Raw genomic sequence first — 72,089 nt, 5'->3', positions numbered from 1 at the left:
GTGTACAACATAGTGATTTGACAACTCTATAGTTATGCTATGCTCAGCCCAGTGTGGCTACCATCTGTCACCATATAATGCTATTATATGCCATTGACTATATTTCCTATGTTGTGCCTTTCATCCCCATGACTTATTCATTCCAGAACTGGAAGCCTGTATCTCCCACTCTTCTTCACCCATTTTGCCCCTCCCTCCACCTCCATCCCTCATCCATCGCTAGCTTGTCTTCTGTATTGATGGGTCTGTCTCTGCTTTTTGAGTAAACAAATCTTTTTATTCTTGAGTCACATTTTTTTCAAAGATACAAAATTATATTATTCAAGCAAACACCCCATCTTTCTCATCACACTGGACTCTGAAAAACAATTGAGCGTTTATTACAATAAATATATCCTCAAATACTATTCTTCCTAAAAATGAAACCAGAATCTGCTGAAGCCTCTTCCACTCGACAGGAAATCAAGAGGACAGAGAAATGTGTTAAATATTGCCATGGGAGTGCAAGCCCCAAAATCCAGCCTGAAAGTCTCAGGACAAAAGAAAAAAACGAAAACAAAAACAAAAACAAAACCTGAACTTCTCAAAAAATAGTTTGCAAGGATAAAATAAAAGGTGATGGTGATAGAACCTATAAATCAAAGAATTTTTTTTAATCTTGGGAAACATATCAACTATTTCCAAAGCATAGATCTTTTGGATTCCTGATTTGCAAAAAACAAGCAATGAAAAAATGAGACAACGTAATTTGAGCACTGACTAAATAGTTAATGATACTAAGAAATTATATTTAAATTCCATTACTATGGTATTGTGGTTATATTTTTATAAAGAATCTTTATCTTTTAGTGATTCAGAAGCTGCAAAAATTAAAAATAAAATGATACAATGCATGGATTGGGCTCAAAGTAATCTGAAGTTGAAGAAACAGGTCAAGGACAAACCAAGCAAAATTGCCTATGGATTTATAATTGTTGCAGCTGACTGATGGGTGCATGGTGAATCATTATGCTATTCTCTTGTCTTTTGTGTATATTTGAAATTTTCCATGAAAAGTTTAAATAATAAATATATGTCCTCGGGGTGCCTGGGTGGCTCAGTCGGTTAAGCGCCTGACTTCGGCTCAGGTCATGCTCTCACAGTTCGTGACTTGGAGTCTTGCCTTGGGCTCTGTGCTGACAGCCCAGAACCTGGAACCTGCTTCAGATTCTGTGTCTCCCCCTCTCTCTGCTCCTCCCCTGTTTGCACTCTGTCTCTCTCTCTCTCTCTCTCAAAAATAAACATTATTATTATTTTTTTAATTTATGTCCTCAAATGAAGGGAGCATACCATAATTGAAAATATTTAATACAGGGGCTCCTAGGTGGCTCAGTCAGTTGAATATCAGACTCATGATTGCAGGTTGGGTCATGATCTCCCAGTTGTGATCTCATGATCCTGGGATTGAGCCCTGTGTCTGGTTCACAGTGACAGTGTGGACCCTGCTTGGGAGTCTCTCTCTCAAAATAAATAAATAAATAAATAAATAAATAAATAAATAAATATTTTTTTTTTTAAAGAAAATACTCAATACAATGCCCACTACCTCAGAAGGGAGTTTCCAAAGAGCATTTGTAAATATCCTCTGCATTAGAAGCATCATTAGGTCACATCTCGTCTCCTGCTGGGAACCTCTCTTTCCCTTTATCCTTTCCATCCCCATCACAGGTGACTAATTTAGATTGGATTAAATGTGTTGGTACATAAAGATTTCTGGTGCATTTTTCGCTAGATGAAGTTTTGCTAATTCCTTATTACTTCTACCTTCATATTCTCAGTGCTGGGCACATGATAGAGTCTTAATAAATACCAGACTAATGCTTACTGGAAGAGAGGCAGTAGCTGTCTTCCCCCACTGTCACTTCTCCTGGCTCCACCCAAACTCTCCAGGGCTTCATTCATGGAAACAGTCTTTCACTTTATCTCTTGTTCTAATGTCTCTGTAGCAACACACATTTAGGTCATTGTCTTGGGTAAAGTTGCTTTATTACAAGTACAGGGATTTATCAGAGAACATACTAAGAGCCAATGGCTAACTAAAATTAAAGTTATAACTAATTAAATTATGCTCAAATTGAGAGTAAAATGATTTAATCCAGGCCCGTTTGCCTGCTTTTACTTCAGGTCTATGTGTGCCTGGCTCTTTTTATGTGCTCCATAATGTTTGCTGAATTGAACTGAATTGATTTTGTTGCCAGGGGCATATTGAGCCAACTTCTTCCATCCATTCCCACATCCCTTTGCAGGGTCATGGATACCAGCTGACTGTTTTATAGTTTATACATTCCTGCTTGATTTGCTCTATTTGACTTCTTAACCTCTTAGTTGTCCATCTTTACAAACTTTTCTTTTCCCTTTTACAAAAAAAAAAAAATAGGGTCTATATCCTATGATTGGAACTGGAGATACAGAGATGAATGAAGTTACATGGGTATCTGCTTCAAAGGGCTTGAGAGCCCTTGCCTAGACTCTGAAAACCCTGCCACTGCTTATCTTCATTCAGTTGTCACTTCAGTCTAAGACTTGTATGCTCCTTGGGACACCTGGCTGGCTCAGTCTGTAGAGCATATGACTCTTGGCCTTGGGTCATTGGTCTGAGCCCCATGTGGGGTGTAGAGTTTCTTAAAAAAAAAAAAAAAGACTTCTGTGTTCCAAACCGTGAGATTTTACTCTGTGCCTCTGTTTCAGGTTATTTATAAGACGTTAGGTAAAAGTGATCCCAGAATTATTCACGAAGAACTGCACTCATTGTCTTTGCTACACATAGAAGTAATCAATTATCCCTAACAGGAATTTGCTCTTTAAAAGCCACTTTTTGAAAAAAATGTCACTTTTTCTCTGACCAATGACATTTCTCTTTCTCCAATCTCCTTGTGACTAAATTTTGAACAATTTTTAATGTAATTTAGTCCAAATCTTTACCCAGCCTAGCTGTGCCACCCCCAACAATCATAGCAAAATATTGTTTTTGTTTTTGTTTTATATTTGCAAACATAATAAACTGAAATTATAAGAAGTTAGGAAAATAGAGACAAGTTTAAAATAGAAAATTATAGTCAGCCATAACCCCAACTTTCTTTTATGCAAAATTCCTCAAAGGACTAAACAAATCATGGCATTGTGATCCTATTAAACTCATATTTGTTTGGTTGCTTTGAGAATGTTTTTCTTTGTTATGGACTCTACCAGCTTGCCTGGTGTGGGAATATAAGATGTACAGTTGTACAGATCACAGAAGCCCCTCAAGGCTCTTTTCACGTTCAGCAAAAGACAGTGTTTACTCTTTAGGTGTGTTGTGAGGAAATTTTACATATTTGTGTTTCTGAAGTAACTGGACTACATATTTAAATTATAAAGATGTGTGTTTCATGATTTCTGAACCAGAATTTAGGTCTTTGATCTTCCCAACTAGGCAGTGTTAAATAACATGGCTTTGGAAGTGAATTTTTTTTTGTCTGTATTTAAAGACCATTTAAAAGATTTTTGTGGCCTTTTTTTTCATTTTGCTTTCAATATTTTTTTTTCAGAAAGTCATTAGTGTGACCTCATATTCACCTCTGCATTGCATGCTCCTTTCTAACATCTCACTATGCTGATTATCTCCTTTGAAAAAGTCTTCAGAATTGTGAGGGCAAATGAAGCTAATATCAAACAAGCCCCTTTATGGCCTCTGGGCACTAAAATGTTCGATACTTATTAGATAATGTTGATATGTTAAATAAATAATTTGAGAAAATCTAGTGTTTGTGACCCAGAAAAATGCACACAATAAAATGCCAGTTTTGTTTGTCTGTTTTTCTCCATATACCATGAATCAGAGGCAGATCTTTAAATTTCTATTTAAATTAGAAATTGGTCACAAGCACAAATGATCACTTCTGCTAGGAAAGGATTGTAATTTCACAGTGTATAATGAATTTTACAGTTGAGGGCATTTAAATGTGAGAAGAGAAGCCAGACTTGGTTACTTTTGTGATTCTGATTATTACTATTATCATTTAATTATTTCTGGTCAATATTTATCAGGAATTAGTTGATAGATTTCTTTGCCAAATTTCCTTTGTTTTCCAAGATGCTAAGACTCGAAGACTTTGTATTTATTCATTCTGAAAAAAATTGCTTTAAAAAATTTTAAATCAAGGATTCATTTCATAGGAGTTTAAATTATAACAATGGCTTTCATGATTTTGATTGATTAAATATGAATTCCAAATTAGATTTTATACAAAATAAAAAAATATATACATGAAGTAATATTAGTAAAACGAAACTGAAGTCCTGAAAGGAGAGGCTTTGGGCCCTTTAAATAAATTTAAAGCTACTGACTTGGTTTGGAATTGGAAGGGTTCTTCAGAGAATGAAAAAGATTCCAGAAAACTGCAAACAGGCAGTGTGTCTGTAGTATGCAAAAAGGAGAAGTAGGAAGATTCCAGAAACTCAAGGCTGCTAGCGACTGATGAGAACCAGTAGGTAATACATACATGAATTCTTGGATTCAGCCATTTAGTAATAATTTACTGAACTCTGATGTGCCAGACATGGTATTTGGTGTTGCAGATAGAGAGATGAATGGAAACTGTCAATCACTTTTAAAGAGTTTATAACTTAGTGGAGATTACATACAAGTAAATAGGCAATTAATATGAATAACGCAAAAAGGAACTCAAAAGAGCCTGAAGTGGAAGATTTTAATCTCTTAGCAGAAGTCCCGCTAAGAGATTAAGATGTGTGGTGGAGGGAGGCAGGACAAGTTGGGGGAGGGGAAGGGAGAGGGCTATTGTGAAGGAAAAGATAGGGCAGGCCATGACCTGAAGGAAAAAACAGCATGGTGTAGTTAAGAGGCGCTTTAGGCGTTCAAGAAAGATTCTAGAACAGTTTATTGAAGGATTATTAGGTGTCAGTATGATTTCACAAAGAACAAATCAAATCAAGTTATTAATTCAATGTGCTTCTATTTACTTACTTATTTAAAACATTTCCTAACTACTACTACTGTAAATGGATGAGGAAAATGCAGCTGACATACATTTTAGGAATTCAGCAAGGCACGTAACACTAAATCTCTGTGGACCTGGGGCCCACGGGTGGCTCAGTGTGCCCCACTGAGGGGGGGGGCTCTGAGCTAAGCATGGAGCCTGCTTGGGATTCTCTCTCTCTCTCTCTCTCTCTCTCTCTCTCTCTCCCTCCACCCCTTACCCCTGCTCTCTCTCTCTCTCTCTGAAAAAAACAAAAACAAAAACAAAAACACCAAAAGTAAAAACAAAAACATAAATAAATCTCTACGAACCTGCTTGTGGACCACATGACTGGTTAACTTATCCAAAAGGGCATTCACTCATAAATGATGTTTTTAGTGGCTTAAACTAAAGCTCAATCCCTAGTCCTGTGCAGTTGAGTCTTTTTATCCAAAATTTGGCTAAAAATTTGTTGACTTTCTTTTTCAGGTCTAGAAATAATATAAAATATATCAAATAATTGAAACAGTATCCATAAGTTCTTAGGGTGGAATTATGGATTAAATGTGACAAGATAAATTTTGAAAAAAAAATTTTCCTGATTATGAAGGTAACATATACTTATTGTAAAAAAAATTAGAGCCACCTAAAAAGTTATATGCCAGGTGTCAAACAATACACACACCCAGTTAACAAATATCTTAATTTATTTAAGTAGCTTGAAACAATCACTTGTAAAACTTGATATATATACTTATGATTTTTATATGTATTTATATACATACAAACTCACTTTGTAAAATGAGATCCCATTACAATACTGTTTCTATTGTATTATTTTCTTAATTATTGTCATCTATGTTAATAAATTTCTATCTCATTCATCATGATGGTGGCTACATAGTATTCCAAAAGGTAGATATACCACATTTAATAACAATCTTCTCCTGCTAATATTTGGTGGCTTGACATTTATTGTCATTATAAAAAAAATTCTGATAAATATCCACGTATCCTTATGTATATGTACTTGCCTGTATATATCTTTAAATTTCTGAAAAAAGAAATGCAAGGCCAAAGGGTAAATCCCATCAAGTTGTAGTAAATATTGCCAAGTCAACAAGATAAAATTTAACAGACACACCAACAAGACTCTGGGTCAAGCACAGCAGTTTAAGAAGCACTATCTTTGAATAGTATTGAAGGATTTGAGACAATGTTATATCACTTAAGTGATATGGTTGCTTCAGTCACTGTGTTTCAAAATTGGTAGCAGAACCTACGTATGTCAAGAGACACTTGGAAATGTGAAGGGACATTTTTGTTGTCACAATACTGGGGACATTGCAGACACTTCGTAGTAGACAATGCAGAGGACAGCCCAGCATGATGAAGAGTTGTTCTACCCAACATGCCAATAATGCCATCTTGGAAAAACACGGAGCAACTGCAATCATAGTTTGTAGTAATAGAATAGTGTCTAGGGATAAATAGAATGACATTAATATATTAACTAAAATATATCTGTAAAATTGCTTTTAATTTTATATTCTGAAGTTTAAGGTATAGATTGAGTAGGGCAAATACATTTGTTTTTATTGCCAACTCTAAAGCAATAGCTTAGAAAGTTGTGGTGGAAGAAACCCAGCAACCATGTGCCTAATCGGTGACCAAGAAGAGTCAGGTTTGTGAGACAGCAGGTGACAGTACTTATGCTAGGTATTTGTTATTACCAACTGGCCTAAATGTACTCTGTTGGAAAGAAAGACCAGAATTCAAACTGTCTCATGATTCTATGTATATAATCCATTTTGTCAAAATGCTTCTTAAAGCATTTCTAGCTTTGAGCATTCAAAATAGAGGATAATGATTCTCAGGTCTCTTATGGATGGAATTGTGTTCCCTCAAATTCATAGATTGAAGCCCTAATCCCCAGTATCTTAGAATGAGACCGCATTTGGATTTAGGGCTTTTAAAGAGGCAATTAAGTTAAAGTGAGACAGTCAGGCTGAGCCCTAACCCAATCTTACTGGTGTCCTTATAAGAAGAGGAAATGTGGACACACAAAGAGACACCAGGGCTATACACAAAAACCAAAGAGAGAGACCTCAGGAGAAATCAAACCTGCCAACACCTTGATCTAGAAACTGCAGCCTTCAGATCTGTGAGAAAATTAATTTCTATCGTTTAAGCCATCTAGTCTGTGGTATTTTGTTATTGTGACCCTAGCAAACTAGCACAATGTCCTTATTAATATTTCACTATGTAAATTTAAATATAAAATTTCATTATGATGAAACAAATGGATAATGCAACTTGCATTATCATTATACTTGGGACCATCCTTACATATACTACAGTTAAATGAAAGAGCTATTTCATATACTATGTTTGAGGCCCAATCCATCCAAAAATGTGACCTTCCAAAAATATGACTTCCAAACCACCTCTTCAACTGTCTTTTCCTTCTGGTTTGAAATTTTCAATTAAAGTCACCTTTTTTGGATAACTGGAAAGAAATACACAAAGTAATCTTTATAACATATGCCATCAGTGAATATCTTTACTTCTTCACTCTCCATCCACCAGAGCAGAGGAATGGATGAGCTTATCAGATTAGCCAATTGCTCCGAAAAGTTCACAAACAGGCAAATGTGTACATTTAAAGGAAGAAGTGAGTACAAATAAACAAGTGGTGAAAATAAGGAAGTGGAGATTAAAAAAAAAAAAGCAGCCATAAATTCTGATTCACTGAGAAACCAAATGAAGTCCTAAGCCTGTAGAGGAGAACAGTCATAACAGGAACTTGAGTCAAGTCTTTGAGAATGGTGAGGCCCAGCAGATGCAAAGAAGTCAAACATTTTTTTTGATGATTAATAATAGAGCATGCTTCTCATACTAATCTTTTAGACTTCGACCATGACATTTTCTTCCTTCCTTCCTTCCTTCTTTCCTTCCTTCCTTCCTCCCTCCCTCCATCCCTCCTATCTTTTCTTTCTTTTCTTTCTTTCTTTCTTTCTTTCTTTTCTTTCTTTCTTCTTTCTTTCTTTCTTTCTTTCTTTTTTCTTTCTTTCTTCTCTTCTTTTGCTTTCTTGCTCTCTTGCTTCCTTTTTAGAGGGGAGAGAGGGGCAGGAGGGGAGGGAGAAAGATAATCTTAAACAGGCTCCACGTTCAGCATGGAGCCCTAAACGGGGCTCAGTCCCACGACCCTGGGATCATGACATGAGCCTAAATCAAGAGTTGGATGTTCAGCCTACTGAGCCACCCAGGCACCCCTCCAACCACATTTGCACATAAGAGTTCGTACTTTTGAAGCCTAAGTTATCCCAGAAAATGCTGTTACACACTGAGGCCGAACTGGGTATTCATTTCCTGATTAGCACCATTTTGTGACGCTGCTTATGGAACAAGTTTCACAATGCATTGCTTTGGGGTGCCCAGGGACGTCCAGTGCTTGCTACATTATCATGCAAGGCTCTAAAGACTGAAAGCTGCTTCCTTGAAAGTGTGGTCCCATCTGTGGACAGCAAGGTGTTTGTGTTGGTATTTCAACAGACAGATGGAAATGTCAGATGTACAATAAAGCAATTCAGAATTTCCTGGTATTTTAACTTGAAAACAAGTGACAATGCCTTTTATTTTTAACCCAATAATCTAGCAAGCGAAGGGATCATAGTCTGTTTGACTTTGCAAGTCTTTCTGCAAGATATGGCATATATTTGGGAACACTGCAAGGTTGAGTAGACAAAGAAAACGTATTTAAAATTGCAGATGTTATTTCTAAATTGTTCATAAGTAACAGGAAACTGAACGTTGATATTTAACTACTCTGTAGGTAGCAGGCAATTTGCATTTGTAATATCAGCATAATGAGTTTAAGATGTGCATTGATCTCATTTTATTTTATATGGAATGTAACAAAGCATGTTAATGGATAACCTAAAAGCATATAAATCAAGGAAAAATACAAAATGTCAAAAAATCCAGAGCTGTTGTAGTAATTGTACGTGTTTGAAACATCCCACTCGAGGTATCCATGTCTATGGCAATTAATAAAAAATGTATTTCCAGTGATGGAGAACTGAAGATTTTACATGAGATACAACGGATGATTTCTTCTAGAGAAATGCCCCACAGTAAAATCTTATATGATTGATAGAACCTTAATTAAAAATGAGATAAGAACTATTTCATAATCATGTTAGTCTTTCTGTCTCAGAAATAGCTGAGAGACTTTGGCCATGTTGCCCTTTCTTTGTTTTTCACTTTTTCATTAATTGAATTTTTCAGATAGTCACAACTCACTTAAATATTCAAAGGGTCATTTTATACCATTAAGTCATGTGGGACTTTACTCATTCTTGTCAATTTTGAGAGGAATATATCACATTATTTCAAAATATTCTTATTTTATTATTTTGTTTTTCTCTGTAGTTGCCAATTATATGAAGAAGGGCAGAAATACATGATAATTGTGAGGATGGGCGCTGTAATACAAGTATGGCACAATGTAAGCAATCACAGATTATTTTTCTGTTTACAAATGGTATTGTTGAGGTCAATTCAGTTACTGCGAGCCTCCAGTCTATAACTAAGTAGGACCGCTTATTTTAGTAGCTTACTAGTTGTTCTCTTATGCCTTTACCTGCACACACAACACCTCAAAAAACAACCAAAAGATAAAAAATGTGAAAATAAGGAAACTTTAAAAAGATGCTCGATCCCTCTAGTAATCAGAGCAATGCAAATGAAATGTAATTGGATACCATTTCACACACTTTTAATTGGCAAAATTTAGGGTCTAATAATATGGTAAGGGTGTGGGGAAATAGCCTGGCTAGTAGGAGAGTGAATTCTACCAGAACTTTGAAAAGCAATTTGTCAGAACTCAGTAGAGCTGAATATGCCCATGGCTTCTACTTGATATCTAGAGTAGTAAATGTCCAGATACCTACTCCAGAAAAATTCTCGCAAATGTGCAGGAAAAAAATCACTTTAGTATTTTTTTAGTGGAAGAAAAATGAAAACAACCTACTTAATCATCTCTTAATAGGGAAATTAATAAGTGGATAATTTTAACTGATAAAGTGGAATATTGCAGAGTAAGTAAAATGAATCAACCAGAAACTCATGTAGCAAAATACATGTATATCTAAAAAAGTCACTAGATTGAATGGTAAAAGGATATAGTTTTTTTTTAATCTTTTTAAAATTTATTTTGAGAGAGAGAAAGCATAACCAAGTGAGGGAGGGAGGGAGAGAGAGAGAGAGAGGGAGAGAGAGAGAGAGAGAGAGAGAGAGAGAGAGAATCCCAAGCAAGCTCCACGCTAACAGCACAGAGCCCAACATGGGGCTCATGAACCATGAGATCACCACCGGAGATGAAATCAAGAGTCAGATGCTTAACTGACTGAGCCACTCAGGCGCCTCAATAAAAGGATATTTTATAGTGTGATGATATGTATATAAATTTTAAAAATATAATAACAGTATACATATTAAACAGGTATATAGTTAAAATTAATACACATCAACATCAGAATAGTAGTTACCTCTGGGAAGAGAGTAAGAAGGAATAGGAAGTGGGGTCAGAGCTGTGTTGTAAGGTTTTACTTTTATATTTTTTATAAAGAGTGATCTGAAAAAAATACAGCAAAATATTAACATTTGGTAAAGTTGACATATAGATACCCATTATATTATTTTCTGTACTTGAAATAATTCATGTTTAAAAATTTACAGTTAAATTTTAGTTAATACATTGTTGTATTTTGTAATTATACAAATACCATTTACACAAATGTCACTTATAAGCAAAATGCCATTGCAGAAGCGGTTCTTTATCTTTTATGTGTATTAACTCTTGATCCACACAGGAACTCTGTTAGGTAAATACTATTGTTACATCTATTTCACAGACAAGGAAATGAGAGCATAGCCCAAGATTGCAGACTGTGAGCTACCGTTTGTGTTCCTAAACATGACTCTACTGTCTCTCAAATTTAATAAATTCTCATGCATCATAAATTATATTTAATGTATAATATATATATATATATATATATATATATATATATATACATATATACTGCTTGTATGCCTCTATACTTTGTCCTGGGATGCTTTCATCTAAGAATACATCTTAAATACTGCTATAAATTAATTAGGGAGAGCAGAGTAGATAATGACATGATCCAAGGACTCAAAATGATGAGGTCTAATTTCTGATTCTGTCTTCACCAATGCCATGGTGAGTGAGTTGTAGAAAGACCTTTTGTTATTCTAAATATTGGCTTCTCCACTTTAAAAACAGTGGATTGAATCTATGTCCCTCCTGCCATGAAGATAAAACAATGGAATGTGTTTGGAAACACACTGAATAATATACAATTTTTTAGAACCATACAGAATGTTGTTTATTTTAATGTTTCAATAAAAATATTACTTATTTTTCACACACAATCTGAGAGAATAGTTTACACACTGTCTTGAATCACTATAAAAATGTAACTTCTTATGAATGAATTATACTTATTTAATAAACAAACATGCATAAAATTCTATTACCAATTTTTGGAGGGGGTCAAAAATTCTGCTCTGGTGGACTTTGACTCAAGCCCTAAAGAACAGCGCTTACTTCTAACTTCTGTTATTATTGTTATTATTATTATTATTATTTTAATTTAAATTCAAGTAAGCTAACATATAGTGTAATAAAAATTTCAGGAATAGAATTTAGTGATTCATCACTTCCATATAATACCCAGTGCTCATCCCAACAAGTGTCCTCCTTAATGCCTCTCACCTCTTTAGCTCTACCTCCCACCCAACACCCCATGAGCAACCCTCAGTTTGTTCTCTGTGTATAAGAAGGCCATATGGTTTGTCTCCCTCTGACTGACTTATTTCACTTAGCATAACACACTCTCGTTCCATCCACATAATTGCAAATGACAAGATTTCATTCTTTTTGATTGCCACATAATATTCCATTGTATGTATATAGATAAATAGATATAGATAGATACAGATATAGATATAGATACCACATCTTATTTATCCATTTGTGCATCGATAAATGCACATAATTGCAAATGACTTGCAAAAGATTTCATTCATTTTGATTGCCGAGTAATACTCCATTGTATATATATACCACTCTTCTTTATCCATTCATCCATTGATGAACATTTGGGCCCTTTCCATACTTTGGCTATTGTCGATAGTGCTGCTATAAAGATTGGGGTGCATGGGACCCTTCGAATCAGTATATCTGTATGGATAAATACCTAGTCGTGCAATTGCTAGGTTGTAGGGTAGTTCTATTTTTACTTTTTTGGGGAATCTCCATACCATTTTCCAGAGTGGCTGCACAAGTTTGCATTCCTACCAGCAGTGCAAAAGTGTTCCTCTTTCTCTGAATCCTTGCCAACATCTGTCCTTGCCTGAGTTGTTAATTTTCACCATTCTGACAGGTGTGAGGTGGTATCTCATTGTGGTTTTGTTTCTATTTCCCTGATGACGTGTGATGTTGAGAATTTTTTCATGTGTCTGTTGCCATCTGGATGTCTTCTTTGGAGAAGTGTCTATTCATGTCTTTTGCCCTAATTACTTCACTTGATTATTTGTTTTTGGGTGCTGACTTTGATAACTTCTTTATAGATTTTTGGATACTAACCCTTTATCTGATATGTCATTTGCAAATATCTTCTCCCATTCCATCAGTTGCCTTTTAGTTTTGTTGATTGTTTTCTTCACTGTGCAGAAGTTTTTATCTTAATGAGGTCCCAATAGTTCATTTTTGCTTTTGTTTCCCTTGCCTTTGGAGACATGTCAAGAAGAAGTAAGAAGACCCAGGTGTGGCTGGGTCTAAGAGGTTGTTGCTTGTTTTCTCCTCTAAGGGTTTTGATGGCTTCCTGTCTCACATTTAGTTCTTTCATCCATTTTGAGTTTATTTTTGTGTATGGTATAAGAAAGTGGTCCAGGTTCATTTTTCTGCATGTCGCTGTCCAGTTTTCCCAACACCATTTGCTGAAGAGACTGTGTTTATTCCATTGGATATTCTTTCCTGCTTTGTCAAAGATTAGTTGGCCATACATTTGTGGGTCCCTTTCTGGGTTCTCTATTCTGTTCCATTGATCTATGTATCTGTTCTCATGCCAGTACCATGTTGTCTTGATGATTACAGCTTTGTAATACAGCTTGAAGTCGGAAATTGTGATGCTTTCAGTTTTGGTTTTCTTTTTCAAGATTGCTTTTGCTATCCGGGGTCTTTTCTTGTTCCATACAAATTTTAGGACTGTTTGTTGTAGCTTTGTGTAGAATTCTGGTGTTATTTTCATAGGGATTGTATTGAATATGTAGATTGTTTTTGGAAGTATTGACATTGTAGCAATATTTGTTCTTCCAATCAATGAGTATAGAATGTTTTTCCATTTTTGTGTGTGTGTCTTCTTCAATTTCTTTCATAAGCCTTCTATAGTTTTCAATGTATAGCTTTTTCACTTCTTTGTTTAGGTTTATTCATAGGTATTTTATGGTTTTTGGTGCAACTGTAAATGGCATTGATTCTTTGACTTCTCTTTCTGCTGCTTCATTATTGGTGTATAGAAATGCAACCGTTTTCTGCACATTCATTTTATATCCTGCAACTTTGCTGAATTCATGGATCAGTTCTAGCAGTTTTTTGGTGGAATCTTTTGGGATTTCCACATAGAGTATCATGTCACCTGCAGAGTGAAAGTTTGACTTACTCCTTGCTGATTTGGATGCCTTTTATTTCTTTGAGTTGTATGATTGCTGAGGCTAAGACTTGCAACACTGTGTTGAGTAACAGTGGTGAGAGTGAACATCCCTGCTGTGTTCCTAACCTTAGGGGAAAAGTTTTCAGTTTTTCCCCTGAGGATGATATTAGCTGTGGGTCTTCTGTATATGTCTTTAATGATCTTGAGGTATGATCCTTCTATCCCTACTTTCTTGAGAGTTTTTATCAAGAAAGGATGCTATATTTTGTCAAATGTTTTCTCTGTGAGCAGATCATGTATTTCTTATCCTTTCTTTTCTTAATGTGATGTATCACATTAATTTATTTGCAGATATTGAACATCTTTGTATCCCAGGAATAATCTCACTTATTCGTGGTGAATAATTCTTTTAAAGTATTGTTGAATCCAGTTTGCTAGAATCTTGTTGAGAATTTTTGCATCCATGTTCGTCAGGGAAATTGGTGTGTAGTTCTCCTTTTTAGTTGGGTCCTGGTCTACTTTTGGAATCAATGTAACGCTGGCCTTGTAGAATGAGTTTGGAAGTTTTCTTCCCATTTATATTTTTTGGAACAGCTTCAAAAGAATAGGTGTTAACTCTTCTTTAAATGTTTGGTAGAGTTCCCCTGGAAAGCCATCTGGCCCTGGACTTTTGTTTTTTGGGAGATTTTTTATTACTGATTCAATTTCTTTTCTGGTTATAGGTCTGTTCAAATTTCTATTTATTCCTATTTCAGTTTTGGTAGTCTATATGTTTTTAGGAGTTTGTCCACGTCTTCCAGATTGCCCAATTTATTGGCATATAATTGCTCATAATATTCTCTTATTATTGTTTGTATTTCTGTGGTGTTTGTTGTGATCTCTCCTCTTTCATTTGTGATTTTATTTATTTGTGTCTTTTTCTTTTTGATCAATCTGGCTAGGCGTTTATACAAAGAATCAGCTCCTGGTTACATTGATCTCATCTACTTTTTTTTTTATATCATTGATTTCTGTTCTTATCTTTATTTTATCCATTGCTGGCTTGGGGCTTTATTTGCTGGTTTTTTTCCAGCTCTTTAGGTGTAAAATTAGGTTGTGTATTTGAGATCTTTCTTTGTTCTTTAGGAAGGCCTGGATTGCTATATATTTCTTTTTTATGACTGTCTTTGCTGCATCCCAGAGGTTTTGGGCTATCATGTTTTCATTTTCTTTGACTTCCATGTACTTCTTAATATCCTCTTTAATTTCTTGGTTAACTATCATTCTTCAGTAGAATTTTCTTTAATCCTCAAGTATTCATTGTCTTTTCAAATTTTTTCTTGTGGTTGCCTTCCAGTTTCATAGTGTTGTGGTCTGAAAATATGCAAGGTATTATCTCGAGCTTTTTTTACTTGCTGAGGGTTGACTTGTGACCCAGTATGTGATATATTCTGGAGAATCTTCCATGTGCCCTCGAGAAGAATGTGTATTCTGCTGCTTTAGGATGAAGTGTTCTGAATATATCATTAAGTCCAGTCCAGTGTGTCATTCAAAGCCATTGTTTCCTTGTTGGTTTTCTGCTTAGATGATCTGTCCATTGCTGTAAGTGGGGTGTTGAAATACCCTACTATTATGTTATTATTATCAATGAGTTTCTTTACGTTTGTAATTAATTGATTTACGTATTTGGGTGTTTTTACCTTGGGGTCATAAATATTTATGATTGTTACCTTTTTCGTGGATAGATCCTGTAATTATGACATAATTCCCTTATTCATCTCTTGTTACAGTCTTTATTTTAAAATCTATTTTGTCTGATATAAGTTTGGCTACTTATATCTTTTCTTTTGATGACCATTAGTATGATAGATGTTTCTCCATTCCCTTACTTTCAATCTTCAGGTCTTTAGGTCTAAAATGAGTCTCTTGTAAGCAGCATATAGATGGGTCTTGTTTTCTTATCCATTCTGATATCTTATGTCTTGATTTGAGCATATAGTTCATTGAAATTTAGAGTGAATACTGAAAGATATGAATTTATTGCCACTGTGTTGCCTGTACAGTTGGAATTTCTGATGTTCTCTGGTCCTTTCTAGTTTGTTGTTTTTGGGCTTTTTTGTTTGTTTTGTCTTTCCTCTACTCAAAGGGTCCCCCCCTTAAAATTCCTTGCAGGGCTGGTTTAGTGGTGACAAACTCCTTTAGTTTTTGTTTGTCTGGGAAACTCTTTATCTCTCCTTCTCTTTTCAATGACAGCCTTTCTGGATAAAGAATTCTTGGCTGCATATTTTTCTGATTCAACATGTTGAATATATCCTGTCACTCCTTTGTGACCTGCCAAGTTTCTGTGGATAGGTCTGCAAACCTAATCTGTCTTCCCTTATAGGTTAAGGTCTTTTTTCCCTTGCTGATTTCATAATTCTTTCATTTTCTGTGTAATGTGAATTTGACTATGATATGCCTTGGTAATAGTCAGTTTTTGTTGAATCTAATGGGAGTTCTTTGTGCTTCTTGGATTTTGATGTTTGTGTGCTTCCTTAGATTAGGAAAGTTTTCCACTCTAATTTGCTCACATAAACCTTCTGCCCCTTTCTTTCTCTCTTCATCTTCTGGGACTCTTAGGATTCGGATGTTATTCCTTTTTAATAATCACTGTGTTCTCTAAGTCTGGTAATGTGATCTTTTCCCTTTGTTTCCCTCTTTTATCTGATTCATTATTTTCCATAATTTTATCTTCTAAATCGCTGATTTGGAGCTCTGCTTCATCCATCCTTGCTATTGTGGCACCATTTAAGATTGCATCTCAGTTATAGCATTTTTAATTTCATCCCAACTATATTTTATTTCTTGTATCTCCATAAAAAGGGATTCAATGCTTTTTTCAACCCCAGCTGGTATTCTTATTATCTTGGTTCTAAATTCTAATTCAGAAATATTGCTTATATTTGTGTTAAGCCCCTGACTGTAATTTCTTCCTGTTCTTTCTTTTTAGGTGAGCTCCTTTGTTTTGTCATTTTGAAGGAAGAAACAAATTAATAAAATAAAAATGAAAATTAAAAAATTAAAAACAAAACAAAAAATTAAATAAATAAAGCTGGATCCTATGTGTATTGTGGTCTACTTATTGAAAGAAGCTTGATAGAATAGCGAAAAAAGGGAAAGGAAAGAAAAGAAAAAAAGGTTAAAAAATTAAAAATAAAAAAATTTCTAATAAAATAGAGTAAAATGAAATAAAGAAAATGAAATAGAATAAAAAAGTTTTTAAATAATGTAAAAAAATAAATTTTTCTCTTTCTGCATCCAAGAATGACAAAGAAGGAAAGAAAGAAAGAAAGAGAGAGAGAGAGAGAAAAGGAAAAAAGAAAACAAGTAAAAACAGAATCAAAGAAAAGAAACAAATAAATGAAGCAGCAAACAGAATGAAATCTGAATAAAGTTACATACAGTTTCCCCTAGAACTGAAACTATGAAGTACTCTATAGTGTGTACACTAAGCAGGTGGAGTGACTTGTGCTGGTCTTCTAGGGGATGTGCTTGGGGGTGCATTTGGGTGGGTCTTGGTTTAATGGCTCTGTTCCCCACTAGGTGGTGCTGCTTAGCTTACTGGAATGGATCAGTGTAGCTAGCATGTGCATGCACGGGAGAGGTGAAAATGACTACCCAGCTCCCTAGTCTCTGGCACAGGAACTTTGCATGGTGACTGATGGGAGATCAAGCACCCCTCCTTTGTCTTAGGCCTTTGTCTTCTCCCTGCCTCTACCCTGTACATGTCCAAGGTGTCCTCTTGCCAGGCAGCACCTCCCTCCAGAATTTTATCTCAGATGGGGTTGTCTGTCAAAACCCCACATTTCAGAGACCCCCTGCAGCTTGGATCTGCACCAACTCTCTGAGGGAGGGTATTGCTGAGCAATGGCTGGTGCCATCTTGTCCATACAGCAGCAGAGGTCCAGAGATTGTGGCAAATCACAACAGATAGCCAGCACCAGGTTTCATGGCACTCTGGCGTCTGTCCCAATACCAGCAAACGTGGCTGCTCTCTGGGGTCCACTGGGACCTTTGCTTGTGGGGAGGCCATATGGCCTCTACCAAATGCTCACCAAGCAGGGGAATCACTTCTCCCCATGTGGTACATGTGCCACCAGGCACTGAGCTCCAGAACTTCATACTCTGATTCTGTTTATAGAATCCTGGCAGAATTGACACCTTCTCCCTTTCTCTCTGTCAATGATTTTGGAGAACAAATTTCTTGTTAAGTCCCCTGTGAGTGTTTTCACTCTTTCTCTCTCTGTCCAGCTACTTTTGGAGGAGTCCTTTTCTTGCATGATCCTGATTCACCATACTCTCCCCTTTTCTCTCGTTCTGTCTTTTCTCAACAAAAACAGCTCCCTACAATCCACAGCTTTTCTCTCTCCAAGTTCACCTCTCCACACGGTGTACCTGCTGAGTTCTGTGGCTCGAGTTATGCAGATTTGTTAATCATCAGATCAATTTCCTAGGTGTTCAAAATGGTTCGGTGCTGATCTAGCTGTGTTTCAGGGATGAGACAAGCTGAGGGTCTCCATGCTGCTCCACCATCTTAACTCTGTCCCCTCCAACTTCTGTTTTGTGACTCTTGCTTTGGTATGTTCACCAGACCCCATGATTTCTATTGTTTTTTAATGTTTATTTATTTTTTTGAGAGAGAGACAGAGAGAGAGAGGCAGAGAGAAAAGGAAAGACAGAATTCCAAGCAGATTCCATGCTGTCAGCTCAGTCTGATTCCCAGCTCGACTCGATCTCATGAATCCTGAGATCATGACCTGAGCTGAAATCAAGAATTGGACATTTAACTGACTGAGCCACCCAGGCACCTCTGATTTCTGTCTTGAAGATACAAAAATCTGTCTCCCTCTGAGCGCAGTCAGAATAGTTCCCAGAAACTACAGTACACAATATTGATCTTTTTCCTGTGAATGAAGCTCAGAACTAACCAGGAGTCAATTATTGCCTACACTAAATTGAAGTTGAAATCACTGGGAATTGCAGGGAAATGTAAAGAAAATGTGTTAATGAAATCAGGAAATAGCAGATTTGGGCTCTCACAAAGGAAATAGCAGAAGCTGCATGTGGTAATCCATATAAATCCAGATGGCAAAACCTTATAAAGATGAGCTTAGATAACCAAATCGAATTAGCTGAGATATGGAGTCACACCTGGATTTTTAGCATTCTGCTATTACTTGTTCTTTTTGTTTTAGCTTTTATCCTATAAGTGACCTTACATTGTTACTTTCTCAATTTTATTTTTTGACTTGCTTTGTTCTTTGTCTTTTCTCCTGCATCTTCAAAAAGAACTTAAAATGGCAAGTTCAAGAATCCACATTCTTTAGTTTTCCTTTTGAATTTTTAAAACCCTGTGGTGATGCTTGCCATCCAGCAGTTTTTAAGTTAAGAATCCTAGCTATTTTTTTTTTTTTTTGCACTACATAGATTTGTAGAAACTGCTCCTTCTTATTGATCAACTTAGGATATCCCTGCTTGACAAGTCTCATGTGGTAAAGACAAATGTATGGACTAACTCTGATAAGTTGGAGGAAATCACGAACTTGAGGCAATAGAGCTGGAATGAGGACCTATTATGGTAGACTTTCTTAGGTAAACAAGAGCTATAAATGGGCATAAATATTAAGGTTATTACAGAAAAGGTAACTCAGAATAGAGGTAAACCCAAGATGTGCTCACTTAGGCTGAAATTAAAGCAGAGAAGGTCTGGTTTTGTAGAAGTTCAAGTGACTTTGAGGAGGTTTTTCTGGATTTGAAGTTTGGATGATAAATCAGAGTTTCAAACAGAAAAGTGCCTTTCTTTCTCTGGATGTTGTGATACCAAGAAGGTAGGTTCAGCCTGAGGCGGAGGAAAGAAGTCTCAAGCATGAGGTGGATCTGTTAACTAGAAGAGATAGTAACCTTTTGGCACACGCAGCTTGTGCCAAACTTGATGAATAACACATACCTGTGTACTTATATCTTAATTTGCATGCAGTCTTCACTCCAAGCTGCCCTAATAAAAATGATCATGCCTCCTAAAATGCATTATAACATATTCAAAACTCTGAATTATTTTTGGAATATTTCTTTCTGAGTGATATTCCAAGTAAAAAATCTCAACTGTGTACCTGCTCCTGTGTGTTCTATAGAGCAGAGATACTCCAAACTGATTACCAAGTAATCTGGGGAGTTAACAAAAAAAATGTGGACAGATACATGGATAGATAGATGAATGGCTAGATTTCTGGATCCCTCCTCAGATTTACCAAATTGGAAGCCCTAAGCATAAAGTCCTGTAATCAACAGATGATTCTGACCCTTGGCCAAGCTGGAGAATCATGTATCATTGTCATGGAGATTGTGAAGGAAGCATATTACATACAAATAACAACAGCAACAACAACAACAAAGCAAAGAACTGAGAATTCCAGGGCCTTAGTTTTTAGAGAAATGACCTTCTCTTTGCCCAAAAATGGTAGCATTGAATTCCCAGGAGAAGCTTCCATGGGAATTGCTCTGGTGAAGTCTTCTGTTAGAAGCTACTCTAGGGTGCTGGTTCCATCCTTTGGCAATCAGACTGGCTGAAGGGAAACAAGGAACAGAGAACTAAAGAGCTTCATTTTCACTCATAGTCTATTACTGATGAACCTGAAAGGTACTAAGGACAATGTGAAGTTCATTCAAGGAAATAGGGTAAGAATTACAGGGTTAGCTCAGTAAAGGCATGCATGGTAAGGATAGACCAAACATCACACTCATGGTAAGGTGTGACCATGTTAAGAGTGTAACTCCAAGGATAACCAAAGGGTGATCTTTCCAAGTGTGCTAGGAGAGCTCTAGGCCTGAAGCAGAGCTTACATAGCTAAAGATAGGTAGTGGCTATGACCCTACCTTTTCCTTCATGGGAGTCCTATATTTTACTCTGGTAGGAATGCTTATATCTCTTCCTTTCTTCTGATGCCAGAGGTAAAGCATATTTTCTGACTGGCCTGAGATATGCTTATCCAACTCTTGCCATGTCTCTAGTCTTCTCTACCTCAAATATATCCTTACAATATGAACAACTTCTCACATATAACACAACATTATCACCTCTTCACACACTATACCATCTCTCCTCACCTCTTGTTAAAAACTTTAAGCATGTAGTTATAACATCTAAATTCTAAAAGAACTAATTCATCTAAATTCTAAAAGATAGCCATCTAAATTCTTAAGCAACAATTACAAGAACAAAGTGTTCGTTTTCTTTTCCTACACAGTATTAACATGTTGGTATGGTGCAGTTACAAAAATACATCCTTTCTATAAGCCAGAGACACTTAGACTATTTTAGGGGCACCTGGGTGGCTCAGTTGAGTGAGCACTAAACTCTTCATTTCTAGTCACATGATGATCCCAGGATTGTGGGATTGAGACCCACATCAGGGCTTAAGGTTCTCTCTCCATCCCTCTCTCCCACTCACACACACTCTCTCTCAAATTAAGAAAATAATAATAATAAAGTTTAAAGTCATACTTTGGGCAGACCAGAGACACTTAACTTTAAATTCCCCCATTGCTTTCTAATTGTGTGACAAGTTACTAAATCTATCTGAACTTTAACTGTAAATTGAAGATCATTCTTACTGCTTTCCAATTGTGTGACAAGTTACTAAATCTATCAGAACTTTAACTATAAATTGAAGATTACTCTTACTGTATTAGTGTTAACTGGGACAAGAATATAAAATATTTAACATTTAGGCATCACTCAACAAATATTAAATGTCTTTCCTCCTTCTATCTACATTTACAGATATCAGAAAATTGTTTTTTTCCATTTTTTTAATGACTTCCCAAAATGTCCAACATCCTAGATTTAGAATCAAAGGTAAATAATGAGGGATCCTTGAGCTTGTAGGGGTTCTATTTATTGATTTCAAGTGTCAATAAATGTAGGCATGCACATTTATTGGCAAAGGTTTATGTCTCTTTTCAGATTCCAAAGTGGTCTTTGACCTACATACCCACTTAAAATGTTGGCAATCACAGTTTTATTTGCATTATAAATCATACCAATTTCTCCCCTATGTTGGAAATCCCCTGTCGGTGAGCTTCATGGTTCTACCTGCAAATTTCTGTGGGCATATGTTATCAAAGCACATTTCATAGAGTAGGTGTGAGATCAAATGTGATAATGTATAGAAAGTATTTTCTTAAGCTGTAAAACTCTATGTAAATGAAAGACATTGTTAGTATTAGCAGCAATCTGTGCTGTATTGTTGCCTTTGTGGCTGTGGGATATTTCCTCCTGATTTGTTATGATAAAAATTATCATAATGATGACAACATTAATCACAATTACATCGCAATCTTATCACAATGCTCACAGCTGAGCAAGTTAATTGAAAACTTGGAAAAACCTAATTGTGCCTATTTATAATTTTTCTTTGGCACCACTTCCTATGAATTTAGAACTGAAGTTCTTTCCTGTGAGCACAAATCTTTGATGGCTTCTAATATAACCTCTGTGTTTAGATGAGGCAACTGGCCCTTGATTCCCAGCTATGGTTATGAGAAAGTGAATTGTCCATAACCATTCAGCTAGTTAGTTGAAAGCACAAAAGAAGGTGATCAGGCTGTTTCTCTGCTCTCTTTGACTGGTTATAATAGTAATTTGAATAATTTTTTCAACTTTTTATAGGGAATAGTGTTTAAGGTAAGTTCTGCTTTAAAATATTTGTTGTGGTAGTTAAGGAAGAGAAGTAATATTGTCAAGGAAAAAAAAATCTGCCTTCCATGAAGTATCTCTCTTTAAAGTATATTTCAATTGGGATGAGCAGAAATCTGCTTCAATTGTATGGCGTTTTCCCCAGTAATAGCAACTTACAGCTCAAAGACTGGTGTTTTAGTCCAGATGTTTTGGTACGGACCTCATTGAAGCTAACTTAAATAGAAGACTATATGGAAGAATAAGAAGCAAATCTCAGCCAGGCCTCACTGGAGACAATCTTTGAGAACCTGGAGGCCTGCAGTACCGGAGCTTTTGTTGGTGTGTTTTGTTTTCTAGTCAAGAGAGGAGACCAGCTTTGTTTCCTTCTCATTGTACATGTAGTCAAAAATGTAAAAGAGGGGCACCTGTGTGGCTCAGTTGGTTAAGCCTCCCACTCTTGATTTCAGCTCAGGTCTTGATCTCATAGTTTGTGAGTTCGAGCCCCACATCAGGCTCTGCACTGATAGCATGGAGCCTGCTTGGGATTCTCTTTCTTTCTCCCTCTCTCTCTGGCCCTTCCCTGCTTGCATTCTCTCTCTCTCTCTCTTTCAAAAAAAAAAAATAATAAACAAACATTAAAAGAAAATGAAGGAGCAAATCTGAATCTATATGCAGTTTCAGTTCAAATACCCAAACTCATGTTCTAGAGTCTTTATTTATGTTTGAGAGATAGAATCTGATAGCTGAGCTAATGGATTGGCCCCAGGCTCTGGTCTTTCCAATGGCTGGAGGTAAAGTATTATTTTGTTCTATTTATTCAACCAATCCACATTGTTAGTAGAATTAATACAGTGTTTAGAGAAGAGAGAGCTGCCTCTAAGAGGAAACCTAAAACTTAGAACACCAAAATTCTGAAATTCTGATTCCAAAAATTCTAGGGTTCCCTTTTTTTTCAGAATTATATTTTGGGACATATATTTTGATATACGATCTAGCTGTGTAAAGGCCTTTAAAAAACATATATGGTTCTGTGCACTCTAGGATATATAATTGTTCTATTTCCAATACCAAGGAAATATAGAAAATTCTGTTTCCCTGGGAAAAAGCAATGATCTCAGAAGTTCCTGGGAATTCTAATTGACTGTGAGGGAGTCCAGACTTTTATTTCTGTTTAATAGAGAACCACATGAACTAATTGATATAACCCAGTCCCATGAAGGTTATTTCAGGCTATTTTCTAGTTTTTGTCGCTACCTTCCACCCCCAATGCCATTCTTAAGTTAGGGCATAGTATTTACATGGTTACAAAGTATCCATAGAATTTGGGGGTATTCTCCATTATTTTCTGAGAAGTTGCATATTTCTTTTCATTTTATCAGATTTATATGATGTCATTTTTATCAGTTCATATAACTTCTTTAGAAATGCCATCAATCAGTACATATTTTTGAGCGGTTACCATATACATATTTATACATACGAATCCCAAAATATGAACCTAATTATGTGTAACTATTTAGCATTAACTAAACATATAAAAAGCATAATAATCCAGTATATACTGTTAGCCTTTCTTTTATTTTTTTAAAGTAATGGTTATGGTATTAAATATCTTTATTATAATCTTAAAGTCTCAGATTTTCTTTTTTCTTTTTTCCTTCTCTGCTCAGAGAGCAAAACATTACAGAGATAAAAATTAATCTAAAAAGTAATTATCAAAACATATTTTACTGTGTGGTTTATATCTTTATTAATAAGAATAAACAATGATATTTAATTCTATAATTGAGACTGATAGCTAGGAAGCTCAGGCAAGGAACTTCTTTTTTTTTAATGGAAAGTCTGAGGAGAAAGCAGTGATTTATTTCAAGGAGGCAGCTGAAATTTTTAAGAGAACAAAGGAGAAAATCATTTTGGCCACAGAATCTAGTATAAGTTTCCAGAAAAAGCTATTTTAAGTTTACCAAGATAGGACAGGGAGGGACTAAAGATTTTATTTTATTCATGTAAGAAGGGAAAAGTAGACTTTTAAGTATACTATGAAAAAAGAAACATGAAATTTGGCTCAAGTGATGCAATAAGTATTTGATACAGAGTCAAAGAAGATTCTTAGATTCCAAATGGGGAAGTAGATGATAAAATGTCAATTTTTACTGCATATTTGTAAGGGGCAAGCATTTCGGCAGGGACTGTGAAGGACACAAAAAGGAACCAAATGGGGAGACTTTCATCAAATAGTCAATAGTCAAAAGGAGATATGAGACATTTATAGATTTGGAATAAATGAATGAAAGTGGAAGTCCATAAAAGAAGTACATACAACATGCTATGGAAGTCAGGAACATAACTTCAAAATGGAGAATTCAAGGATTTTTTTTTTAAGCATTTATTTCTGAGACAGAGACAGAGCGTGAGCAGGGGAGGGGCAGAGAGAGAGGAAGACACAGAATCCAAATCAGTCTCCAGGCTCTGAGCTGTCAGCACAGAGCCCAATGAGGGGCTTGAACCAACCAACCGTGGGATCATACCCTGAGCTGAGGTCTGACACTTATCTGACTGAGCCACCCAGGTGCCCCTAAAGGCTTTTTTGTTTTAAATGAGGGAGGGAGATTACCATAGACTTGAGTATGGAAGATGGAGAGTCTGAGCATGCAGAAGTAGAATTAGTGTGAAAAAATATTCCAGAAAACACACAGACACAGAGGACACATAAAGATACACACATAACCCACCACACAGTCGTGTTTATATCCGTATATATAGAGGACAGTCAATATGTATTATATTCAGAAACAAATAGCTTGAGGGAAGAGGCTACTTTGTTTATCATTTTATCTTTTTTTTTTTCTGGTACAAATGTGGGCTCAAAAAATGTTGCGTGTTACCTTTTGGGATGAGCACTGGGTGTTGTATGGAAACCAATTTGACAATAAATTTCATATATTGAAAAAAAATGTTGCATGTTGCCTAGATGGCTGGCAAGGCCAACGGAGATGAAATAATTTGACCAATAGTTATTAAAGAAAGAATAACAACAAAAAGAAGTAAATGCCTTTTATGTGCTAAAATTTTTATATACACTTCTGGGGAAAGCACCTATATTTTTAAAAAAAGCTAACTATTAAAGATTTTTGCTTTTTTGAGATGACACAAAGCATACCAGTGGCGAAAAATATCTTCATCCTTTTTATTCCAGACTGTTACAAAAGACAGGAAAAAAAAAAGAAGAGAATGTCTAGTTTCTGCCTATTTTTCTGGGCTACTTAAGTTTCAGATCCAGAGTAGATATACTTCTGTTTAGAAAAGCACATAAATAAATCCTTAGAGATAAAGATAAACTTACTGGGAAAAGAGTTTGAAAAATAGAGAAAGAATCAGGAAACATGTTTTGAGCTGATACTTGATAGAAAAAAATGCTGCTGAACAGATCCATGGGTGGGCATCCCTTAAGGACTTAAGAAAAGAAAGGTCTAACATGCAATTTTAATTATGTACATTATTGAACTGTAAATTTCTTCCCTGACCTAAACTTTTAGAGAGTCTTCTACACATACAAGTGCATTGGGTGAGTGGATTTGGTGAAATCTAGGAAAATTTGTTGTGTCCAACACCTGAGTCAAAACAAAGATAGAGAAGGGATTGATATGGGAATAAAGAAGAGATTGAAATATGGAAAAGAAGAGAAGCAGTAACTCAGAGTGAGATGAAATTATGAGAAACTAAATCCCTAGGAGTACACAAAGATCACAAAATTGTGTAGCTTTGCTCAGAGGGAGTGAGAAGAGAGAGAGAGAGAGAGAGAGAGAGAGAGAAATTAACAAGCTAGGGTCACAATCTTTTTGTAGCCTAACCTTGGAAGCGATAGCACATCACATCTGCTGCATTATCTTTACTAGAAGTGAGTCAATAAATTCAGTCCAAGGGGAGGGAATTATATAAGAGCATAAATGCAGAAGGTAAGTTTTTTGGAAGCAATCTTAGAGGCTACCAGCAACATTTCCCTTTCAGGCAAAGCAAAAAATCATTAAAAATTTCAAATTTAAAAATAAATGGACCTCCTGTATTATTTCAGGCACTGCTGTGCTCTAAGGGATGTAAAAATGACTATGATACAGTCCCTGTCTGCCAGGAGCTTATGGTCTTGCTCAAGAGGTAGGGCTGTGTAAATGTGATCAGTGCTAGAAAAGCTATAGGAGTTGTGGGAACAGGAAGAACTTTATGAGATGTGAGAAATGTCTTCACAAAGGAGGCAAAACCTGTACTGTGTGTTGAAGGAAAGGGACGAGGCTGATAAAGGTGAGATAATGCACCTGCCAGTACGTGCCTATGAGAATCTTTCTGGGACTACAGGTATTCTGAATGACAAAGCCTGGGTTTTGAACTGGGGGGCAAGAAATGAGGCTGGATGGAAGAACCAGAAGACATATTGTGAAGGGCATGTGGAGCCATACTAAGGGCTTTGGACTCTATCCAGTAACTGGAGTAGAAACACTGAAGGATATGACCAGATATACACGGAGTAAAGAACACTTTAACCAAAGCTCAGTGTGCACTGCCTTGCCAAAAACAAACAAACAAACAAACAAACAAACAAACAAATAAAAACAAAAAAACAAAAAACAAAAACAAAAACAGACCAAAAAGGAAAGGAATATGTCTCATCTCCAATTACACAACCTCTAAGACACCCCTGTCAGAATGACTATGTCATAATCCAGGTAGAAAACTCTCTGAGAATTCCTGACTGCAATTCAAATCACACAGCTCAGTGACAATGTACTACATCTCAATGACATGTACTTTCTCACAAGCACCACCTTTTGTAAAGTAACTGGTAGAATATGATTCATGGTTACTTCCAGAGAAGAATGAAAGAAAATAGTGGTGCTCCTGAATAATGCTAACCATGATGCGGCCCAACCACAGCTTTATTTAGCTTGATAAGTTCAATGAGTCTCTGCGCACTTTAATTACTTTCTCCATTGCTTTTCTTCCTCCATGGTGCAAACTCTATACCTTTTACTTGTTAAAGCCTCCTTTGAAACTCATTTCTCATTTTCCCCCAATGATCCTTAGGCTTTCTGTATAAAAGTGAAAAAAAGCAGTGAGGCGTATAGTCAGTGATACTCAAAACTAGATGAGTCACCCTCAAGGAATGTCTGGACGGCATTGGGAGAGCTCAGCCATGTGCCACAGTCCACAATTGTGTGAAAATCCAAATAGCACAAAATCTACTGGAGCCCATAATTTCTGCTGGCTAATCTTATTTTTCCATGCCATACTGTCAGAATCCTCAGAACCCAAGGGACTTACCAATATTTACTGACCTTACACCATCATCAAAGGGTGATGACACTGCCTCTGGAGTATATTTTGACCTTTGGTCATATAGTGCTCCACTGAGTAATGAAGATTTAGACAATTTGCATGTGCCTGGATTCCCAAAAACATTAAGCCTTGCTCCAGTACTTTTCAGAAAAAGAACCCAGACCACTGGGTTACAATTACAAGAAGTGAAATCTGACTCATCCATATACATAGAAACTATATGTCTCTTATTAAAAATACATAAATAAATAAATAAAAATTTCCCCATGAAATTTTAACTTCAGAAACAAATAAAAAAGCTGTGATTATCATCAAAAACTTTTGTTCTAGATTACTAAGTTTTACAAATTTATCTACCAGAAGATACTTTTTTTTCTTCTTATGTTAGATTAATTTATAAGCAGTCCAGCAAGAAGTTCAGATATCAGAAGCAAAAAATAATTCATTTTATTACCTACTTCATCTTAGCTGGGATCATGTAGGGTTTTATAATTATCATTTAATTATGACTGAGAAAAGGCAAGCTTTGGGAAAGATTAAAGGATCTAGCATGGCCCTTCCGAGAAGCTGATTGCCAGGGTAACTTAGAAAGTATATATTACACAAATCTGAGTGATGACAGACAGAGGAACTAAGTGACACAGAATGAAGTGACAGAACCCAAAATTAGAGAAGACACTCTCTAGTCCACTGTGGCTTATATTGTCAGGTTTAGGAATATTTTTAAGATAAAACATTAGCATTTTGTCATCAGATATATGTTAATATAGATACTACCAGAGTTCTAAAATTGTGAACTTAGAAGTAATTAAGAGAATAGAGCCAATTAGAGCACTCATAAAATATCAGTAAGATATTTTGCTATTTTGGAAAGCTGTAATGCCCCAAACGCTTGTGACCATGTTATGGTAGAGAAATGGAAGTATATACAGAAAAAGGAACAGCCAAGTACCGCCAATTCTCACCATAAGGAGTGAATCATTTAATGTGTCATTGTTGAATATTTTACTACCAAGACTTTTTTTGAGAAAGAAAAAGGGCGAAGTTGGTTCTCCACAGATATATAGTAAAGATGTGGTAAAACGCAGCTAAGCAGAGTCTTCCCCCATTCCATGAGTGGACAGCTCTGAAGGCCACCACCAAAGGAAGCAGAAATAAACTGCTTCTCCCAAGTCTTTTGTCTTGGGACTTGGATGTTCCATTTTCACTTTCTTCTTGTTCTCTCTACTTACAGGATTTCTTTAGCCTTGCATGTGCCCAGTCCTTCAGTTAGAGTTATTACTAGCAGTAGTAAAAATATTCCTACTCATGACATGTACTCCGTTGTTTCATTTGAACTCCTTACTTTATGCATTAATTTGGATTTGAATACAGTTCTGGTTCCACTTCCTTGTTTACCACTTTATTTCTCTGCCTTGTTCCTGGCCTCAATAAGAACCTCATAACTCTTTGAAGATGGAAGAGCTAAAATTTCTGAACTTTTTCATTCAAATAAGAATATTCTTCAGGCAATCTAAGAGGCTCTCTAATACTCCCTTACAATTACTGCCCAGAGAATCTCCTTTACATACAGTCTATCCCATAGTTCGGGGATGATCCACTTTACCAGCCTCTTCTGTATCCCCTGGCTTCCTGGCTCACCTCAGCCTCAGCTAACATCTCTTCAAAGCTTCTCCTTTCTTCTGTGTCACTGTCTCTCTCACGGTCCCACACCTATTTTCTCATGTTTTCTCTGAACTTATTTCTCCAAAAAAGTAGTCAGCAGCATGTACATTTCTCTACATCTCCCCTTTTTGCCATTTGGATCTTCTAACTTCTGGCATGACTCACTCCTCTCCTTCTCCTTTGTCCCTAAAATGTCAAGCACAAGTGCCCTGACTTCTAGTTCCCTTCTTTAACAAGATGTAAACATATTTGCATTTTGCTTAGATTTGATATGGCTTTGGGTTTCTCTCAAATCACTTTTTCTTAATCTTCCATAATCTTTTTCTTCTTGTTTTATAAGGTTTAAACACTCATAAGGCACACATAATTAATTTCCGTTAAACAACTGGCTTAAGCCAAAATCATATTTGTTTCTTCTAAATGCACACTTGGTAGATTTAATTTAAATGCAAGCTGCAAACTGACAGTTGATACTATTTGCAATATAAAAAACTATTGGTAATATAGAATGACAAAATTATAAAGTCATAAGCAAAAGCACTCTGAGTAAAAATATAGGATATGACACAAACTTTATACAAATTATGAAAATATATTTCCTAATAAGTGACATAAGACTTAGTCATAGACTTAAAAGTATCAGTTATTCACAAGTTGGTTACTTCATCTTACTTATGTATCTATATATCATAGAAGTGTAAGGTTTGAAAATAAATTTTAAAAAATTAAAGTTTACCTTTTAATGAAAAACGTTTTTTTGTTTTGTTTTGTGTTTTTGCTGCACAAATACTCAACTTATGATTGAAACAGATATGAAGCCACACAGATAATTTTTTTAGCTGAAATGAAACAATTTCTACCATTGCTTTTGATGCTTGATGAACCAGAAAAGGCTTACATGTAAGAAGTTGAAAAAAACATGCAAGAAGTTGAAAAGTATTGCAAAATGTTCACTTCTTTCTTAAAATGGGAGGATACTCTTCCCCACCCCTCAAAATCTAGAACTAGTCTAGAGGAGATCATAGAGGAGATCAGTCCATTGTCTCTCCAGTGTATGATCAGATATAATTCACAAAGTTCATCCTTGTCTCTCAAATTTACATTCTTTGGCTGACAAGAATATTCAGAGAAAGTTTCATTCATCCAGTTATCTGTAAAGACTGCGGTAGAGTTCTGCCCTACTTTCAAGAGTTTTCCATGTGACTTGGGATTTATTCATCTCTTTTCTTAGTCTCAGGCCCAAGCAGCAAAGGAGACATTTTATGATTTCTTTTGCAACATAATATATCCAAGAATAGCCACATTTGAAGTCAAACATATTATCTGGGACCTAAAAGAGGTATGTACAAATGGTTCATGTGATGAAAATGTCTGCCAAGTTCATAGACCAATGTTGTGTGGTCGTGCCTCATTTTCAAAGCATTTCTGCCAAATCTGGTTGGCTAATTTCTTGACAGCACTCCTGCAATTTTCCTTTAGTTAAATACCTTGTTTATATGTCTTTACACAGTTTTCTGAAATATTCTTAAGTGAAATAGTTTTTGCTTAATAAAACTAACCAATTTTTGACCGTCACTCAGGACTCCTGTTACTTCATCTTCAAGAATATTTGACCTCAGCACCTTTTTGGTGTGAAGAAAATAGTATGTTGTGAACACATTCATGATATTCTTTTTTTCCCAAGAAAGACATAAATTTCTAATGGAGTACCATCCAGTATAGATACCAAGACAGTTCTTCTCCAAAAAATGAAGAAAAAAATATTTTGCCTTTTGCATTTGGGTGACGGGTTTTTGCAACAGGCAAGGAAATATGAATTTCACTATCATTTTCAAATTTCACAGATGCTGAAATATAACATTTCCTGATAACATCTGTTGACAACCTATTTAGAGAAGCTATTGGTTTCTAGTTTATGACACAAAACCTCTTTAATACATTGTGACATGTCATCACTAAATTGACTTATCACAGAGTTTGTTATTGGAATTTTTTTCAATGTCTTCATCATGAGCCTTATCAGAATTATGTTAGGGTAGATCTCAAATTCTTGTTTTCCTCTTTATACCTCCTCTTCAAAAACACCACATTGTATATCTTCAGACATGCTTGTAATTCCAAAAATTTTAATGAAATATAAAATCAATATTATTGATTAATGAAATATAAAATATCAAAGGGAATAAAAATAGCTATATGGGAAAATTGCAAAAAATAAAAATAAAAATCATCCCATTACAACTAATTTCTAATTTATGTAATCTATGTATTGCAATATGGTCAGCAACAGAAAAGAGGTAAGTGCACCTGAGTACATCGTAATTTTTTCTTCATAGTGAAAATTTCCCTCCAAATTCCATTACACTGATAGAGCTTGTTCATGCCTGTAAGTCAGTTGGCGATGTGTAATAGGAAATTGAGGAAGGTAATTTGGAAAGGAGAGGTTATTGTCATTAACCTAACATCATCCCCTTCTTCCAACACAGAAAGCACTAATTGTCAAGAGCTTCTCATGCCAAAACTGGAGAATGGAATCTAACAACTAAAGACAATTCTACTGTTTGCTTCTATATGGGGTCAATAATGAAATTCATAGTAGAACTGCCTGGTCACCATCCATTACTGTGAGCACAAGCACTGCACAGTTTCAAAGCTCAAAAATCATGCTTTTTCAAAAAAAAACTTACTATCTGTTGTAGAACCTCCATCAATATCTTGTAGTACCCTAGAGTTCTACAGAACCTAGTTGAGAAATCCTCTTTAACAAGCCAGACTTTTGCAAAGCTTTTACACTTTCCCAGTTATCTATTGCTATATAAACAACCACTCTAAAACTTAGTGGCTTCAAACAACAATATTCAACTGGAAGGGAATTTGGCTCTACCTCTTGATGGGAGGAAGAGCTAAGATTCTGTAGCCATCTTTAGTCAACCATTTACTAATTTTAACTCAGGCCCCAGATTTGTAGAATTGATTTGTGTTTTGAAAACGGAGAAGAAACTGAGGGTTGGAGAATTTGAGTGACTTGCTACCAAGGTCTTTCGGTTAATTAGTGACAGAGAAGCAGAAAGAATTATATATAAATCCCTTAATTCTTTAAGCAGCAGATCCTCCACCTGTAGAGTACTTTTAAAGGGAATACTATCTCCCGAGTGTTAAATTCTACCAGGATGACATTTTAAAGATTCTTCTTTCTGCACATTAGTAGCTTTCGTGCACATGAAATCTTTTCTCAATTTAATGTTTTCTTTTCTCCATCACCAAGTCTCCTAATGTTTTAGTCTCTAATGTTCTAGAGACATGTTACAAAAAGATACTGCACATATAATTGTTCTTGTAGTGATTTTGTTCTAGTGATTCTATAGCACAGAATCGCCGTTTACCCTAGTCTTCTGAAAATTAACCTGTAATGTCAAGGAGATATCACAAATATTTGGCTATTGAACACATTTTACTCATGAAAACCCTTTTAAATATCAATAAGCAGAAGTTGAAATGTTAGCATCTGTGGATCAACACATTTATTTTAAACTAGTTTATGGGGGGAGGGGGAGAACAAAAAGATGTGTTCTAGGCTTGTGTGAATCCCCCAGGGAATGAGGCTGCCTTCTTTGGGCCTCCTCCTAGTTTTCTACTGTTTTCCTTCTTACCCAAATCAGTTATTTTCTTCTTTACTTTTTTTCCAGCTATATTGTGCTACTTTTGGTAGTTCTTCTGGAAGTTTCTTATTTTGTTCATAGAAACTTGATGCTTTTTTGATCAGTTGCTAGTGAATATTTGTTTAGAATTGTCCAATTCGTGGATAAAAAAATTGTGGTTTATATACACAATGGAGTACTATGTGGCAATGAGAAAGAATGAAATATGGCCCTTTGTAGCAACATGGATGGAACTGGAGAGTGTGATGCTAAGTGAAATAAGCCATACAGAGAAAGACAGATACCATATGGTTTCACTCTTCTGTGGATCCTGAGAAACTTAACAGAAACCCATGGGGGAGGGGAAGGAAAAAAAGGGGGGTTAGAGTGGAAGAGAGCCAAAGCAAAAGAGACTCTTAAAAACTGAGGACAGGGGCGCCTGGGTGGCGCAGTCGGTTAAGCGTCCGACTTCAGCCAGGTCACGATCTCACGGTCAGTGAGTTCGAGCCCCGCGTCAGGCTCTGGGCTGATGGCTCGGAGCCTGGAGCCTGTTTCCGAGTCTGTGTCACCCTCTCTCTCTGCCCCTCCCCCGTTCATGCTCTGTCTCTCTCTGTCCCAAAAATAAATAAAAACGTTGAAAAAAAAAAACTGAGGACAAACTGAGGGTTGATGGGGGGTGGGAGGGAGGGGAGGGTGAGTGATGGGTATTGAGGAGGGCACCTTTTGGGATGAGCACTGGGTGTTGTATGGAAACCAATTTGACAATAAACTTCATATATTGAAAAAAAAAAGAATTGTCCATTTCGTTCCTGATGATGATGGTGCTAGACAGGTAGCCATTTTTCTGTATTTCTAAATTGTCCCCTAACATGTGTAAAGGCATTGCGCTTTATCTTTTCTAAACTTTGGCATGGTTTTCAGTATGTGTGTACACGTGCATATAAAATGCCTTCATCTGCCAAGTGAAAATGCACACAGTACCCTTCCCAGATATTGCAATCTAGTAGAAACAAACTACCAAATTCTGCAGCAAAATTAGAACTTCTTTGCCTAAAGGACTTTACACTTTACATTTCTTTGCTAGAAGGAAATTTATAAAAATAATTATAACTGAATGATAGAGCTTTTTTATTTCTGAAGCAACTTTGAATAGGTCATTGTCACTGATTGGAACATCGCCCACACAACTGGCCTGGTTCACAAAGCAATTTTCTGGTTATAATTTTATAATAGTTCATGTTAATTTCCTTATAGGAGAGAATTTACTAACTAGCTAATTAGTCTCCCTGTAGTTCTAATTTTCATTTTAAGGTAATATGTTATCATTATGGTCAAGTTTATTGTAAATGTGTTGCTCTGATCCTGATAACCTTTGGGTTTACTGGCAAAATCAAGTTTCCTGGCCTGTAAAGCTATGGAATAAACTATAGACTCCTGTTTTTTCAACTATTCTAATGGCCATCATTATTAGAATCACCCGGGAGTGCTGTTGAACCGGCAGATGACTTACCTCCTTCCCTCATCCATTGAATAAAACTCTCTTCTGAAAGAAGCTAGGGATTTACTTCTTAAACAAATTCTCCTGGTGATTCTTATACTCAGAAAAGGATAAAAATTACCGCACTCTATTCTGTTGACTTCACAAAGGAAAAGGGAAAAATATATCGTAAACTTTTGTTATGGTCAAGGCATTAGCATAGAATGCAGGGGACACATGATTGAATAAGGCAGAGCTCTGTCTTCAAGAAATACATAAAAATGACATACCAGAGGTCAATTATCTAGATACTTCAGTGTCTTTTTGAAGAAAATTCTATCAAGGAATGGGAAAAAGAACAAATAATATTTTTGTTTGTCAGGGAAGATCTTCTAGGGGTAATAAAATTGAAAGTTCAGAGTCAAGGTCCTGTGAAATAACCAGATTTGAAGCATTATAGATTACAGGAATATCATACTGCCTCTAATGTAGACAGAAAAATCTCAAGAAATATGGAAGGCAAGCTATATAGTGGTAGTAGCCTTAAAGAGTTTGAATAATTTCCTGGGAACATAATTAGGTATAGAATGGAAGAAAAGGATCTGGCCTGGAATTTTCAATCAATAAGGAGTGATGCTAGCCATGAGGAGTTGTTAGAATTACAGGGAGGATTTTCCAGTCACCCACGTCCCACATTCTCACCTGCCTCAATGTGAGAATAGTTATCATATACAATGAGGTGAACTGGGAAAAGAGATGTTGTAACTTAGTAACATTTTCTTAGGATTTTTATACATACCATTTGAGATCTACTGCTCTAGTAAATAGAGTTTGCTTAATATTTAGGCTGTAAACACTAAACTATCTGATGCAGGTTTCAGACATATATGGTATAGGAAAAATGCTTAACTATAAGGTAGAAAATTCTCACCATGGTTAGTAGTCAAGGCCTACATTCTATTTTTTTTTTTTGGTCCTTAATGGGAAAGGGAAAATCTAGGAAATAATCTTTCTGAGCCTTGTGTTCTCCCCATCAACAATGCTTAGAAAGATTTAGTTAACAAGATGACAACCATGGCCAACATCCACCATTAATGTGGTGGTACATAACTGAATTGTAGAATAGCATCTACCAATAAACTAATTGTCTCTGAAAGTCATATTTTGGTTGCATAGATCCATAAGGTGAAAGGAAATCCTACAGCAAATCCTGTGCCATGCTCTGTGCTCATAGTGCAGAGCCTGCTTGGGACTCTATCTCTCCCTCTCTCTCTATGCCTCTCCACCACGTGTGCACACACTCTCTCTCAAAATAAATAAATAAACATTTTTAAAAAGTACAATATCCTTTTTTAAATGTGAACAATGAAATTTGGGTACAATTCATAGAAACTATAATGATAGCTAATATTATATAGTACTTGTATAAAATATATCACAAATTACTCTATTTTTATATGTTAATTTATTTAATTATCATAATAACCTTAATTATTACCATTATTAATCTCTCCATTTTACAGAGTAGGAAATGAAGTCATAGAGGTTAAGTAATTTGTGCAAGATCACTTGGTACTAAACATATTACTCACTGTCCCACTTGTATTACAGCATCCCCAACTCCTCATGATTAAGGTCAATTAAATCTGCAAAAATGTCGATTCCTCATTCATGCCTGTTGGTCTCTTAGTGCACAGAGTCTGAAGTAACTGAGGGACAGCTGTAGCCTAAGACTTAATAGGACTATGAGAACATCCCATAGAACATCACACTTATTTACTACATACATGACATAATGTTAATTAAAATGGATAAGAGAGAAGTGACAGATATGTTGAGGGCACAGAAACCTCTATAGCTGACACAGGTGAAGAGTTTCTTTGCTGCCATTGAGGCCATCTATTTTTCATATGAATCCTTAATTGGTAATAAATCACCATCAGGTTTTCATTGTCTTTTTAAAAATCATCAATGGCCCCCAACAATAGCCATCAAACTCTATTGCCCTTATAAACACAATTCACTTCATTGCCCTACACCTTGCATCTACTACTGCATTTCCTCTAGTATATTATTTCAATTCACAACCAGTAACAGTTTAACAACTGTACTACTACTACATGCAAAGGGGCTATATCTCTACATTGGCCACTAGTGATAATATTCTCCTTGCTAGCCTAGTTATCAGATGGTCCAGATTCAAAATCTCATTTTAGAGTTGCTTTCTCAGACCCTGAAGCACCAACTGTTTCAGACTGAGTTGTTTTGGAGGCAGCTTCAGAGATGAACATTTGTATGCAGGACATTTACTGGAAAGTTCTCCTAGGATCAACACCTAGAAAAGAAGGGAGTAAAGAAAGCAGGATGGAGCAGAGGGCAAGATTTAACTGCAATGGATTTATGCAAGAGGCTTTCACCCATACTACTGGAAGCCCTCTTATTGGAATGACCCTTAAAAGTTGCCTGAGATTGGTGAAAGGTTTATGTTCCAGTTATTAACCAGTCATTGGATTTTCACTGCTCTTGGAAATGCAGCATGACTTTGGGTAAGTTGTGAAGATATACTCACCAACACTCTGAGCAGCTTGAGAACAAGAGTTTCAGATCTGTACAGGTGGTACATTATGGGATTCACTGTAGTTATTTTGGTTGCTATGTCTCTTAATAACTTTTCACAGTAAGCTGAGATAGTTGTCTTGGTTCTGGTGGTGGAGACAATAACATAGAAAACAGAAATGCCCCCTTATTAAATCAAACGTTTAATTCTTTATGATAACTCAGTGAGAGCACATCTGGAGGATGCCTATAGACCAGGAGAGAGACTCATCAGTAAGTAAAGGAATTATGGTGAAGAGGACTCATCAAAGAAACTAGGGATATATTATGGCTCAGGAATTCTAAATTGTATGACCCTGAGAAGATGAGTTAAATTCTCTGAATCTCAGTTTAACAAACAATAAAATGGGAATAATAATCCCTTAATTGCATGATTGTTGTAGTGCACCTAGTTATAACTGTCATATGGTATAAATTCAATAAATGTCCTTTCCTTAGAAAAAGATGATAATTTCTTCTCACTAAAAATCCTTGTTGGTTTGAGAAGAATTATCTCTGTTAATACTTAAGTCACTAAAAATAACCAGTTTAAGGGGTGCCTGGGTGGCTCAGTCAGTTAAGCGTCCAACTCTTGATTTTGGCTCAAGTCATGATCTCACAGTTTTGAGGATCAAGCCAAATGCTTGGGACTCTCTCTCTCTCTCTGCCCCTCCCCACTCGCACTCCCTTTCTCTCTCTCTCTCTCTCTCTCTCTCTCAAAATAACTAAACTAAAACAAACAAAACAAAACAAAACAAAAACAGTTAAGAAAAGGTAATGGAGTATGAAAATGGTAGTACTCCTCCATTGTTTTATATAATATTCAGACATCCATTGATAAACCTAGGACTGACAAAAAGTTCAAATATACTATGGTCATAGTTGTATCTAACAATTAGAGAATTAAGTTCACCTTTCTGAGGGAGACTGCTGTTCCTAATCTTAGATGGAAATTCTGGAGCTTCTACTAAACATATTCAACATTAGCTTCCTCTCTCCTGTCCCCTTCTCTTTTGGTGTCATACCTCTCCTCTTTCTCCCCACCTTCATTTCTCTCTACCACTCCCTCTCCCTCTCTCTCTCTCTTTCCATTCCTTCCATTTATTACCCAGTTGATTCTGTTTCCTCCACCTTTATCTTCATCATTGTGACTGCTTTCAAAATGAATCTCCCCTCCTTTCTGATCATAAAATAATACATGTTTATTGAAGAAAATAAACAAAAATTATAATACATCCATCACCAAAAATGACCACTCCTGCACACTTGGAGTTTTCTTTTTCTAGTGTTTGATTGTTACTTTGCATTCTGTCCCCAAATTGAGCTCTCCATATGTTTGATCATTCTTCAAAAAAAAAAAAGTTATATTAGCTTTTCTTCACTTCATAGCATTTTTCACTATTATTAAATGTTCTTTGAAAACATGATTTGTGAAATGTGTATAATATTCCTTCTTAAGTGTATAATGTAAATTATTTAAACCAATATTGGACATAAGCATTATTTCTAGCTTTTTTTATTATAAATACTAAAGACTTGAACATCCTCAAATATAATTTATAAATTTTTGATAACTTTGACTACTAAGCTAAAGGACAGAAATATTAATATTTTTGATTCCATTTTTTCAAAGTCCTGCAAAAGTTGGTGTTAACTTTCACCCTACAAAGTTTAAAAAGTACTTTTTGAGATTATATTTCTAATTCATTAAAAAGTAGGCTATATATTTTTTAATATTTTCTATTTATTTGTAATTACTGTGGATCAAGTTCATGATTTAAATTACTCCTTTTGATAGTGATTCTATTTGCATTTTTATTTCTGTTTTGCATTCAGCATGATTACTTAGTTTCGCTACTTAAAAAACCTATTCCTAATCTTGTATTCTCATTACTATTATTAAAATTAAATAGTTATTACTTTTCTTTCTTGGGAAATCACATAAAGAACTGGATTTTTTGAATATAGGTAACACTGACCTCAACTTGATGAGAAATGAATACAATTCCATTTTAGGCCAAATAGTCATTCTAGAATTAATGATGGGCTGAACTATTGAAGATTGATTTTATTAGACCACTTCACCATAGATTATTCACCAGCTCAAGGATAGCTTGAGCATTTTTATGCTTTCTGCAGATGGTGCCAGTATAAGATTATTTTTCTAATGTAATGCATAAGGTGATGTGGTATAAAGTTTGTCAGACATTATAAAATAGATTTGCTGAATGCTACCAGAAATAAGGAGAAATGTATTTTTCATTTCTTTCATTTTTAAACAAATAGCAAGGCCTAGTTTGTCATAGATGTGAGAGTTTCATGATGAGTCTTCACTCTTAACTAGACATCAGTGCTCCAGTTTTGCCCAAACTGCACGTATAAAACCTCAAACTGCAGTTGCCTACATCTCAGGATAAAGACAAAGAGAGGAGGAAGCATGGATCACTAGGATCACGGGTAGGGCTCATTTCAGTGAACTACCTAAAAGCTGCAGAGAGGTGAGTGGAAGGGATGAGAGTTCTTGGTGCAATGAGAGGAGAGAGATTTCTATCTTAAAAAAAGAAGAAAGAAGTAAGGAAGGAGGAAAAGAGGAAGGGAGCAAGGAAAAGAACCTTCATGACAAGAGTTTAAACATAGCTCTTAAGCTGTAATGGGAAACACTCACATAAATGGAGAGCAATCAATATCTTTTCAACGGAGGGGAGAACCCATGTGGCTGAAAGAAGAGAACACAGCTCAGAACAGACTGCAGCTTAAATGAAGGTAAAGTTTTGTTCAAGCTGCAAGAATGTCATATGTTTTTTCCTTTTGTTGCTTTCTCTCCACTTTTGTCTTCTGTTCTGTTCATGTGCTGAGCTTAGTTTGAATCGATATCTTAGGAAAAGGTTCAGTGTATGGAAATGGTCATCAAAAACTAAAGAAGTGCAGTAGAATTCCCCTGGAAAGCCATCTGGCCCTGGACTCTTGTTTTTTGGCAGATTTTTTATTACTAATTTGATTTCCTTACTGGGTATGGGTCTGCTCAAATTTTCTATTTCTTCCTGTTTCAGTTTTGGTAGTGTATATGTTTCTAGGAGTTTGTCCATTTCTTCCCTATTGCCCATTTTATTGGCATATAATTCCTCATAATATTATCTTATTATTGTTTTTATTTCTGTTGTGTTGGTTGTGATCTCTCCTCTTTCATTCTTGATTTTATTTATTTGGGCCCTTTCCTTTTTCTTTTTAATCAAACTGGCTAGTGGTTTATCAATTTTGTTAATTCTTTCAAAGAACCAGCTTCTGGTTTCATTGACCTGTTCTACTGTTTTTTTTGGTTTTGATAGCATTAATTTCTGCTCTAATCTTTATTATTTCCTGTATTCTTCTGGTTTTGGGTTTTATGTGCTGTTCTTTTTCCAGCTCCTTAAGGCATAAGGTTAGGTTGTGTATCTGAGATCTTTCTTCCTTCTTTAGGAAGGCCTGGATTGCTATATACTTCCCTCTTTTTTTTTTTTTTTTTTTTGCTTTGTACAAATATTTTTTTTAAATATGAAATTTATTGTCAAATTGGTTTCCATACACACCCAGTGCTCCTCCCAAAAGATGCCCTCTTCAATACCCATCACCTACCCTCCCACCCCACATCAATCCTCAGTTTGTTCTCAGTTTTTAAGAGTCTCTTATGCTTTGGCTCTCTCCCACTCTAACCTCTTTTTTTTTTCCTTCCCCTCCTGCCATACAGAGAAAGACAGATACCATATGTTTTCACTCTTATGTGGATCCCGAGAAACTTATACTTCCTTCTTATGACTGCCTTTGTGGTGTCCCAGAGGTTTTGGGTTGTGGTGTTATCATTTTCATTGACTTCCATATACTTTTGAATTTCCTCTTTAACTGCTTGGTTAGCCCATTCATTCTGTAGTAGGGTGTTCTTCAGTCTCCAAGTATTTGTTACCTTTCCAAATTTTTTCTTGTGGTTGATTTCAAGTTTCATAGTGTTGTGTTCTGAAAATACGCACGGTATGATCTCAATCTTTTTGTACTTACTTAGGGCTGATTTGTGTCCCAGTATATGGTTCATTCTGGAGAACATTCCATGTGCACTGGAGAAGAATGTATATTCTGCTGCTTTAGGATGAAATGTTCTGAATATATCTGTTAAGTCCATCTGGTCCAGTGTGTCATTTAAATTGCATTGTTGGTGGAAATGCAAGCTGGTGCAGCCACTCTGGAAAACAGTATGGAGGTTCCTCAAAAAACTGAAAATAGAACTACCCTATGACCCAGCAATTGCACTACTAGGCACTTATCCACGGGATATAGGTGTGCTGTTTCAAAGGGACACATGCACCCCCATGTTTATAGCAGCTCTATCAACAATAGCCAAAGTATGGAAAGAGCCCAAATATCCATCGATGGATGAATGGATAAAGAAGATGTGGTATATATATATATATATATATATATATATATATTATACACACACACACACACACACAATGGAGTATTACTCAGCAATCAAAAAGAACGAAATCTTGCCATTTGCAACTACGTGGATGGAACTGGAGGCTATTGTGCTAAGTGAAATTAGTCAGTCAGAGAGAGACAAAAATCATTTGAATTCACTCATATGAGGACTTTAAGAGACAAAACAGATGAACATAAGGGAAGGAAAACAAAAATAATATAAAAACAGGGAGGGGGACAAAACTGATGAGACTCATAAATATGGAGAACAAACAGAGGGTTACTGGAGGGGTTGTGGGAGGGGGTTGGGCTAAATGGGTAAGGATAATTAAGGAATCTACTCTTGAAATCATTGTTGCATTATATGCTAACTAATTTGGATGTAAATTTTGAAGAAATAAAAAATAAAACAAACAAAAAACCCAAAAAACTAAAGAAGTGCAGATTTGAGTCCTCGCCAGCTAATAAGGAGATCTTACACTTTCGTAATCACGGGCATAAGAATGTGGGGAAATCTGAGCAAAGCTCTCTAAGGTCTCCTTTGAAATAATGCTCCCAACTGATGTTTGAAAAGCCTAGAATTATTTATTTCATATTGTATTACTCATCACCTTCTCCATAGCTTCTTCATTTAAAATGTATCGATCCCTGAAGGTTAACAGAGTCTCTATTATTGTGAGATCTTCAATTTGGTCAGTGATGTTTTGAATTTCATCTAGAAAAAGTGAAATCTCCTCTTACTGGTGCTTCTGTACTAATTCACACGTTGGTTATATTATTTTGAAGTGGAACTATTTTTTTTCTCAGTTTTGTTGGAGCCCCTTAAATGTTCCAAAATTGGGTGAAAGGCCATCATGCAAGCATTGCCCAGGAGGTGGCCAATTCTAGTTTGTGAATCAATTCCTCATTTACAGCTTATGGATTCCTAAATATCAGGTTGGATGTTAGGAGAGGATTTTCTGGGACCACTGTCAGTATTCTTTGAATTGTCGCCATCCCCAAGTGTTCTACCCAAGGAGGAGTGATGGAGAACACCTATCCCCCACATCAAGTATCATATGTGTCCCGTGGAGCTTGGTGAACTAGTGTCTGACTCACACCTATTAAGTCTAAAGGATAAGAAACTGTAACTCCTCTGTTGGCAGTCTGGAGGGTTCAAAGGACTGGTAATTCTGCACCTCCAGAGTTTGTCTGGACAAAGGCTGCCTGAGCAGGGCCTGCCTCCCAGATGTGGGCACTGCATAAAGGAAAGCTGACCATACACATGTTCAAGAAGACTGAAAGGCATGGACAATCCCAACAGCTTGGCTTAAGATACAGTGTCCATTACTGCCAGAGGTGCTGGGGAATGAATGGGCATTGTCACAGAGCAAGAGAGGCCTGGGAGCCTGTGGGACCAGTGCCCAGCCCTGGAAGGCAGGGCAGATTCCATGGGGAGGGCATCTGTGCAAGCGCTCAGCCAGAAACTGTCAGTGGGGATTTTACACAACTGTTGTCTGCAATTCTTGGCCTAGAGTTGAAGACCGAACAAAGTTGCAAATGTATAAAGGTAGGTGGAGAGTTTGTCCAAACAACTGAAACAGCACCTAAAGAGCACTGAACACATTCTTTTCCCACTTCACAGGTGGCTAAAATCAGCTCTGTCTTCTTTCTGTGAAGAGTTTAGTGGGTGGAGCGAGGGTCAGCTGAGATGAGGGGCTTGGGACTGACTGTCTTTTCCTGCTAAGGACAGGACATAACATTTTGAAGAACACAGTGTCATAACAAAGCCTGAAAATACTATCTTTTGCCCCAGATTTAATCTATTAGTGGAGATGCAATCTTTTGAAATTAAAAATATAAAATTTAAATTTGAATGTTCGCTTGTGGTATAGTACCATCTTTTGACTCATAGTCTGAACCACATTCTTTCACTGGTAATTATGCATTGAATTATGAAGAGAAAGGATATAAAACTAAGAGTACTTCCCACCACTAGGAAACACTTGGCCTTAAGTAATCACAACATTTAAATGACTCTGGTAAATCTTAAAATAAAATGAATCGCACCTGAGATTGTGATGAAGAAAATGTTGTAAGTCTACAACCCAGTAATAACTAACTACTCTGGTGACTGAGACAGCTGGAAGTTTTAGATTTTATCCACTTGCCTGTAAAAAAGGTGTTTTAAAAAAGGCCCCCTTCAGATAGCAGCAAAAGCACAAAGAAATATCCTATTTATTCTTGCTTCAACTTGGCTTTAAAATCAAAATCCACTATAAAAGCTCTATATAGACACCACCGTAAAAGTCTGTGAAGTCAAAGCAATGGTAATTCTCTAGGATGAATCCTATGACAATACTAACATTACTAACAGCACTAGTGACACAAAACAATTGTAGCTAACATTTCCATGTGCCAGACGGTATTGTATTCAATATTCATATGTTAACTTCTTTAATCTTCAAATAACCTTATGCATTCAATACTATTGCCATACCTCTTTTATAGAACAGAAAAATGAGGCTTAGTGAGCCATATAACTTTTCTGGAATGTCAAGTTTAAAATTCCCATAATTTTTTATACGTACAAGTTCTGCCAGGCATAATTCTGATTTTTTTTTCTATAAAAGAAAACAATTCAATATTATCATTCTGTGTGATACCGAGTTCAGATAAAGTAACGTATAAGAAAAAAAAATTGTAAGGTGATGTACAAATGTGTAATGACATCACCATCTTATGATGTAGCTCCGATATCTGAGTTTAGGGCTGCTAGGAAAGAAACAATATGAGAATCTGACCAAATACATCAATCATTCTAAAGGAAGAAAGAGGGAGCAAGAATCTTTGATTTTCTTCTAGGCTAAAGTTGCTGTCAATCTGCAAAGGTTGTGGTGATGTTTTTGATATTTATAGTTGACAGGCTGATGCTACTACTGATAGGCCTACATTAAACTCTATTCCTTTAAGCTTAAATCCATCTACTCAAGTAGTATAGCAGCGACTCTACTGAATGCCTGTAAGGGTGAGAGAATGACCATGATCTCAAAAAGTAGGTGTTGATTATACACCACTCTTCAGGACTGGTCCTGGTTGTGTGTGCCCCTTCTCAACTGTCCTAGCCTCTGATCTGACCCTGTCTTGCAGCCTAGAGGGCAGTGGAGAGAGCTTTGCAGAAAACTAACAGTGAGGCCAACAGATGCTTGGGTTAGTGTACATTTAGGGGAGGAAATGGGAGGGGAGTGGACAGAATGACTGTGAGAGTCGTAGTCTGTAGGTATCTGGAAAAATGGGGTAAAATTTATATTTATAAAGCACGAAGGTCCTAATGGGAAGTAATTTATAAATGTGTGTCTTCTAACACGTTTGGGACTTCTCTGAAGATTAGGTCACTCATGACCACAAAAGAGACATTACTTTTGGTGTAATTAAAAGACAATTAACACTAAGTGCATATATAGTAGCAGAGGGGGTTGAGAAATGTTTAGCTTTGTTTATTGAATATATATTATGTGCCAGACTGTGATATGCTAGAGATTAAAAAAAAAAGATGCTTAAGATTGAATGGACTCTTACTTTCCAGAAATTCTAGTTAGCTATTTTAGCTCTTGTATAAAACTCAATTACACGCAATTTTTTTTTCAACAAATACAGAACAGTACTATAAACGTATTTTCTCTTCCTTCTGATTTTCTTAATAACATTTTCTTTTCTCTAGCTTACTTTATGATAAGAATACAGTATATAATACATATACAAAATATGTGCTAACCGACTGTTTATGTTATCAGCAAGGCTTCTGGTCAACAGTAGGCTATTAGTAGCTAAGCTTTGGGGGAGTCAAAAGTTATACACTGATTTTTGACTGTGCAGGGGCAGCCGGCACACCTAACTCCTGAATTATTCAAGGGTCAACTGTATTTCAAATGGACCGCGTGGGTGAAAGCCACACTACTAAGGGCCTAATGTTGGTATGGGTTTCGTTCAGTTTGGAGCCTCTGCTCCCAGTGAAAGTGGTGTGGATCTATGCTTCCAGCTCGATTCTACAAAGAACCCCACATCTTACAGCAGTAGCGTGAGTAACACAGTCTTGTTTGTATCTGTTCACACATCTACCTCCTGCCAACTTTAGGACAGTCTCCTTTTATATATAATGCTTTATATACATCTTTTCTGCTGCTTCCGAGCAGTGGCAGACTGTTTTGTGACAACACAAACACAAAATCTCTCCTTCCTTAACTCCCAGATGCTGCAAGGCTTAAAAGAGGCTGGGGAAAGGTAGCTGGCTGTCTCCATCAAAGGAAAGAGACATGATCTCGAAACTAGTCAGGGAAATGCTGCAACAGCTGGCCAATTATTTTTGTGATTTAAAAAAAAAAGAAGCTCCCTTTGTACTATTGGAGAGGTATACTCAAGCATGTGTGTCATCACTATTTATATGTGACCTCGGGTGTCGAGGGGCCTTCTCTGCTGTGTAAATTTGCAATTTTAACATCTGCAGCTTCCGCATACCTGCTTTCTTTGACTCAGCTTGGAAAGACAGACTGTTACTGGGCCATATCACTAGGTAACCAAAGAGAAGGGGACAGAGTTCAAAACTCCTTTTCTTATTAGAAAAAAACACACTGTTAATTGTTCTGCAGCTTATTACTTGGATTGTATGCTCTCTGTCAAAAGTAGTTTCTCAGCTAATTGGTTACTGAGATCACTGTTCTAGGTAAATAATATCATGAACTCTAACACCAACAAGAACAAAATCCCTGAAGCTTTAAACAAGGATGCAGATAAGTCCTATAAATGGGTTTACCTAGTAGCAAGACTATCTAGTAGTAAAACTAGATAGCTATTGATATTGTCTACATCTCTCATTGCTTATGCTCCAATTCCCCATTTTAACAGCCCTCTCCTGTATGTTATGTGGTCTACAAGGCAATATAACAATATTTAAGACAGTGAGACAAAATTTAAATGCCTTATACATGTATATTATTGAGATGTGGTTCTCAAATTAGGCAAAAATTAATGGTCTCAAGTTTAGACTTCCCTTACAGAGAAAAGACAAAAATATCCAGAAAGTTCAGGAGATATTCATGATTTCTCTTTCCTATAGAAGTTTTCTAAATATTTATCTACATGCGTCGTGTTTTGTTTTGTTTTTTTTTATTGTTTTTTGAAATTTATTGTCAAATTGTTGTTTTGTTTTTTAATCTACACTTGCCCTTTTCACTCTAGTCTGGCTTTCTCCTTCAACATTTGCTGAGATCATTTTCTCAACTGTCACAGAAGCCCACCTAATTGCCAAACACCACTTGACCTCTATACAGTGTCCGCAACTGTTGTCAATGGGATGGCCTTGAAAGGCTCTCTACTTCTATTGCATTCTTCCAACGGTCTCTTATCTAACTGAAGCAACCGCACATGTGGAGTCAGACCGTATCCAAAAGCTATGTGATGGGCAAGTTACTTAAAAACGTGTGCCTCAGATTCTCCCTTTGTAAAATGGATGTAGTAGTAGCAATAGTAGTAGTAATAGTAATAGCAGTAGTGATAATGTCTACTTACAAGGCTCTTATGAGTTGAATGAGCTGATCCATGTAAAGGGCTTATGACCTGGCAAATAGGAAGTGTTATCTCACTGTGGTTTGTGTTATTACTTTATTTAAAGGAGTTTGGTGTTGAAGAAATATTACTCTTAAAAGTTGGTCTTTTTCCCTTGAGCCTTGTACCTCCCTCCTGTCTTATACTTTTACCTAATTTATCATGATTCACAAATGTGACCTCTTTCCTCCTGGGCTCTACGGTCATACCTGTAAGTTTGCCAGCTACCCTCTCATGGATGTCCAATAGAGAATCAAATGCAAATGCCAACACTAAGCTCTTTCATTTACCCATCCTTTTACTGTCTCCAGACATTGTGCTTGGTCTAAGAGCACTGTTGGCCCAAGAGCCCAACAATTTTCTGGGTGGAATATTCTTAGATCTTGATGATTTTTTCCCCTTGAGACTCTTGGGCATTGCTCTACTGTAGCTTGGTATTGAATGATGTTGCTGACGGTGTGTTTGAAGACAATGAGAATTTTTTCCTCTGGGTGACTCAGAGTTTTTTGTTTGGTTATGTTTCCTTTTTTGTTTTTTGTTTTGTTTTGTTTTGTTGCACAGATGCTCAGAAGATTCTTTATTTTTTATATATCTTTGAAGACCAGTAATTTTACTAGGATACATGTTGGTGCTCATCATTCTACATAAAATATTCTTCTTTTGAGGCATGGTATGCTCTTTCAATTTGTAAATTCAACTCGTTAATTTCTAGAAAATTTCCAAATTTGTATCGTTAAATATATATATTTTATCTTGGAAATTTGATTTTCTTCTTTAGGATACTTATATTCATGCAGTATCTCCTCTGACTATCTTCCAGATTTCACACTTTCTTTATAAACCTTTACATTTTTATTTTGCTGAACCTTCTTAATTCTTTGTTTTCATCCATATCTACATAAATGTTGCCTTATTTATGTTACGATTTTCCTTTCTTTTCTACTTTTTCTATGGAAGCCCATTTGTGCATATTTTATGTCCTCCTGTTTCATCTGAGTTATTGTATCTCTGCCATGATTCTTCTTGATTTGTTAAGTTATTTAAATTCATGAAAGCATGCTATTCTGTAGTAATATTTTTTTCTGTCTGTGATTTATCTTTCCTATTCTTTCCCTTGTTATATTTTCTAATGGTTTCCAGTTCCTTTTTTTAAAAAAATTATTCTTCTTCATCTCTGAAGGTGATGAGTTTTAAGAAAATGATTTAATTACAGAATAACCATTGGAAAAGTGAGTAGTGCAGGGTTCCCAGAGAGCAGGAATTCTTCCCAATTCACATGGAAGTTCCTTATGACACAGAGATGTTTGAGCTTCATGAACTGTTTCTCTCCTTTCTTCAGCTAGCAGGTTTGCAGTTGCACAATTCAGAATCTCTTCATAAACAGCATGTGCAAGTTTCTGCCTTGTGCAAAAGCCAGCTTTTACCCTCACCTCCCTTGATGTTCTGGGTGCCACTTCAGAGCTCAAGGAAGAATCTATTACCAGTTCCCATGAAATGTTTTATCTTTCCTGATATGGATTCTAGGCTTTTGCCTCAAGGTGTACATTCTTCTGTGGACAGTTATGTACTCATGGCTTGAGATCTTGAAATCATTCACTCTAATCATCTTTTCATACCTGTTTGACCACCACTACATAGTTTCTCACATGTAATAGTTTAGGTTATAAATATCTTTCATTTCTCTTAAGATAGGACTTTTATTTCTGTTTTTTTGTTCTTTTTAACATGTTTTTAAGAGATGAGGGAGACAGGGCCATGTTTTTCCACCACTTAAAAACTGGAATTTAACATATATATTTAGGTCTAAGCTATGTTAAGAAATACTATCTCAGAAGGACAGAAAGATGCTTTCACCTCGTTTTGTTAAGATTATATTTCCAGTCCAATTCCAATGTATACATTTGTCATCCGATTACAAATGCTCAAAGAAACAATGTCACTGCAACAGACAAATGCCAATATTTTGGACAATAAAAATTTTGGCATTGAGAATTTTTGAGCATACCATCAGGATGCTTAACTGGATTTTAGACTGTAGATACTTTAAGGAATTACAGGGTCAGGTTTTCTAAAATAGCTATTTAAACAAATTCAATTGCAAGTAAAGAAGTCAATTGGTACTCAAAGGTTTATATATTACTATATACTAAGGGGTGAGCTAAAATAGCAGCAAAGCAGGTGCATAATTTCCTGCAGTGGCAAAGGAGTTTTCTTTTTGTTAGACCAATATAGGCATTTATAATGTGAAGATCTTATGTGCGGCAATAGTTTAATGCTATTCTACGGCCAAAGGGAATTCACTTTGGATTTCAATCTCAGTTATGTCACAGAGAATTTGCCCTTTCCCTGGATTTAGTTTGGCATCTATTTCATATTCATGGATGAATGCAGAAAAAAATAGATATATTTAAGGCAAATACTATGTTTTTATGTCCTCCATTTATGGGCTTGGAAGTGAGTGACTCTTGACGCTGTTGTATGAGATCAGGTACCCCATGCAGGATCTATGAGAAAGAATGAAGGGGGGAAAAAAAGGGAGGAAATACTACCCAATCATTTGTGAAAATGGAGAATGACATTTGGGCAAAAAACGGATTTGTTCTGAGAGCTTTTGCTTTGTGAGCTCCTATGTGTTTGGAACCCACACAGTTATGTGGAAAAAAAAAAACGTTCTTATCTGAACATTTCTTCCTTATCAACAGCAGAGGGAAAATTTCTTGTAGGGCACCTTATACCGACCATGAAATTTCTACAAGATCAAAGTTCAAAGTGTACTTCAAAAAGCATGGCATGGTTTTCCAAGGATTAGCTTTCACCACTCTCAGACTGATAGATTCTTAGAGGGTTATTGTGAGAAGGAACGTAGACAAAAACATGCCCAGCAGAAACTCTGTCTGGGGACAAACTGTCTCAGGAGATTAGTAACAGGCGACTTGGAAATTTTAACCTCACGGTCAACAGCTCCAATCTACCCATAGTCATGAATGGCTAGGAAGTCATCAGAGTACAAATGCTAGCCAGTTTGTTAGGAGAAAAAAGGAAAGTGATCCCAACCTTGCTCTTTGAAAGTATTTGCATCACAAGTCCCAATTTGAAAATAGGAGGATATTTGTACACATACACAAGCACACATGTTCAAGCACACATAAACACACAAACACACACATTCACACAGCATAGGGATAGAACTGGAAGAACATTTGCAGGTATATTAAAAGTGTTACTGAGCGGTAGGATTCTGGATGATATTAAACTTCTTTTTGCCAATTCTGATTTTCTAATGTTATACAATGATGTATATTCCTTTCTGTTAAAAGAAAAAAGGTTAAAACAATTTTCTTTCTCAGGATTAATTATTATAAAATTAAAAGATAGCTCTGTCATTTTCTCCACCTGTTTATCTGTTTTGATCCTTTTTTTTTATTAAAAAAAATTTTTTTTTCAACGTTTATTTATTTTTGGGACAGAGAGAGACAGAGCATGAACGGGGGAGGGGCAGAGAGAGAGGGAGACACAGAATCGGAAACAGGCTCCAGGCTCCGAGCCATCAGCCCAGAGCCTGACTCGGGGCTCGAACGCACGGACCGCGAGATCGTGACCTGGCTGAAGTCGGACGCTTAACCGACTGCGCCACCCAGGCGCCCCTGTTTTGATCCTTTTTTAAAAGTACTTTGGCCAATAACTCTTCCAAGAAGCATTCAATCTTATCTCAAGTAGCTGTCCAATAGCTGATCTTCCCAATTTCCTCATTATTTAGTACTTATGTCTCCAAATCAGGTATCAGAATAGGCTAAATTGTCATACCTCCAGAAACTTCCAAGGAACTATTCAAATATTCTTCACACTCAATATTATTTTATTTTGGGAAAATTAGTATTTTCCCAAATACTTCAATATCCCTATTTAATGCCCATCAGTATTGCTTATGATTTACTGCCTTCAGTCTTTTTTGTCCCTTTTGTCAGTGAGACTCTGCTCTTTAGGCCTGCTGCCACTCAGCAGTTAGGTGTTTTTTGTTTTTTTTTTTTTCCACTGTGGAATTCCCTTTGCTAAACACCTGTGTTGAATCTTCTATTACCTGGATCTCATCTTTCCTTTCTTGGCATTTTATGTTTCTTTTTTTAAAGTTTATTTAATTATTTTGAGAGAGAGTGAGAAGGGGAGGGTTAGAGAGAGAGAGAAGAGGGAGAATCCCAAGAAGGCTCTGCGCTGTCAGCATAGAGCCCGACATGGGGTTTGATCCCACAAACCATGAGATCATGAGCTGAGCCAAAACCAAGAGTCAGATGCCTAACTGACTAAGCCAACCAGGTGCCCCAGCCTTTTATGTTTCTTACCAAACTATCCAAAGCAATTTCTCTTCTTCATTGTTGGCTGATGCTTGATTTTGTTTGTGAAACCAACCTTTATTATTTATTATTTATGGTTGAATTCAGTTTTCTATTCACTGCAAAGCAAAGTACCCTAGGAGATACAGAATTTAAAAGCCTCTAACAAGAAGTCTTGAAGTAATTTGACTCCATGTGTGGTTAATCCAGTGGCTCAACGACATCATCATGGATACAGATGGCATCTACCACTTGCAATTTTGGTATCTTCGATCATGGTCACAGTTGTATTAACAGCACTAGGCATCACCAGCATTCAGAGGAAGAGAAATACACATTTTTTTTTCTTATGTGGGGTCTTAGGAACTTTTTCTCTAAGAATAATTATTTTATCCAGAGAAGAATCTTCTAATGCTTACCTGTGACGAGGAGTGTTCAGGTAGTAGGGCAGTAAGATGATACGTGTTGAAAGCTTTCCTTTCTAATGAGGAAAAAAAAATCTGAGAGTCACACAGTTCAATATATCAACATTCACTTACATCCTCTGTTTTCTTCCAATACTTCACCCTAGCTGTTTATTATACTTAGTGTTCTTCATTCCAGAGCCTTTCATAGTAAAGTTTTGTGAAGAATAGATTCCTGATCATCAGCCTGTAAAAGGGTAGATTATTCTCCTAATTGTTTGAGGAGCAGGACCTTTGGGGTCCACCATTTTGTGTAAAATGTTTGTACGTACATAATTTTTAACTTCTCTGGGATATATTCCCAGAAGTGCAATTTCTGGGCACATGATTCTTTTAGTCTTAAAAAAACTGCCAAATGATTTTCCAGAGTGGTGGTATCATTTCATGTTCCCATCAGGAATATATGTGAGATGTGGTTTCTTTGTATCCTCACGAACTTTTGGTATTGTCACTCTTTAAAATTTTAGCTATTCTAATATACATGGAGCGATATATCTCATCATAATTATAATTTTCATTTTCATAATGGCCAATGATATGTATTAATGTCAATATTTTATCAGTTCAAGTAAAGCATAGAGACTTTATCACCCATTCCAGCCATTTTCTTTTCCCTTTTATATTACAATTGTTTTAAGTATTTATATACATTAGAAACCACATCAGACAATAGTATAATTTTTACTTCACCTAACAAAATTTAGAAACTGAAGATGAGAAGGAGAGTATATTACATTTAACCATATTTCTACTCTGTCCTTTGCACTTTCTTCATATTTGATGTTCAAGTTGCCCTTCTTTATGACTTTATTCCTGTTGAGGAACTCCTTTTAGAAATTATTTTAGGGTAGGCCTGCTGATATCAAATCCTTTTAGATTTCCTTAATCTGGGAATGTCTTGATTTCACCTCCATTTATGAAAAATATTTTTGCTGGTTAGAGAATTCTAGGTTAACATTTCTTTTCTTTCAGCATTGAAAACGTGCTGCTTCCTTTTGGCTTCCATGGTTTCTGGTGAGAAATTTGTTGTTATTCAAAATGTTCTTGTATAGATAATGCATAATTTCTCTCAGTGTACTTTCCAGATATTTTCTTTAATTTTCAGAAGTTTGACTATGGATTTATTACAGTTTATCTTGTTTGGGGCTTGCTCAGCTTTTTGAATGTGTAACTTTATGTTTTTTGATGAAGTTTGAATTCATCAAACATTATTTCTTTGAACACTTTTTAAAATTTAGACTTTACTTTTTTAGAGAAATTTTACTAAAATTGAGGGAATTGAATATTTTTGACCCCCACTTCTTTCTCCTTTCATTCCAGGACTCTGGTAACACAAATGTAATTTCTTTTGTTATGGTCCCCTAGGTCCTGAGGCCCTGCTTTGTATTTTTTCAGTCTATTATCCCTCATTTTTTTATACTGAGTAATTCCTATTCATTCTACCTTTGAGTTTATAAATTATTTTCTCTATCCCTTCCATTCTGCTGTTGGGTTCATCATTGAGCTTTTTATTTTGATTATTTTGTTTTTTATTTCTGAAATTTTTGTTTGATTCTTGTTTATAGCTTCTATCTCTTTGTTGAAACTTTCTATTTTTTCATTTGTTACATACACTTTCAAAACTGCTTAACAAACCACTTCTGTGATGGCTGCCTTAAAATCCTCATTAGATGTTTCAGTATCAGTGTTACGTTGGTGTTGTGTCTGTTGATTGACTTGCCTCATGCAAGTTCAGATTTTCCTAGTTCTTAGTATGATGAGAGATTTTTTTATTCCAACTTTGGGCATTTTTGGGGTGTGTGTGTGACCCTGGATCTCATTTAAATCTTTTAATCTTTTGGCAAGAAGCCACTTTATTTACTGTTTATGTGTAAAGTGAAGGTCTGGTAGGGATGAAAGCTCAGTTCACCATTCGACACTCCACTGACAGTACCATGGTCAGGGAAGCAGAATGACAACTAGCATCATCCTGTGCCATCTCAGTCCACCTATTTCTGTTGTGTGTGGATAGAACTTCAGTTTTTCATTTGGCACCACTGACACTAATCAGGTGAGGGGAAGTAAGAGGTTGACTTGCCCAACCTTGCCAATGTTGTATATGGGGCCAGAACTTTAGCTCCCCAACAGTCCCACTTAGTCTGCAGGGAAGGGGCAGTTTCTTCTTTGGTGTTTGGCTGGGTTAGGGTGTATATTGTTAAAAATGTTTCCTGTACTTCTAGGTTACCCTATCTCTGGTTCACCGGTTAGAGGATGCAGGCTTTTCTTGGGGTTTCTTTTTTGTCTGTGTCTGTTGGCAGTTCTGGGTTTCTCCAGTGTCCCATCTAGGGTGTATGAAAGGCAAAACAAAAAACAAAAAACAAAAAACAAAACCCAAGGAACTCATCACCATCATTACCAGTCATTCTAAAAGTCCTATGATCCCGGGGCGCCTGGGTGGCTCAGTCGGTTAAGCATCCGACTTCAGCTCGGGTCACAATCTCACGGTCCGTGAGTTCGAGCCCCACGTCGGGCTCTGGGCTGATGGCTCGGAGCCTGGAGCCTGTTTCCGATTCTGTGTCTCCCTCTCTCTCTGCCCCTCCCCCGTTCATGCTCTGTCTCTCTCTGTCTCAAAAATAAATAAAACCTTAAAAAAAAAATTAAAAAAAAAAAATAAAAGTCCTATGATCCCTACCCAAAAGAAAACCCAAGGAACTCATCACCAACATGACCATGTCCTTCTAAAAGTCCTATGATCCCTACCCTATCCCTTTTACCTTTCAGAGTCTTTTTATGTTTGCTTATTGTACTATATTCATGATTTTTTTAGTTGTGTGAAGGAAGACTAGCACGAATGGGCTACCTCATCCTGGCCAGAACCAGCAGTTCTGGAGTTCACATTTATTTTATAATATTTTCCATTCAGTTGACATGCAATATTGAATTGTGTCACCCATCCATCCATTTATTCTTCCTTCATGCTGTCTTTTTATCCACAATACATTCAGTGCATGTTGAACACTTTTGTGTACTATTTTTGAAGCACCTGGGCATGGCATGGGAAACAGGACTACCAAGACTCATCAGCTCCCAGACAAACCCATACTTTACTACAGGAGATTATTGAAGAAATGAGTTAAGTTCCACATAGGAAAACAAAAGGCACTTCATTATTGTGTTAGTTTATATGCATACTTTCTGTTTATAATAACCAATAAACAGTCTTGAAGGGGAAGATTACTTGTAAAATGTACACATGTGGCACAGAGGACTGATGTGACAGATTCAAAGTTCTTCCACTCACTGGTTTTGATGATCATTACTGTGTAGATTCACTTAAGTTATCTTTTGCTATCAGACTTCTACACGAGTCGTCCCACCCCACTCCCCACCTCCAGTCCTGGGAGTATATTTTGAAGTTCTCTGAAAGCTCTGAAACATCTGGGCACTTTTATAGTGAGGATTACAATCCATAAACAGTATTTATAAAATGCTTGTTCTTGAATATCTCAATTCCTTGATGATTTTAGTTTCATCGCTAACAGATTTTTTATTGTAGCTTTGGTGTCTCCCAAAGCATGGGGCACAGGAGGGATCACCTTGCTTACTGTACTTCAGTGACAGCTGCCACCAGTCACAGACAATTATAAACTCTCAGGTCAGATATAGTAAGTCAACCAGAGTGTCATAAATTGCATATGTGAATTGCCCAGGGGCCCCTGATTAAGTCTGCAGCAGAGCTGAAAATAAAACCCCTGACTCTTCCCATACAACTGCCTTGCCTTTCTGAATCAGTTTCAATACCTTGTTTTTTTACTGTCCTGGGTATTTCCCTTTGCTATTCTCTTCAGCTGTCCCTTCTAATCTCTGCAGGCTCAGTAACAATTTCCATTTTTTTCTGACATTATTAACAGGTGGTACCAAAGGTACATGTGTCATTAGGCCGTGGACATAGATGTCTTCTTAATACGTTCTCTCTCCTATTATTATGCTGCTAACATACACCACACCACACTCAAACACACACACACACACACACACACTTTTTCTTTGTATTTTTTGTATGTATTATGATAAAAATCCTACCTCTGTGTTGTGCCTTCAGGAGACTTAGTCTCTAAAGGTGGTCCTTAAACTGTTCTATGACAAAAAGCTCACTTACTACAGCTCTTGAAGATTGACAGTGTGCATTAATACTATTAAAAATATCCTGTTTTGTTTCACCCTGTTTTTCAAACATCCTGACCAAGATACATTTTTATAATATTAAAAAATTGTTTTCTATGAAAGTTTTATTTTTATACAGTATAGTGCATTAATCTCAGGTTAATTTGTCTAGTTTTGTCAAATGTAAACTTCTATGTGATCTGCATTTCCTTATCAAGATACAAAACATTTCATCAGTGCAGAAATTCCCCTTATATCCCCTTCTAGTCAGTCAATCTTTGCAAGTTCTGATGAATCCATGAATCTGTCTAACATTGTATTATTTTCGTCTTTTTTCATATTAATGTAATCCTGCATACACAGTCTGTCTGGTTTCTTTTGATCAGCATAGTGTTTCTGAGATTCAGTCATTTTTTTATATTTCAGTAGTTCAATCCTATTTCTCAATAGCATTTCATTGTACATCACAGTTTGTTTATAAATTCTCTTCTTGATGTACAAAAAGATTGTGTCCACTTTTTGGCCATTATAAATAAATCTGTTATGACCATTCTTATGCAAGCTTTCTGTGGACATATGCTTTCCTTTCTTTAGGATGAATCACTAGGAGTGGATGCAATGAGTCATAGGATACATGCATGTTTAACTTCTCACAAAACTGCGAATTCATTGTCCAAATTGGTAGCACCATTTTACACTCCTACATGGGTTTGAAGATTTATGACCATAAATATTTAAAAATATTTTTTTGTCGAAAATCTGGTAACAGACAGAAGTATACAGCATGAAATGCTGATATAGATGTAATAGAAATGGGTATGGTAAAAAGAGACGAGAGAAACAGGAGCCTGCTTTTCTATGGTCTGATTCAGAAAAATTCAATTATATGTCCTTAGTTTGTTTCATTCATGACTCAAAATGTTGTTAAGATGCAACTGATCTCTGGTGGCTGAGAGATTTTAGGTATTTCTTTATATTTCTATAGTGTCCAGATAATTTCACTGGAAAATGTTCCTTAGTTTAATTATAGAAGCTATATATAATTTAGAATTACATGCAAAATTTCTAGTCTAGTTTATTCCTATATAGTAGATTGGCAGTTATTTTAGAAATTCATATTTCAGTTTTATATTAAAACAGCAGGTACCGAATGACACTAAGAGATTGGATATTGAAAGTAGGGAAATTTTGTTTTCATTTTTATGGGTTAAAATTCCATGGTATTCTTACAATGAAGCTTGAATTTTGGAAACATTATTTAAATCTGAACTCTTTGCAGGGCTACTTGGTTAATAGCATTTTAGACAGTTCTGTTGAAGCATTTGAAAAACATGTTTGCTTGGGAAGATCACTTACGTATAATAATCATACGTTTATGTTTTGTGTAAGAGAATGTCTGTTTACCCAGACACTAAAGTATAGTAGGCCAAAGAAGGGTTCATTGAATGTTTTAATTTTTAAAACTTTTTTTGGCTCAGTATACAGAATGAGAATATGATGACTCACAACTACTAAGTCACTCATATCCACTTTGCTTGACCCCTAAAATTATCTAAACATTTTATGACATATTTTCTATTTATAGGTGCATATAATGGTAGAGTAGGGAAAAGCTTTAAAAACATCCCGTTAAAACTTTCATTTGAGGCTTAAAATTTCCTCTAAACCATCTTCTCCACTTGTTTACCTTTAACAATGGGAGGATGTGCTTCAACGGGCCTGGAGGGTCTATGTAATATATATTTATGGAATGTAAATAAGCTTTGCTATTCTTTTCTCACTTGTATTGGTCATGCTCCCTTTTTTATTCCAAGACAAAAGAGAACAAGAGAATGTGCATAATGGCAAAAGGCACACTTTGTATCTTGTTCTAAAGCTCAAAGAAGAGAAGGCTGTTTAATGCCTTTCAAGGTGGAAAGCACAGGTTAATACAGATGGAAAGCACCATGGTGTCTGCCCCTAAAGATCATAATGCCACCAAGATGCCTTCTTTGCTGAGATTCCTTGGTGTGCGATCATCTGCAGAGTATCACTGACGTTGACCTCACACTACATTTATTGCCATTTGGTCACAGCCCACTCCCCAGTTGTCAGATACTGCATCAGACTGTTATTGCTATTGTTTTAATTTGTTATTATTGTAATGTATTATTGTGAAGTGTTTTCTTCTTAGAGAGAACAAATGATTATTTTAGGAATCACAATGTCTCACCAACTCAAATTAATATTCCAAATAAATGCATTTTCTTGTTTTGAAGTAAGACTTATTTTAAAGGAAAGTGATGTGGGTGTCAGAGAATAGGAATCTGTCTGAGAATTTCCCCCAAAGTGGTTTTGTTAATAAAATCAGAAATTCTCTTTCTCCAGATACAGTAACCACTCATTGATAAAATTATCATGAGCCCCTTATTATCCTGTAAACATTTAGATTGCTTTGGAAGGGACAGAGGGTAAAGAAAGAATGAAAGCAAAGGCTACAGGTTGCCATTTGGTTCCAGTTGAACTTTGCTTGTGTAGTGTGGGCTGGGGGATACTCGAGCCCTGTGGTAGAGAGAAATCAAAGATGCTCCCTAAGATTCTGAGCCCCTGGTGCACATGTCCTATATAACTGTAGAGATTGTGACAATAATTCATTTCACTTGTGTGGTGATTAGGCTATGCATCGTAGCAGAGTTTAAGAAAGGGAGATTGTCCAGGCAGACCCAACTTAATTACATAGGCCCTTTAAAAGTAGAACATTTTCTCCAACAGAAAAGAAAGTCAGAGACCCACTCTCACTGATCAGGAAAAAAGCAAATATCCTTGTGTGTGAACTACTTATGGAGGCCACATGGCAAGGAACTGCGGGCATTCTCTAGGAGGTAGGAGTCAGAAACAGTCAGGAGGAAAACATGGACCTCCCTCCTAGAACCATAAGGAAATGGATTCTTCCAGCAACCAGTGAGCTTGGAAGGGATTCCAAGACCCAGATGGCAGCCCCACACGACCGACACCTTGATTTCAGCTTTTCAGTTGAGACACTCCATAGAGTCTCCAGCCACACCACACCCAGACTGTTGGCCTATAGAGACTGCATGTTGTTTTAAATTGTTCATAGAAAACTAATACAATGAGATAATCAAGATGAGTTGGTTAATTTCTCTTAAGATGATTAATTTTATTAATCAGAACTTTTATTTAAAACAGAAAATCACAAGTGATATAGAAATATTTAGGGTTTTTTTTTTAAACTAAATACATGCTTATTCACTTTCTGATTTTTGCCATAGGATAAATGGATTCTGCAACTAAAATTCCAGTTGTCTTTATCTAAAGCACACTTGTAATACTCCCTCTATATTTTCTAGTTTTGCATTCTTTCAAGTGGAAAAAGACCGTAAAGGCAGTTGTGTAACAGTCTGATTACAGAATCATTTTAAGTGTTGTGATTCTTCCCCCACCCTGGCCTTCAATACTTTCAGTTGTTCAGATGGATCATGCCCAGTTCCGTAGCAATCACCTAAAGATTTACCTTTATTAAGTTTTTCAAGAGTGTGCAACTTAATTTTCATTAATTTGACATTTTTCCCTACTGTAATTTAAGCATTTTATATCACCTAGTTAAATTATTTATTTTTAGCAACACATGAAGCTGGCATATAAATAAATGGGTTTGGAAACAAATGTAGATAACTGGTATGCATTTAGGTACATTAGTACAGGCACCTTGGCCTATTGGCTATAGTGTTCACTGTACTGCAGCTCTCAGTAGAAAGATAGTGTAGAAGGAATGGAAAATGTCACTGATTAAGTTAACTTTTACTTCTTTTTGGCAAGTAAATGAAGAGGAGGTGGCTTAGGATACTTTCTATTAAACACGCATGTATAATTATCAATACCATATTTATTGTTTTATGAAGACTCATCAAAATTAGAATATAATATTAGCCTCCCCAAACTCGGCTGCCCAGAGGCTCTGGATTATTTAAACATAGACACAAAAACACTTTGGCAATACAAAAACAATTAAATCCTGAGAGTCAAGTGAATATTCATTTTCACATGTTCCTATCTCAAGCACAGGCAAGCCTGCATTTGAATCGAACTCCCTGGCTCTGTGGTGTTGGATGTTACTCAATCCTTCTAAAACTCCATTTGCTTCTCTCTAAAATGGGGCAATACAACCCCCCAGGCTTGTTGGGGAGGTGGGGGGAGATAAGCTAACCTGAGAAATATCTGCCATGTGTTAGATGCTCAGTAAATATTACTTCCTTTCCATTTTGGGCTTCCGTGTTATGGTAAAATTGTCTATAGTATTTGATTTGCAAGGCGGGGGCTATAACCACCTGTACTTCTAATTCTTCCATACTTTGATATATGGCCATTTTCTGGATATACAGGGAGAGCTACTTATAAGTGTCATTAGGCATCTTCTAAGATTTGAGATACAATCCCTAAATTTAGTACCGACAAATCCACAATACTATATGGAACTTGTTTCCAATTTTAATTTTTTTTTAATTTTTTAATGTTTACTTATTTTTGAAAGAGAAAAACAGAGCATGAGCAGGGGAATGAGGGGTGGGGTACAGAATCCAAAGCAGGCTTCAGTCTCCGATGTCAGCACAAAGCCTAATGTGGGGCTGGAACCCATGAACCACGAAACCATGATCTGAGCCAAAGTGGGATGCTTAACTGACTAAGCCACCCAGTGCTCCAATTATTGCCAATTATTAAATGATTATTAATGTATCATTCTAATAATATAACAACAAGAAAATTCTAAAAAAAATGGAAAAAACATTACCTACCACCTCCCTACCCTAATATAGCAACTGTTTCAATGTTTCTGGATCCATTGGGTTCCTTGCTCTCTTACATAATAGTAATTGTAGTTTTTAAAAATATATCAATTGTGACTTTCTGCCCACTCTTCATCAATTTATGGGACCCCCTTAATAGTATCTTCAGTTAGAAAATCTATAGATGAGCTGAACATTATTCCTGTTGCTACTGTTGTTTTCAACTCCCCTCTTCCAGATCTCTTCCATCGTTCTTGCTACCAAGTTTGGGGCATACATTTCTGGAGGGAATTTCTAGGTAATATGCAGAGCACAGCATTCAATTGAGTGTTTTTCTCTCTGCATGCTGAAGTATACACTTAACATGCCACCAAGGATTTGTTTTTGTGTGAGTGTTGGTTTTTTGTGGATGTTACATTTCTAAGCCTAATTAATGATGATATAAATATAGCTAATTTTTTTGTTAATTTATTTTTGAAGGAGAGAATGAGTGTGAGTGGGGGAGGGGCAGAGAGAGAGGGAGACACAGAATCTGAAGCAGGCTCCGGGCTCTGAGCTGTCAGCACAGAGCCCGATGTGGGGCTCGAACTCACAAACTGAGAGATCATGACCTGAGGCGAAGTCGGATGCTCAACTGACTGAGCCACCCAGGCACCCCAATATAAATATATATAACTTAGTTTTGCCATAATTTGATCACCATGTAGCCAAATTTGTCATAAAGTAAACGGGCTCTAGATAGCACATATGTTGTATTGGTGAAAAATGTATGTGGTATGGGACCAAGTCTTGTAAACGTCAACTTGTAGCAAAAGAAAAGCTTACTGCTTGCTGATGCTGATTTGATATCTCCAACAGGCCATTTGCCTCCTCTTGAGAGCAGAGCATCCACAGTGGTGTTGGACAGAGCTTGTTTCAGAAATAGAGAGGCAGGGCAAGGGTTCTTGTCTCACCAAATGGCATGCCTATAAAAAGCAGATATGGAAGTGAAGATATTCTAGAACTGGGAAGATTGGCACTTTCAGGAGGTAGGAAAGATGATGAGGGTGAAGTGAAAATGAATTGGGAAGTCAAGAATGAAAGGAAAAATAGATTATAATATATCACTGAAAAGTAAGAGAATCTCAGAACAAGTTTTGGTTCCATCCTCTTTATTGGCATGTGGTAATTTACTTGACTAGTGAGGCTCCGAGCGGAGGCTAAGGGTCTCAGGTCACACCTGTTGCACTGAGTGAGGTTCATGATTTATGTCTGTGTGACCTTTTAGGGCATGCTGCAGAGACACGAGTTCTACCAAAATGAAACATAAATATACTTCCCCTCTTCAACACACACACACACCAACCCAAAATCTTTTTATCTGTGAGCTTCAAACATTTGTGCTGGCACCTGTTAGTGCAGCTGTAATGTCTTTACAATAGTGTCTTTTGCTAATAAAAGATGAACAAAGTCAAGCCCAAACTCAGCCGTCTCACAATTTAAGTTTTATTATATTATCCCTCTCCATTGCTTCATTTATTAAAAATATGTTTTGACCATTCACTACATGATCTTCTCCATTCTTGGAAAGCAACAGGAGCAAGGGAGGTGTGGCCCCATGGAGCTCAACTTCTAGTTGGGAAAAATAGGGAACAAAATTTTGAAAAGTGAGCAGATAGTATGTGTGGGGGCTAGGGAGTGACAATGTGGAAAAAAGTTGCTTTTTTAGATGGCACAGTCAAAAAGAACTCTACCTGATCAAATATAATTTAAGTAAATAAGCAAAAGCAAGTTCAAGAGCAAGCCCGTGGAATAGCTCTGGAAAGAGTATTTCAGGCCAAAGGCTCAATGAGTGCAAAGGCTTTAGCTGAGTGTGTGCTTCATGTGTTTAAGGGAAGAGTTAAGAAAGACAACATGGCTAGGAGGGGATAAAGGAGCTTGGAAGACAAGGGTAGGACATGAAGTTAGGGAGGTAACAGATCATCTACAATCTTATAAGCCAATGTAAGGAATTTGGATTTTTTTTTTAATTTTTTAGATTTTGTATGTTTCTCTGAGTGAGGAAAAAAAAGCCATTGAAGGTTCTGGCAAAGGGATATGAGCTGACTTAGATTTTCACAGGTAAGTCAAGCTGCATATTGAGAACAGGTGAATAGTGTTAGTACACACATGTAAATATACATAATTATTTCGCATAGTGTAAAAAACTTTAGACTTACCATAAATCCAGGCTTCTTCATTGACTATTAGTTCAGTCATTTCCTTATGGGAACTCAGGGTCCTAATAAGAAACCAATTCTAAGGTCAAATAGAAGACTTATTCACTAAGTTCTCAGTTATATTACATAAGGAATATGACTACCATTCAACAAATAAATTTGAGTGTGGTTTGAATGTCCTACTCCCTGAGTTTCCATAGCCTAGATCCAGCCCCATGCTGAGTGAAAGGTAAACTTTGAGAAACATCTATATTCCTAGAACATCACTGGAACTTTCTGCATTTACTGCCTGAGAAAGATTATGCCTAATGCTGTGTTGGATAAGGTACCCACCACCATGCCACTGAGGGTTTTCTTGTGAATCTAGGTCTCCGTGCCTGGACCGAGGAGAAGAGGACATAGGAAACAGTTCAATGCTAGTATTTTCCCCAGAACTCACAGGAGAGTGGGGTGTGCAGCCCTACTCCAGACGACTTAATAGGAAATGGTGGCAGGTAGCAGGTAGCAGGCTATAGCATGGGAAGAAGTGAATGGGACTGGAAGGAGATGCAAGGTATTTGAGAAAGGGCCTCCACAACTCTACAATCCACTTCATTCCCTCCCTCTTCATCCCTCTTTTCCATAATTAAAATAGGATAGCTTGTTATTCACTGGCTTTCCTTATTAGTGTGTTCCTGTCAACCTTCCCTCATCCAACTAATCTAACAAACCTATACACGGTGATGGAATATAATAAAGCATTTTAGGTGGCTTATGCATATAAAGTTCTTTTAGATAACATTTACTTAAATGTAAATCCAACCTCTGTAAATATGTTTCAACCAAAGAAGTGATTCGAATTTGAAACCCCATGGTAAAATGGTTAGGGGATAGGATTTTCAAAAGTTCTTATTTTGGTTGCAGCTGCCCTGATCAATCACAGAATACTTCTTCAAAGATCCAAGTGAAAGATTTTTAAATGTTACACAGTTGATACTTCCTTGAACAATGCAGGGGTTAGAGGTGCCAACCCCCCACAGAGTCAAAACCTACATATAACTTTTGACTCTCCAAAAACTTTACTACCAATAGCCTACTGTTGACTGGAAGCCTTACTGATAACATAAAGCCAATTAATACTTTTTTTGTATATTTTATGTATTATATACTTTATTCTTTCAATAAAGTAAGCTAGCAAAAAGAAAATATTATTAGGAAAATAATAAGGAAGGGAAAATACATTTACAGTACTGTACTGTATTTATTGAAAAAAATCTTCATATAGGTGGACCCCTGGAATTCAAACCTGAGTTGCTCAAAGGACAAATGGAGTTCATAAGAATCACCTAGAAAACTACCCAAATAGCCATCATTCAACTATAAAACAATTAAAACAGAATACCTGTTCATACGCTCAATAGCATGGTTGAATCTAAAATATACAACGTTGAAAGAAGTCTATCAGTTACCAAAAAAATACCGTGTATTCCACTTTCATGTGGTTTAAGAAAAGACAAATTGTGGTATTTTTCCTCTGGGTGTGTTGTTACCTGAAAAGCAGCATGAAATATCTTTTTAGGGCAATGGAAATGTGCTATATCTTGATTCTGAGTGGCAGCTACATGGGTATATTCATATGTAAATATGCATCCAGATGCACACTTGAGATTTCTGTACTTTACTGGTATGCTACAGTTTTAAAAATTACTTGCGGTACTAGCTAAAATAGAGATTCTGAGTTCTCCCATGGGTATTCTGACTCAGTAGCCTGGTAGTCCCAGAAATCTATATTTTTATTAAATCCTAATCCAGGGACCACATTTTCAAAAAACACTGGGCTTAAAGAAGGACTCTATAACTTCAGTGAGAACTCAAGGCTAATCTGGGTTATTGAGTCCTTCTAATTTGACAGTTTGTATTATTATTTATGAGCTTATGCTGTTTTCACTGAATTATTTTTATTATGAATCAAATCATAATTCTATCACTAAATTATTTTTTTTCATTCAAGTCAGGAAGAAGAAAGAATTTGGCGATGGTATGGAATTCTTTAGGTTATTTCCTGACAGCTATCAGAAACCATGCTCAGCAATCCTTATAACCTCTCCATCCTCCACCCGCATCCCTGCCTACAATTCCTGTGCCCTGTTGTGCATCAGGTCTTGAGCTCAAATCCAACAGATATAGCATAAGGAGCCAAATTTTGAGACTATCTATTTAAATCAATCGGCTTTCATGTACCAATTGTAAACAATGCTGGGTTTCAAAATGCAACTATATTCCAAAACTTTTAAAATAACTTCTTTTTGTTTAGAAATTGAATATGTATCTTTCCCCTCACAATTCTCCTGGTAATTCTCACAGGGATGCCATTGTGAAGTTAAGCAAGAATTCAAATTTAAATACAATTATTACAAGATTTGCATTCAAGTCTATGCAGCACATGAATTTCATTTTCTTCATTTTCAGTTTGGTTACAGGCAATTCAACTCAAGATACTGTAATCACTTTGCTGAATTCCTTTGCCAAATGTTGAAGGTGTTCAAGGATGGTTGTTGAGCTAAAAAGAAATTTGAATTTACAGATATAGGGCTAATTTTATTCTCTTACCTACATAAATTTTATTCTCTTACCTACATAAATTTTATTCTCTTACCTACATAAATAATGTAGGTAAAAAGTTGTTTGAAAATGTATTATGTCTGTTTGATTTTACTAAAAATACATTGATTTAAGTGGAAATGCATTAAATTCGAAACATAATGCAAATGTGTCATTGAGAATATAGAATATACTGATTAAAGGCCCTGTTTTTCACAAAAACTTAAAAGAAAAGAAAGCGAGAGGAAAAGAAAGAGAAAGGAGAGAGAGCAAGCACAGGTAATGAAGATTTTAAATGTACCAAATTTATGTTGAGAGCGCTCATTTTTAATAGATGTGGTTAGCAGAGTAAGCATAAAGCACTGGCTAATTTCATGACTAAGATTGCAACCTTCTGGTCAAATGAACCCAAGATAAAGGCTTAGCTTCATTACTTTTAGTAACTATGAAACTTGTGTCGAGTTTCTTAATTTCTTAAAATAATGGTACTTATATTAAGTTTGCTGTAAGTATTAAATTGGATAATACTTCGAAATGGTAAACACACTTCTTGGTACATTGAGAATGCTCAAAAAAAGTTACCTGGTGACGTGGTGATCACGATGTCACTTCCAAGTAATGGTTAACGTAGGGTATGAATTAAGACGGAAGTATCCTTTTTTAGTGTCAAAAGGACAGCACCTAATTCAAGATGACGCTCCTGAATTTTACTACTTTAGCTCTAAAATATTCTATAACATCTCATTTGAAAATACAAGAGGGTGCATTTCTAAGACTTATTTTAAAATCATAGCTAACAAGGAATTTTGCCTTTCTTGGATTTACCACTGACCTAATATGCTAGTATGTATATGAGGCTCATAAACATATTTGATATTCTGGATGACAATTTACTTTTTTACTAACAGATTTTAATAAGTAAGGTCCAATAGCAAAACTGAACCAGACAAAAAATAAATCTACCCAAACTAAACCAGACTAGAATAATTCAAACTCAGCCAAACCAGAGAATCCAAATCACAAAAGAAATGGTATAAAATTGAAAGCAAAGCCCATAAAATGTTTAGCAAATTCTTAAAAATACCCATTTATAATTCTGACTCTCATACTCTCTCTACCTGGGATAGCTTGGAGAACTGAAACTAATGGTGTTTCCGAAGGAGAGTTAATTCAAAGACACAATGTTAAAAATAATACAGCCAAAAATCTTTTAATTGCCCTTGCAAAGCACTACGAAATTTTCTATTTCTGTAGTCTGCTAGAGGGGAAACAGCTACTTTATAGAGTTGTGTTATTGCTGTGTTCTTTTTTAAAATTAGATGCAGAATGTTTAACTGACCCTTAAATTTATGTCAGTAAGCCCGTCAATAAATATTTTTTCAAACTTTACAAGGTTTAAAGTGCTTTACTGAGTGGTTGGTAGTTATTCGGAAATGAAAATCAAAGGTTACAGTCTGTTGGGAGAAGCCACATCCCCATGAAATGATGACCAGTAAGACAAGGTAGCATAGGATAGATCAGAACTGGGTGGTAGAGATCAGAAATGTCAGTGAGGATGGGACCTGGGAGCGTGCATTTCAAGAGAGTTGCCAGAGTTGACAAAAACAGAAGTCTAGACAGGTAGAGAGGAGGGTGAAAGGAGAGCAGAAAGCAATTCGGGTTAAGGAAACATGACAAGTATGAAATGATTGCTCTGGTAGACATCCTCTGTCTCGTCAAAAATCCAGAAACGATTAAAAGCAGAGAAGTAAAACAGTGCTCAGTTAAGTAAGCACCTTATTGTGCACAAAAAACAGTGTGCGAACTGGGAGTCTCTCAATCCCAAACTGCTATGGCCCTCAGAGTCCTGCCATAACAGGGCGGCTTGTAAAGTGGACTGAAGAAGTTGTTAAGCCTTCACCGGGACTGGTAATTTCAAGGAGGGTTTCTCGGCAGCAGAGGCTTGTGTAAAATTATCTGATACCATTTTAGGAAGATGACTTAAGTTTCTTCTATGATTATCAGAGGCATTTACAAGAAATAACCTAAGTGAAGTTTCCTTCTATTCATAAAATACGCTAGATTTAGTTTTGCTTAAGTGGCTTAAATGGTTTTGTCTGCTTGGAGGATTTTCAAGCCCGGTCTCAATTTTATTTTATTTTAACAGCCTCTAAGCCACAGCAGCCCATGGATAAAAATTGGAGCAATTTTTTTGTTATTCTGTTTCCACAGTTCTAGCCCTCCATCAGAAAAAATGCTGGGTTTCATTCAGCCTTGTACAAATTGCACACTCTGCTTTGCGTTCTCAGTTACCTCTGAGGGTCCTAAGAGCCTGTTCCTTGGGGGCTCACAGGGCGCCCTCTGCTCCCACATAGTGCCCGAGACTTCCTGTTCCCTGCAGGAAGGATGAAGAGACCTTTCCTGCTGTTTTCTCTCCAGGCATCTCACTACTGTCTCAAGTACTGAAGTGTCCCAGAGAGCAGGCTCCTTTGGAAAGGCCCGGGGCTCCACCTCCCACAGCCCCACCCTGTTCCATGATTGGCTAAGATGCGGAATGTCTCAAAAACCAGATGCACACCACTATCCCCTCCAGTTTACTCTGCACAAAGTCACGGGCAGGGTGGTGTCTCGGCATTGTGCTGTCCACTCTACTACACGGGCAAGCCCCAAAATAAGACCTTCTTGTGCTCCTTACAGGGTTCTTGGTGAAAACATATCATTCCTTCTTTTTCTTACCATAATTTCTCACCTCAGACCCCACGCATGGATTGATGACAGGGGCTAGACGACAGGTCAAAACCATATATCTGAAACCCTTAGGGGCTCACCGTGGAGAAAAATACCATTCTGCGGACAAGCTATCGAAAGAACATTATTTTCTGAATGCAGCAGTAGTAACCAGACAAATTTGTCTTAAATGAAGGCAGACGTTTCCTCCTCTCAATTTGTCACTTTTTGAAGCAAAGCGAGGCCGGCTTGGGTGCTTTATGAACATAATGTGGGACTCCAGGTTGTGCTGTGGCTATGTGCCAGGAAATGTGAGCTCGGGTCCCAATGCCACCTCACAAGCAGTGTGATCTTAAAGGTCATTGTATGACTTTGGGATTCAGATTCTTTTTAATCTGAAAAAAAAAAAAAAGGTTGGCTTAAATGGTCTTTCCCGCCCCCCTAAAATTCTACACGTCTATACATATAGTAAAGACCATTAGATTCCAATGTGTTTGAAATGACAATTCAATCTAAATAAGAACAGTAGTTCTAAGTGGGATCCTTGAAATTCATGGTCAATTTAGCTCTCTTGATTTCATATGTAAAGTATTATTATGAAACACATCCCATGAATGAGTTTTAGTCTGCAAACTCTGGAGAACAAGAAACAAAAACACCTTAAGGTCTCTTTATATCCACCTAAAACTGCCTCCAAACCTCTCCTTTGTTTATTCTTCTCCCTCTGAAAGAAAAATTCTATTTTAATCAATGTTGAGGCCCTTCCTTTCAACAAAATGGCCCTAGAAGCTGGGAAGATTATGTAACTTCTGAAATATGGGCAGGGCCTTCAATCTTCCCCTGCATTATAATGCCCACTGCGATCCCCATCACCTTTAACTTCTGAGCTACTCATGACTGTCTCTGCAGAGGCTGGTAACTCTGTCCAGGGTCCAGCCTTCCCACGTGTAACATGCTTCCATCCTGAGATCTTGCCTTCTCCATAGGGCTTTGCTACAGAGCAGATCACAAGTGCCCATAAGTGGCAGGGCAAACTAACCTTTGTTTATTCATGATTTTGAGGCATTCTTTCCTTTTTCACTCCCTATGCATAGTCTCTTCAATATGTGTGGCATTTATTGAATAAAAACAATTAGGCTGTTCTCTGATTGCTCTCCTGTGAAATTATCTAAGGCAATGAATACATAGGCCTGGTTACCTGCTTACTTGGGAGGAGAGGAAATTAAGGAAAGAGTGGATACACATTAATATCCCAGTAGACTATCTTGCTTACATCTGCTGGCTTTAGAGGTAAAGGTAAGGGATTCAGTTAACATAAAGCAAGGATGAAAACTAGCACTGGTTCAAGTGAATCAAACCAGGTTAATGGGTGCTCTTTTGTTGTTTTTAAATTTGACTCTAGGTCAGGTGGATAATCCTCTCTAGCTCATATTGCCACAAAGAGAAGAGAAAACAAAATAAGAACCTCCAAGTCTAACTGAAGACAATTATACCGAGTTCTTAATTCAAAATCACAAGTGTAAATTTCTGAATGATCATAGTAAACTGTCTAGATCTGCCTTTTCTCTATCCAAGTACATTTTTCTCCCTGACCCATGAGTGCTCCCTGCTTGCTTCCATATTTGAGTTTTGGATTATTTTGCTCAGAAACAGTGTCCCGCTTTGGTGGGAGGTGCATTAGGAAGGCTATTGCTAAGGTTGCTCCAACTATCGTTTCTTTCATGCCAGTGCCAGGTGGGACTGTTCTCCCTGTTTCCAGCTTCCATTGCCCTCTGAGTTTCTGCTTCCCTTATTCTAGACTACCCAGAATACCTTTTAATTTCTGGGTGATTTGGTCTCAGGCCTGTCTGAAAGGTTCTGCCTTTGACTTGCATATGTTTCTGAGCTCTGACCCAGGGGCTGCTGCTAAAAAGGTCTTCCTTCATTCCCTAACCCAGGATTCTACCCACATACAGGACGCAAAATGGACTTGAGTACTACCGTATCCAAAGTGACACTATCCACAAATCCTGTGTTCGTGCAGTTTCACAGAAAGGTTTGTAGGCATCACACACTAAATATTAATAACAACACAAGAAGTACAGCTGGCAAAGTGAATGATTATTTAGAAAATCCGATAACCCAGATTTTCTCTAAGAAAGATTTTCCATTTGTCTGGGTACCTGTCCACACATATTCAAAAAACAGGAGCAAGATCAGCTTTGTGCTTCACAGAAAAATAATTGGATGAACTTTTTGATGATTACACATTTGATGGCTCTGGAACATTGTAAGCAATGTACAAAAGAAAGCACCTATCATTTTGTTAGCAGTATGTCACTTTAGTTGTAATGTGGCTCTAGATATATGCTGCCACCTACCAGGCAAGCTCCTGGGAAGACAAAGAATCTCCTGAAGGGCGGGATTTCTAATAAGTAACCTCCTTTCATCAAGGTCACTTGCCACATAGTTGGTCACCTTGGGAGAAAAGGACAACAAAGAAAAAACAATCAAAATACCTTGTCTTCTTCCAATCTTTCATCCACAAATCACAAGAACTCTGATTAATAATAAATAAGTACCTTATAATATTATAATGGAGATTACAGAAATGCTGAATCAGACATTACCTAGTTAGTCTCTCAAGACTCAGTTTCCTGCTGTCTATACATGATAAATATCTGTAGGACAACAACCTACCTTGTAGAGTTGCTGTGAAAGATAAATTAGACCCTATCAAAATTAAAAACTTTTGCTTTGCAAAAGACACTGTCAGGAGAGTGAAAGACAAATCACAGAATGGAAGAATGTATTTGCAAATTACATATTTCACTATCTCACAGGGATTTTATCAAGAATATGTAAATAGTTAGAGATAAAATGCATGATACTAGACTTGACATAAAGGGGTGTCACCATTTTTAAATTGTTTTTCTTATCCCAACTTCTTTCCTTGGGAACGTATCTATAATACATCAACTATCATAAGGCTCCTCATTTAGGAACCAGAAGTAAAATATTTTAACATTTGCATAAAGGATAGGATAGGAAAGTTGAATAAAAATACTGTAGACAGACTTTTTATGCTTCAGTTTTTTCACTGGCATACAGTTGATTTTTCTTTGTGGTGTAATGTTTTATGAATTTTGACAGAGTTACATATTTATCAACACAATCTTGATGCAGGACCATTCCTTCATACTAAAATTTCCCTGTGCTGCCTCCTTGTAGTCAATTGCACACCCCAGTCAACCTTGGCAACCATTGATCTGCTCTCTGTCCCAGTGGTTTTGCCATTGCTGAATGTCTTATAAGTAGAATCATACAGAATCAGACTTTTAGTTCTGACAACATTTACTCATCAAAAAGCATGTTGTTGCATGCATCAAAAGTTGATTCATTTTTGTTATGTTGTATGGATTTACCACAATGTATTTTCCCATTCACTGGTTGAAGGATATTTGGGTTGCTCCCAGTTTTTGGCAATTTCAAACAAGGCCTCTATCAATATTCACATACAGGGTTTTTTTGTTTGTTTGTTTGAAGTTTTATTTATGTATTTGGTGGGGGAACAGAGAGAGAGGAAGAGAGAGAATCCCAAGCAGGCTCCAAGCTGTCAGCCCAAAGCCTGACACATGGCTGAAGAGTCAGATCCTTAAGTGACTGAGCCACTCAGGCACCGCCTCATACAGGTTTTTATGTGAACTTAAGTTTATGTGAACTTAAGTTCGGGTAAATACCTAGG

This window comes from Prionailurus bengalensis, chromosome C2 (assembly GCF_016509475.1).
Source record: "Prionailurus bengalensis isolate Pbe53 chromosome C2, Fcat_Pben_1.1_paternal_pri, whole genome shotgun sequence".
NCBI classification, from domain to species: Eukaryota; Metazoa; Chordata; class Mammalia; order Carnivora; family Felidae; genus Prionailurus; species Prionailurus bengalensis.
The sequence above is the reverse complement of the archived record's forward strand: the minus strand, read 5'-3'. Positions refer to the sequence as shown.